General features: G+C 33.8%; 2 protein-coding genes and 1 long non-coding RNA gene across 16 annotated transcripts; 1 reads left to right on the forward strand and 2 right to left on the reverse strand.

Moving 5' to 3' along the window:
- Positions 1–30,421: 30,421 nt before the first annotated feature.
- Positions 30,422–39,946, reverse strand: LOC112796971 (glutamine-dependent NAD(+) synthetase). 7 transcript variants are annotated; one of them, XM_025839671.2, is made up of 17 exons: positions 39,356–39,946; positions 38,385–38,483; positions 37,830–37,912; positions 37,535–37,741; positions 36,076–36,278; positions 35,663–35,968; positions 35,224–35,447; positions 34,922–35,025; positions 34,683–34,817; positions 34,401–34,569; positions 33,420–33,555; positions 33,119–33,257; positions 32,628–32,804; positions 32,360–32,527; positions 31,639–31,734; positions 31,069–31,197; positions 30,422–30,961 (listed from the first exon to the last, which is right to left on the reverse strand). In XM_025839671.2, exons 5-17 carry the CDS (start codon positions 36,267–36,269, stop codon positions 30,749–30,751), a joined length of 2,190 nt encoding a protein of 729 aa, XP_025695456.1. In that variant the 5' UTR covers positions 36,270–36,278; positions 37,535–37,741; positions 37,830–37,912; positions 38,385–38,483; positions 39,356–39,946; the 3' UTR covers positions 30,422–30,748. The 7 variants fall into 7 exon arrangements, with proteins under 7 accessions (XP_025695456.1, XP_025695460.1, XP_025695459.1 ...); XM_025839675.3 differs by having other exon boundaries at positions 38,385–38,477; positions 39,356–39,937; XM_025839674.2 differs by having other exon boundaries at positions 38,385–38,498; positions 39,356–39,937.
- Positions 39,947–41,680: 1,734 nt separating this feature from the next.
- On the reverse strand, positions 41,681–43,258 carry LOC112796974 (uncharacterized). Its single transcript, XR_003199533.3, has 2 exons — positions 42,882–43,258; positions 41,681–41,881 (listed from the first exon to the last, which is right to left on the reverse strand). It is a non-coding gene; the product is annotated as an uncharacterized lncRNA (long non-coding RNA).
- Positions 42,880–54,321, forward strand: LOC112796973 (uncharacterized). Of its 8 annotated transcripts, XR_011881230.1 has the most exons (21): positions 42,880–43,755; positions 44,160–44,378; positions 44,577–44,685; positions 44,774–45,148; positions 45,267–45,322; positions 45,807–46,014; positions 46,097–46,152; positions 46,359–46,608; positions 46,710–46,873; positions 46,982–47,109; positions 47,187–47,288; positions 48,120–48,261; positions 48,452–48,538; positions 48,614–48,775; positions 49,763–50,116; positions 50,903–51,009; positions 51,083–51,201; positions 51,409–51,503; positions 52,114–52,403; positions 53,093–53,308; positions 53,711–54,321. XR_011881230.1 is itself a non-coding variant. In XM_025839678.3 (20 exons), the coding sequence occupies exons 1-20, from the start codon at positions 43,711–43,713 to the stop codon at positions 54,116–54,118; spliced, it is 3,597 nt and encodes a 1,198-aa protein (XP_025695463.1). In that variant the 5' UTR covers positions 42,880–43,710; the 3' UTR covers positions 54,119–54,321. The 8 variants fall into 8 exon arrangements, 7 of the variants coding, with proteins under 7 accessions (XP_025695463.1, XP_072091810.1, XP_025695464.1 ...); XM_025839678.3 differs by lacking the exon at positions 51,409–51,503; XM_072235709.1 differs by lacking the exon at positions 51,409–51,503 and having other exon boundaries at positions 53,798–54,321.
- The last annotated feature ends 17,768 nt before the right edge of the window (positions 54,322–72,089 follow it).

Consider the following 72,089-nt stretch of genomic DNA (forward strand, 5'->3'; position numbering starts at 1 on the left):
AAGCTTTGGTTATCTTATAACTCTTAGTCAGGATATCAATAATTATCAGGTTTGATTGTGAAAAGTAAAAGAACATGAAATAAATACTTGTTTTGCAGTAATGGAGAATAGGTTGAGGTTTTAGAGATGCTCTATCTTCTGAATCTCTGCTTTCCTACTGTCTTCTTCTTCATGCACGCAAGACTCCTTCCATGGCAAGCTGTATGTAGGGTTTCACCGTTGTCAATGGCTACCTCCCATCCTCTCAGTGAAAATGTTCAATGCGCTCTGTCACAGCACGGCTAATCATCTGTCGGTTCTCAATCGGGTTGGAATAGAATCCAGTGATTCTTTTGCGTCTGTCACTAACGCCCAGCCCTCAGGAGTTTGAAGCTCGTCACAGTCATTCAATCCTTGAATCCTACTCAGAATACCATAGACAAGGTTTAGACCTTCCGGATTCTCTTGAATGCCGCCATCAATTCTAGCTTATACCACGAAGATTCTGATTAAAGAATCCAAGAGATATTCACTCAATCTAAAGTAGAACGGAGGTGGTTGTCAGGCACACGTTCATAAGCGAGAATGATGATGAGTGTCACGGATCATCACATTCATCAAGTTGAAGAACAAGTGATATCTTAGAATAGAAGCAAGCGTGATTGAATGAAAAACACTAGTAATTGCATTAATCCATCAAGACACAGCAGAGCTCCTTACCCCCAACCATGGGGTTTAGAGACTCATGCTGTAGAAGATACAATGAGAAATGTGTAAAGTGTCATGAGGTAGAGATACAATGTCAAAAGGTCCTATTAATAGTGAACTAGCAACCTAGGATATACAGAAATGAGTAAATGACGTAAAAATCCACTTCCGGGGTCCACTTGGTGTGTGCTTGGGTTGAGCATTGAAGCTTTCATGTGTAGAGACTTTTTCTGGAGTTAAACGCCAGCTTTTATGCCAGTTTGGGCGTTTAACTCCAATTTTTGTGCCAGTTCCGGCGTTAAACGCCGGGAATTCTGAAGCTGATTTGCAACGCTGGTTTGGGCCATCAAATTACGGGCAAAGTATAGACTATTATATATTGTTGGAAAGCCCAGGATGTCTACTTTCCAACGCAATTAAGAGCACGCCAATTGGGCTTCTGTAGTTCCAGAAAATCCACTTCGAGTGCTGGGAGGTCAGAATCCAACAGCATCTGCAGTCCTTTTCAGCCTCTGAATCAGATTTTTTGCTCAGGTCCCTCAATTTCAGCCAGAAAATACCTGAAATCACAGAAAAATACACAAACTCATAGTAAAGCCCAGAAAAGTGAATGTTAACTAAAAACTAATAAAAATGTAATAAAAACTAACTAAAATATACCAAAAACATACTAAAAACAATGCCAAAAAGCGTATAAATTATCCGCTCATCATCAACTCAAAGACGTCGGTAAATCTGACAGTACTCAATGCATTTCTTGTAGTGATTCTTCAACAATAGTTTTATAATACAATTAAAAGCTCATAACAACATAAACTAGAAAGTCAACAATTGTAAATGTAAAGCCTACTCACAACTTGGTTCTAAGGGACCGAAGAGACTGAACCCAGAGTGCCAAATTATAGGACGAGGAAAGTTGAAGTAAAACAGAACGAAAGAACATAGAATTTGAACCGGAACAGTAACAACTACTTCAATTCTCACTACAGTGACAATGGCTATAGCACAAGAAAAAATAATAAATTCAAATCAAATAAAAGATAAATTCAGATATAGTTCTGGAAAATTCAAAACAGAATAGAGGATGAAACTAATCAAAACAAGAGCAAGGCAGAAAAGTGAAATGGTGACAGATATAAGGTGAAAATGGAACAACCTATGGGAAGAAGCTAGACCAGAACAATGGTGAGGCAGTGTTGCCAATGAGTCTGAAGCTCCAACGTGCTTTCCGGCAATAGTTGTGCCATTTCTTAGTGATCAGAAGCACGATGGCGTGGTCTTTTGATTCCTCTGTCACTCTTGTCAAGCTTTCCTTTTCCTTTTAAACATGTTACACAATGCTTATCCATTCTTGTATTTTCTTTACATGCTATATCACTAAATAAATAATCCTATCGATATTAAGATTCCTTACTATATGCCTACTATAACTATTGACCAAATCCCTAAAGTGGTACATGAGATTGACGATGTACATTAAAATCGTTTCTGAGATTCTAATTGCACCAATTACGTCCCTGAGATTGAAAAAATTGTACCATATTAGTCCCTGACCCATTTTTCATTAACGATGCACTAACGTGACTTGATGACGTGGACCTTTGGTGACACGTATCACCTCATGGTTTGGCCACGTGTAATGATATGATGACTATCGGTCAGCGACACGTAACATGATGACGTGGATGGTTACGCCACGTGTCATAATGCTATTTTGCTACGTGTAAGATTATGCTTCGTGTCACAATATTATTTGTCCACGTATCATCCACTATGTCATCATTACATATGCACCAAATTGGTCCCTTACTTTGCATCAAATGATTCATTTTAGTTCTTGAAATTGAATGTCCTACACCAAATTAGTCCCTTCATAAGTTTTTTCTCATTTTTTTATAAACTTAAAATTTTTAATATCTTTGAATACAATAATTTTAATTTTATCTTTTCACAAGTTATTTAAGTGCAAGTGCTTTTATAAAATATTTTTAAAATTTTAGTTTTAATTATACAAATTTTTTTACAATATTTTATTAAAAGAATTATATGAGATATTGATATTGATATATATACTAAAGAGTGTAAGTTAAGAGTATAATAATATTTCCTAATACAAACTTTTTAATATTTAATATCCTAATAAATATTTTAAGAATACTTGATAAAGCACTTGTTAACTAATATAAATTCATTATTCTCATCCGTATTAAGAATATCTGATTCCCCATATCATTGACTTCTCACTGAATTAATAAGATAAATTTATACTATCGAGTATAATAATTCATTTAATCTATAACTTAGGTAGGCAGCCATTTCATAAATTACACTATTAATTAATATAAGCACGTATTATAACCATGGCTTGAACATTATTAAAACAGATACAAATAAATACAAGAGGCAATAATAAAGTTTTGAATTTAGCTAATATGTGCTCTAATGATACAAGTTAAAATTATTAATTAAAGAATTTATTATAAAAAATTGTATAATAAAAAATATAATTAAAACGAAAAAGCTCTACATCCATGTAAAAATTACATGGATGTTATCCAAGTACCTTCCACTACACGCGTTTTACACTCGTTTGTTTTACACGCGCCTCATATAACATATATAACATAATCCTTCTTTTGCGTGATAAACCTTTCTCAACGTAAACATTTCTCAACGCAAACCTTGTTCTATTCTCGCATTTTCTTTCTTCTTCTTCTTCTTCTTTTATGTTCGTGTTCTTCTTCTTGTTCTTGTTCTTGTTCTTCTTTTTCTTCTTCTCCTTCTTCTTTTTCAACCTAATTAAATTCGTTCTTCTCCTCTGTTTGCGTTTTTCTTCTCTGCATTATGGATCCTAATTGACTTCAACATAATTAGCTTCGTTCTTCTTCTTCTTCTTCTTCGTTTTCTTCGTCGATCTGAACTTCTGAATTGAAACAATGAATGAATCAACTTTAAATTAGTTGAATGAGTGCGATTTGGATAATTCTTCCGAAACGCATCAATTTGATGAGGTTTAGATTATTGAATTTTGAATCAAATTCAATGGAATACAATTGCTAATTTTATTTGAATTGAATTAAATGGACTAAGGTGATCTGTATATGAATTGAATTGAATTGAATTTATAATATGTATAATGGTTTCGTTCATTGTGAGTAACTTTTCGGTTCGGTAAGTACTATAGAGTTATTTCACCATGTCCATGTGTTCGGTTCGGTATGCAGAAAAGAGTCTAAAAAAATTAGACGAATATATTCTATTTTGTTCCCTAAGCACTATATAATTGTTTAACTGTAATTAAGATTTTGATTCACCGTGCAGACTAGCTGTGTTGTGGATGAAAAATTTGTCCCAAAGGTGGGAATGATTTTCAAGACACTAGAAGAAGCTAGAAAGTTCTACAAACATTATTCCAAACTTGCCGGTTTTTCTACGAAAATAAGGAACACGACTTGGGACGGAGACAAGATTAAAAATCAACTAATTGTATGCACCAGAGAGGGGAGGTGGAAATCCAAGATATTTGTAACTTTGAAGACAAACCCTTCAGCTGGGTTAAATTTTCTGGCCAGAATTTACGTACACATAATAAAGGATGTTGGTCTTTAGACAATTTCCAAAGTTATTTTCAATCACTCACATCCTTGTTGTCCAGACCAGGCTGAGATGCTCAAACAACACAGGGAGCTTAGCATGTTCATGCGTCGCACCATCAAAACCCATAAGGAAACGGGAATCAGACCGAGCAAAACTTATCAATCATTTGTGGCAGCAGCTGATAGCCACCGTGAACTAGGTTTTATAGAAAAAGACGTCAGAAATTACATTACAAAGAAAGTACGAAATATTTCCAAAGAAGACGATGCCAAAGAATTTGGGAAGTACATAGTAAGAATGAAAGAGAAGAACCAAAATTTCTTGTTTGAGCTCAACCTTGAAGGCGATCACTGCATTAAACATGCATTCTAGGCCGATGCAAGAAGCAGGGCTGCATTTGAGTATTTTGGAGATGTGGTTTCATTTGACACCACCTATAACAAAAATAGGTATTCGGTTCATTCAAATATATTTTGATGTTCAGTGCATGTATTTATTTCGGTTCACCACGGTCTGCTTGTTATTGATACATCTACAATTTGATTTTAGGTTCTTTCATGGGCGTGAATCACCACGGCCAGTCAACACTTTTCAGATGTGCGCTGATGAAAAATGAGGACATCCAATCATTCAAATGGCTATTTGAGTGTTGGCTATGTTGCATGGGAGGGAAGGTACTAACGATTGGATTTTTGACGGTTTAGAATTTCACTAAGGAAATCTCGTTGTAAAGTATAGTTTCTAAACCAAACAATAATCCTTTCATACAAAAATTTTTTTGTCACAAGTACAAACCCCTAAAATCTATAAACTGAAGTATTTAAACCTCGGGTCGTTCTCCCTAGGACTTGCAATAAAGTGTCTTGTTATTGGTTGTGAGTTATATTTGGGGTTTTTAAGGTTTTGGACAAAAATATAAATGCCAAGAAAATTAAACTAACAACTAGCAAAGCTCTTGGCAAGATATGAGAACTAGAAGTCCTATCCTAGTTATCCTCCTCAATTGTGATGGCAAATTGTCCATTGCTCCCACTTAGTCAACCTCTAACCATGGAAGAAAGTCAAGTGGATGAATCAATTTGATTCCTCAAGTCCTAATCAACTCCTAAAGGAAAGACTAGCTTTAGAGGCATTCAAATCAATTAGCAACTTCTAATTATTAATCAACAAAAGGATTAGATAACTCAAGAGTCACTAATTACTCAACCAAAGCCAAGAGGAACAAAAGCTACACTAAAATCCAACCAAGCATTTCATCAAACACTTGGAAGGCATAAAAGAAAAGCATAGTAAATTGACAACAAGAATAGAATCTAACAACAATTATTGCAAAGAATTAACAACAACAATCAAGGAAATCACAACTATCATGAATTACCTCAAATTGCATTATTGAAATGAAACTAAAGAACAACAATCTATCCAAAACAAAATGAAGAATTACAATTATAAAAGCACATAACTAGAAAGAGAGAGATGAGAAGATTGAGAATTGATAAAGGAAAATTGAATCAAAGTATGAATTAAACCTAGATCTAAGAAGAAAGGTTATCCTAAACCTAATCCTAATTCTAGAGAGAAGTGAGAGTTTCTCTCTCTAGAAACTACTCCTAAAACTAACTATCTATCTAATTCTCCTAATTAGTCTATGGGTGTGAATGTGTATCAATGTATGAATGAATGTCAATCCCCCTTCAATCCTTGGCTCTTATATGCATTTTGGCGCCAAAGTTGGTTGCTGAAACCTTCCAAAATCGCCAGGCACGTGTTGCTTTAGTGAGGTCATGTGCCATCATCGGCGCGTGCGCGCACGGTACGCGTGCGCGTCCTTGGCCTGTTCCGCAATGTGTGCACGAGTGCCTTCTGCGCGTACGCGTGCTTGGCCGAGATCAACTCTTTGGCTTTTTGTGCTTCTCTCCACTTGCATGCTTCTTTCCTTGCTTCCTTTGATCCATGCCTAGCCTATTTCAATCCTGTAATTACTAGCAAACACATCAAGGCATCTTATGGAATCAAAGAGAAATTAGGATTCATCCAAATAAGGATTGAAAAGCATGTTTTTACACTTAAGCACAAATATGGGAGAGATACAAAACCATGCTAATTCATAGGCTAAATGTGACAAAAGGTTACCAAAAATACTTTAAATTCAATACAAAACAAACCGTCAAATTGGGGTTTGTCAATCTCCCCACACTTAAACCTTAGCATGTCCTCATGCTAAAATAAGAAGGAACTAAGGGTTATGACATTTATTGAATGCATCTAAACTATATGAATCCTATCTAAATGCAACTACCTAAAATAAATGCCAATGCTTAATTCAAACATAGCAAATTGCCAAAAGAGCATGTGTAAGCACAAGGGCTAGGCAATAGGAATTAATTCCAAACCACAATTGTATTGAATTATCAAAAGGAGTTCAAACTTGCAAGAATATAGATAATATAGGTGAACACATGTGATTGAACTTTTGAACCCTCACCGGATATGTGTATCCGCTCTATTCACTCAAGTGTTTAAGGGTCAATTCACTCAATTCTCTTCTAATCAAGCTTTCCAAAATTTGATTTTCTCCTAACAATCAACATTTATTCAATGCATGCATACATTCATCATGAGGTCTTTCATTTAGGTTGTAATGGGGTTAGGGTCAAGGTAGGATCATTTATGGTTAAGTGGACTAGGATTTGAATCTTTGATTAGCATAGACTTCCCCACCTAACTATATAATGACCTATATAAGTTCAAACTATTCTAACTACCCATTCTTCACTTTTTCTTACATATTCATGCATTTCCTATTTGATTCATAACACCTATGCATTGATTTCTTTTTATTGACTTCATTTTGGGGCATTTTGTCCCCTCTTTATTATTTTCTTTCTTTTTCTTCTTTTTTTTTCAATTTCACTTTTATTTCCCTTTTCTTTTTCTTTTCATTTTTTTTTCTTTTGTCAAACTATATACAAAAGCATCAATGCACAAGGGCTATTCATTTAATCAATACATGAGTATGTACCCAATTCCTAAACATGAAAGTGTACTACCCCTTTTACCCCATCCAATGTTCCCAAGCCTTACCAACTTTGAATCATAAACACTCTCACTAGCCTAGGCTAATCAAAGATCCAAACAAGGACTTTTATTGTTTTTCCGCCTTGGGCTTGTAATGTGCTATATTGAGAACAAGTTGGTTAAGCATAGGCTCAAAATTGGCTAACAATGGAGAATAAAAGGTTAGCTATTTGGGTAAGTGGGCTAATGAAATAATGGCCTCAATCATATAAATGCATAAATACAAGAAATAGATGGACATATAGAATCAAGCAAATTAAGGATTACAATCATAGAAAGAGAGTAATTTCACACAAGAATGGAAAATAAATCAATAGGCTCAAGTCTCACAAGCTTGTGTTCTTAATTCAATACATGCTTCACAAAGTATGAAATTCAAGCAAGTTTCACCAAAAATTTTCTTTCAATCAATTGATTCAATGCCCTACATTTAAACTCCTTGAAAAATTTCAATGTTTGACTAAGCATTGTTGCGATTGAAAAATTCAAAAATTTTCTTAGTTCACCCTTTCCTTTTTCACTTAAAACCAATTTCTTATGCAAAAAGGGTGACTAAATATTTGCAATCCAAAGTATGATTTCTAATCACAACCACAACTAAAAGACAAAGATAAACAAAAATGTATAAAGAAAAATCCAACTAAAAGTATGGAATCTATCATCCAAAACATCTAGAAATATCCAAAAGCATCAAAATATCTAAAATCCAAAATAAGCAATAAAAGTGTCCAAAGCAAACTAGAAATGCATCAAAATATATACAAAAATGTGCAAAATAGGATAACTAGGCTGAAAAGTTCACCGGTTCCCAAATAATGCTACCGGTGCCCTCCCCACACTTAAAACCAAGCATCGTCCTCGATGCTAAACTGGAGGATCAGTGGGAGGTACAACGATAGGCTCTGGCTCGGGCTGTGGGACCGGCTCCTCCTGAGTCTGCGGTGGCTCTGTAGTGTCAGGGGCATCCTGCTGAACTGGTACCTCCGCCTCCTCCTCCTGATGATCCTGCTCATCGGAGGCCGGAGAATCGGGAAGTGGAGGCAGCTCAGCACCCAAGGAAATCAGTGCCTGGTCCATCCGATCCAAACGGCGTCTGACGTGGCGTCGCTCTCGCTCTAAGAATCGGAAAAGACGCTGGACCAGGAGATAAGTAGGCTCAGGGGCTGCTGGTGGAACAGTAGATGATGAAGGAGCTGCGGCTGTAGAGGATGATGGGGCAGCTGTAGGGACTGATGGTGAAGGTGTCCCCATGACAGCTCTAGCCCGAGAGCGGCGTCTGGCAGGTGGCCTCTCGTGCACCCAACCACCCCAGGGGATAGTAACCTCCCTGTCATCAGCATCAGGGGGTGGTGGTCGCACATCATCATCCAGCCATGGGACCTCAGCTAGGGCCGCCATACTCGTGACCAATGTAGGAAATGGGAGTAGGCCACGAATATGCGCCCGCCACATACACTGGCGGATAAGTCTAGGGAAAGAGACCTCCTTCCCCTCCATGACACACCCAATCAGTAGGAGCATCTCCATAGGAATTTCAGAAAAGTGGGTGGTGGGAAGGACATAGCAAGCGAAAATTATCTGCCAAGTCTTGGCCTCCCTAGTCAGATGAGTAAACAACATCCCCTTAGGCTTGGTGTTGTTTGCATCCATAACCCATGTGGCATCTGGTAACCCAATAACAGTCCTGAGTGCCTCATAATCAAAAGTCATGCTGTGTATGGCTAACTCAGCCTGCTGATGGGCACACAGCTCATCCGGGACATGCCGGCACTGTAGTGCCTCCTCAATCGCAGTCTCAGTAATCATAATCTCCCTACCCCTCACCTGAACCGAATCCAATGTCGGACGGAAGAAGTTGCAGTAAAATTCCTTCACCCAAGATACATTGATATCCCCTAAATCCCGGTCAACAAAGTGAATACCCAACTCAAGGATCTGACCGGTAATAGACCGTCTCACATCAGTCGGGAGGAGCAACTTTTTCTCAATGTTCAGCTTTGTAGTTCGATATTTAGAAAACCGGAGCTCACAGTAGAGATTAGGGAATTTGTCAGGATTGGTAGAAGGTAACTGCTGATTTTCCTTGTCCACATCATTCAATGGGTTCTTGGCATAGTTCTTGTAGATGGAAGGAATAGAGGGGGTAGAGTGTTTTCTCTTCTTGGAGGTAGTGGCTATGGCTTTGCTTTTGTCCGACATCCTGAAAAATATGATAGAATATATAGAACATTTAGCATGTAGCAAAGGAGGCATGTTCAGGATAACAAAAACAATCATGATGTTGCAAAGAATATGCAAAAGGGAACAAGTAAACCATAAGTGAGCAAATGAACCAGAAACTGTAATCCTCATTAGGACAACAATACTTATTCAAAAGGCAATAATGTCATCAAAGTGTAAAAGAATGGTTAAAGAGTGTTAAAGAGGGGTGGAAGGTAATTGGTTAAAGCAGTTAGGGAGTTAGAAAAGTAGGTTAGGAAGATGATGACATTTGTGCGCAATTAAATAGGAGAGGAATGTGGTTCATGTTCACAAAAATTGTGCAGATCCGGGAAGGCAAAAAGGAAATAGAAAGTTGCCCAAATTTGAAATAAAGATAGAAATGAAACTAATTTCCGTGAAAATCGGGCAGCATTTCAGCTTAAAATTGGACGTTCCCGGATAGCAATTATCACAATTAGCATAGAAGACAACATCAAGTAAGTACAGCAACAATGGTATAGCATTCAGGCAGCAAGAAATGCATAAAAACAGTCCAAAATCAGCATACAATATCCGAATAAGCAGACAGCAAAATATGCACGAACGGAGCACTTATCAGGCCTAGAATCCTCTATCCAGCCCTAGCTACCTAACAGCAAGTATATCTATCTAACCTAACATACAAAATCTGAATTCAAACTAACCAACAAGTGATACAGTAATTAATCAAAACGAATCAGTAAAAAGGAAAAACAGAGAAATAACGGAATTGGAGCAGGAACCTGGGAGCCGGGAACTAATAATGGAATGGGAAATAGGAACAGTAGGGCCAGGAGCTGCACCGCCGGGGACGGTGGCCGGGAGAGTGGATGGTTGCGGTGGCGTTTGGAGGGATGGGTGGAGGAATGCCGGCGAGATTGCGTGCGAAGAACAGAAAGGAGATGGGCGCCGAGGATCACCGCTGGCAGCGATGGTGGGATGGCGGCAGTGGTGGCTGTCGGCGGCAGAAGGAAGTGGAGGAGAGTTAGAGGTGGAGTGGGCAAGTGAGAGAAAGGGTGAGAGTGAGTGGTGATGAACGAGAGAAAGGGAAGACGAAAGGAGGTTGACCAGCGGTGGTGGCTGGTGGAGCAGCGGTGATTATGGAGGTTGAGGGAGAAAGGAAATGGAAATGGAGGTTGGGGAGGGTGAGGTGCGCGACTGCGCAGTATGCGTCGCGCATTAGGGTTATCCTAATTTTTGAATCGGCGCGCGCGCGCACCTTGCGCGTCCGCGTCCCTTGATGAAACTAGGGGCCTACGCGTGCGCGTACAACACGCTTGAACGTGGATGAGCACCTTAGGAAGGGACGCGTGCGCGTACACTGCGCGCACGCGTGCATGGGGTTGGGCTAGGGGCTTAGAGTTGGCCCAACACAGGCCTAACTCTCTGGAGAATGGCTTGGAAGTTGCGCTATCAGATCGGCGCGCACGCGGCATGTACGCGTCCGCGCGCTGTGAGAAAAATTTGAAGCTCCACGCGTGAGCGTGTAGTGCGCCCTAGCGTGGGTGGCAGAATAGGTATGAGCGCGTGCGCGTAGAGTGCACGCACGCGTACATTAGGTTGGGCCTACGGCTTGGAACGGGCATGAGGCATGCCCAAGTCTCGGGTCCTTGGCCTAGATTGGTGGCATCACGCACGGGACGCGCGCGCGGCAAGTGCGCGTCCGCGTACATTGCTAAGTTATGAAATGGCGCGTTGGCGCAATGTGCGCGCTCGCGCAGACCGAGTTGGGCCTGGGGCCTAAAGCTAGCCCAGAACCGGCTCAATTCTTTGGAGTTTGGCTCAATTATTGCGGTAGCAAATCGGCGCGGACGCGGCATGTGCGCGTCCGCGTGAACGTCCACGTTCTTAGAAACGGCGCGCGCGCACGTAGTGGGCGTCCGCATGGGTCGTGTTGGGCTCAAGGCATAATGTTTGCCCAAGGGAGGCCCAACTCTCGGGAGTGTGGCTCGTGGTGCATCCATACAGGGACGCGTGCGCGTACATGGTGCGCGTGCGTCCATCCCCTTTTTTTTTCAGAAACAAATTGCTGGGTGCTCCCCTTAATGTTCACAACTCTTATTCACTCAACCACCATACAATTCACAAAAATGCAATTTTGATATTATTCATCTACTACTAACACAACATGCATGTGACTAAGCTAACAATTAAGTTGTACAAACAAATTTGTATGAAACATCTACCTACAAAACTCAAATCACTTATTAAGTAAATGTAAAAGATTGGAAAGAGTTTACCATGGTGGGGTGTCTCCCACCTAGCACTTTTAGTTTAAGTCCTTAAGTTGGACATTTGAGAGGCTTGTTGTCATGGTGGCTTATGTTTGTACTCATCCTTGAATCTCCAAGGATCCATGCTCCTCAATTGGTTGACAGAATTTCCAACCATTTTTATTAAGCTTGGGCAGAGTTCTACCCAAAATACGAGTTCCCATATTTGGTCTTCACGTAGCGAACCGGGATCCCATATCTTATTTTCGCATCCATCCGTTAGTTGAGTTCCATGATTTTGTCGGACGGGTAGTTGACATAAATGTGGTGGACACACAGAGTTCTCTTTACTCCACCAATACTTCCTTCTAGATCCATACAAGGTGATCCTTGTCCCAACATCATCCCTATATCTTGAGGCCTTGATCTTAATGAGCTTAACACCTACTTTCCAACCACTACACAACTCATTCTTACTTTTAATTCCACAAAGAGTTCTAAGTTGACCATCATTTTCAATTAAACCATATTCAAGTGAGAAATTAAAGCTTAGGGATAGAGATTTTACCCACTTAAATGTTGTGTTGGATGGTGACTTGGGAAGGAAGGCTTCCCCACACTTAGACAATGCAAGATCTACCTCTTTGTGCTCCTCTTTGGTTGTTTCCACCTCTTCACAAGCTTCTTCAATTTCAACCTTTTCCCTTTTGTTACATGGCTTGGTGTTGACATTTTGTTTAATGGGAGGTGATTCAACTTTGGATAGGAATTCATCGATGAATGAATTCATCTCTTGATCAACCTCTTCGTATTCTTCAATTTTGATATACACCATGTCATTTTCGTTATCCTTGGGAGGTTGTACACACTCTTCTATAACTTCAACTTCATGTCCAATGAGAGAGGATTCGATTGTAGATAGAAATTCATCCATGATTGAATCCATTTTTTGATAAGCCTCTTCCAAGTCTCCAACGATACTATGCTTTGGAGGTTGCGCACCCTCCTCAACATCAATGTCAAGCTTCTTGGAAGAGTGCTCCATGATGCTACACTCCCATGGACTTTCAACATCTCCTAAATCTTCAACCACTTCTCCCCTTTCTTCAATGATCATAGGCTTCTCCAATTGTTCCAACACAAAATTTGACTCTCCCTTCTTTTCCACCGAATTTTCCAATTTCTCCTTCATGCTTTGTTCTTCTTTTGACTTTTCACATGGGATCATAGAAGTACCTTGAGCATTCAAACATCGGTAGGCTAAGGGGGACACTACCTTGGTCAAGTTGGTCACAAACTCAAGCGTATCCCGCTTTATGGCTTCTTGTCCTTGAAGTAACAAAGTGAGGGAATCGTCTATTGGGGCTTGTGGTGGGTAGGAAAGTTCATCATTTTGGAGAGAGGATTCATGGTAGGAGGGTGGTTCTTCTTGATAAAATTGTGGACATGGTGTGTATTGAGGTGGTTCTTGGTAGTGATCTTGATAGGGTTGTGGTGGTTTTAAGGGTTCTTGCTCATAATGGTCATGAAAGTATGGTATGGATGATTGGTCATATGATGGATATGGATCATAGGAGGGTGCTTGGTATGGAGAGGCTTGTGAGTATGGTTGAAGTTCATGTTGAGGATGAGATTCATAGGCATATGGTAGTTCTCGAAAGTCACAAGGTGATTCACCACAGCCATTGGGTTGATATGCATCATAGGATGGCTCATCTTCATAATGCATTGGTGGAGGTTGTTGTCGAGAAGATTGGTCATATGCATATGGCTCCTCCCACCTTTGATTGTTCCATCCTTGATATGCATCCTCATTGGAGCTCTCAATACCTACAACATAATTAGAACCAAACTCATAGCCAAAGTGAGAATTCATGATGGAAAGAGAAAATAAAATTCTACACTAGCAAATGAAGCAAAAAGCAAGATATTTACACTATTCACATATATACAATAACCAATAACATAACACCATTGCAAGTCCCCGGCAACGGCGCCATTTTGACGATTGGATTTTTGACGGTTTAGAATTTCACTAAGGAAATCTCGTTGTAAAGTATAGTTTCTAAACCAAACAATAATCCTTTCATACAAAAATTTGTTTGTCACAAGTACAAACCCCTAAAATCTATAAACCGAAGTATTTAAACCTCGGGTCGTTCTCCCTAGGACTTGCAATAAAGTGTCTTGTTATTGGTTGTGAGTTATATTTGGGGTTTTTAAGGTTTTAGACAAAAATATAAATGCCAAGAAAATTAAACTAACAACTAGCAAAGCTCTTGGCAAGATATGAGAACTAAAAGTCCTATCCTAGTTATCCTCCTCAATTGTGATGGCAAATTGTCCATTGCTCCCACTTAGTCAACCTCTAACCATGGAGGAAAGTCAAGTGGATGAATCAATTTGATTCCTCAAGTCCTAATCAACTCCTAAAGGAAAGACTAGCTTTAGAGGCATTCAAATCAATTAGCAACTTCTAATTATTAATCAACAAAAGGATTAGATAACTCAAGAGTCACTAATTACTCAACCAAAGCCAAGAGGAACAAAAGCTACACTAAAATCCAACCAAGCATTTCATCAAACACTTGGAAGGCATAAAAGAAAAGCATAGTAAATTGACAACAAGAATAGAATCTAACAACAATTATTGCAAAGAATTAACAACAACAATCAAGGAAATCACAACTATCATGAATTACCTCAAATTGCATTATTGAAATGAAACTAAAGAACAACAATCTATCCAAAACAAAATGAAGAATTACAATTATAAAAGCACATAACTAGAAAGAGAGAGATGAGAAGATTGAGAATTGATAAAGGAAAATTGAATCAAAGTATGAATTAAACCTAGATCTAAGAAGAAAGGTTATCCTAAACCTAATCCTAATTCTAGAGAGAAGTGAGAGTTTCTCTCTCTAGAAACTACTCCTAAAACTAACTATCTATCTAATTCTCCTAATTAGTCTATGGGTGTGAATGTGTATCAATGTATGAATGAATGTCAATCCCCCTTCAATCCTTGGCTCTTATATGCATTTTGGCACCAAAGTTGGTTGCTGAAACCTTCCAAAATCGCCAGGCACGTGTTGCTTTAGTGAGGTCATGTGCCATCATCGGCGCGTGCGCGCACGGTACGCGTGCGCGTCCTTGGCCTGTTCCGCAATGTGTGCGCGAGCGCCTTGTGCGCGTACGCGTGCTTGGCCGAGATCAACTCTTTGGCTTTTTGTGCTTCTCTCCACTTGCATGCTTCTTTCCTTGCTTCCTTTGATCCATGCCTAGCCTATTTCAATCCTGTAATTACTAGCAAACACATCAAGGCATCTTATGGAATCAAAGAGAAATTAGGATTCATCCAAATAAGGATTGAAAAGCATGTTTTTACACTTAAGCACAAATATGGGAGAGATGCAAAACCATGCTAATTCATAGGCTAAATGTGACAAAAGGTTACCAAAAATACTTTAAATTCAATACAAAACAAACCGTCAAATTGGGGTTTGTCAGGTACCAAGAGGTATTCTTACCGATCAATGCGCATCGATTCAAAGGGCAATTGAGCTATGCATGCCAACAACAATTCACCGTTGGTGCATCTGGCACATTATGAAGAAGACCCCAAGAAAATTAAACGGCTACAAGGGACACAACAAAATTGAACAAGAGATGAGCCATGTTTTTTGGAACTCGTACACAAAAGAAGCATTTGACAGAAACTGGATCGATTTCCTCAGAAAGTACGGCCTCGGAGGCAACAAGTGGCTTTCAGGTAATTGAGATTTTAGTTCGAATTATTTTCATACTCATATCTTTTTTTTCCCAAAGCATGCACTGTTTTCGATTCACCACACCTTATGGGTTTGGTTTGTTTTGCAGAGCTATACAAGGATCCGCATATATGGATTCCAGTTTACTTGGATCACCACTTCTGGGCCGGGATGAAAAGCACACAAAGAAGCGAGAACATGCATTTATTTTTCAACAAGGTCATCACACGGAATAGCTCCTTGAGACAATTCGTGAAGCAATACGACAATTGCCTAGCAAGCAGAAAGCAAGCAAAGAGAGAATTTGATGCTGCAGATTTTCACACTGTGATACCATGCGCAACAAAATCAGCAATAGAGGCATAGTTTCAACATCTATATAACCATGAGAAGTTTAGGAAATTTCAAGCTCAATTCAGAGGTAAAGTGAACTGTATCATAAGATCAATGCATTCCACCCTAGGTTTCAAAATATATGAAGTCATAGAGCAGGTTTCAAACTCCACATTCAACAAGTTTGTCATCACCTACGACGCAGTATCACGAGATGTAAAGTGCCATTGCTTGCTGTTTGAGTCTAGGGGCAAACTATGCCGCCATTTCCTAAGTGTCCTAAGCTTTGAGCGAGTGGATAACGTGGCACCGAAATACATATTGGATCGCTGGAGCAAGAACATAAAGAGGAGGTATACACACATCAAGAGCAGCCAAGATAAACCTCTAATGTAGTCGAGAAGTAAGAGATTTGATGAATTGGTGTTTCGGTCGCACAATATATGTGAATTTACATCTGAGTCCGAAGAGTTGACCGGAATTCTGCACCGAGCATTTGACAAGGTCATGGCAGAGATGGAAGAATATCAAGAGAGAAGTAAAGGAAAAATTTTGTTAACCCACGAAGAAGAGACATTAAGCAATGTGAATGACCTTCAAAACCCACCACGTGTCAAAACAAGAGGTCGGTCCAAGAACAGACTTGGATCAAACCTGGAAAAAAAAAGATCTCAAATGCCATGAAGAAAAAGAAAAAGACAGCTCCAAGCGAGGTAAAATTGACTTGCTATTGATTAGTTAAAAATTCAATTGTTCATTTTGCTAATATACAATTAATTATGTCTTTTATAGTTGAACCTTTTAGACTCCAGATCATCGATTCAGTCAAGCTCCACTCTTTACAATGCACCAGATATAAATTATCCAAGAGAGGATTGTACAAGTTTTAGTTTTTGTTAATGTAAACTTTCGTTCACCCATGAGCAAATTTCGGTTCACCATGGTTATAGCAGGGTTAATTTCTGACTATTGTTAGTCTTTAATGAATAGCCACTTTTTTATGAAATTCTATATTGATATATGTAGTTTTTTTATTCGTCTAGTGTATTAATTTCTATGTTAAATAATTAGAATTTGTTTTGAGAAACGGGAATCAGGTGTAGTGCTAGTTACATTTTCCGTGTGATTAATTAAATAAAAATTATTAAAAAAATCTAAAAGAGTAACATAATTATTTTTAACTTACATTGGTGGAGTTTTAAAACTCTTTCTTGGATGGATTTTTAGGGTTTAGGGTATTGGATTTAGAGTTTTAGGGGTTTAGGGTTCAGTGTTCAGGGTTCAGGGTTCGGGGGGTTAAGGGTTAAGGGTTAAGGTTACAGGGTTCAGGAGTTCAAGGTTCAGGGTTTAGGATTTAGAGTTTAGGGTTTTAGGGGTTATGGTTTAGGGTTTTAGGGGTTTAGGGGTTCATGGTTCATAGTTTAGGGTTTAGGGTTTAGGGTTTAGGGTTTAGGGTTAAGGTTTTAGCATTTTAAGGGTTTAGGATTTATGAGTTCAGGGTTTGATAAACTCCAATTTGGTGGTTTATCTTGTGTTGAATTTAGGGGATTTTATCAACTTTTCCCACATTTATTCACTAAAATAGCATGGTTTTAAAATAGCTAAATTTAATTCACCTTAATTCTATTTGATGCCTTGATATGTTTGTTAAGTGATTTCAGGTTTAGAAGGCAAAGATTGGGTTGAAGGAACGAAGAAAAAAACATGTAAAAATGGAGAACTCATGAAGAAATGAAGGAATCGCAAAGCTATCAATCCTGACCTCTTCACACTTAATTGATCATAACTTGAGCTACAAAGATTCAAATGAGGCGGTTCTAGTTGTGTTGGAAAGCTAACATCCGGGGCTTTAAAATAATATAAAATTTGCCATGGTTGCCTGCATTTAGAGACGCATACATGTCGTTCCACACGCACGCGCCGTAGGATTAGCGTGACTCATTAAAGGCAACTCGTGGCCAACAATTTTTGAAGCATTTTGGGCCCAATTCAACTCATTTCTGATGCTATTGAACTCAAGGATTGAAGGGGGATGAAACCAAGTAGTATGAGTTTGAGTTTTTATCATGTTTTAAGTTAGGTTTCTAGAGAGAGAAGACCTCTCTTCTCTCTAGAAATTAGGTTAGGTTTAGATTAGGATTTTCTTAGATCTAGGTTTAATTTCTTGTTTTCATCTTGTCTTCCTTACAATTTCTTGTTCTTATACCTTTTTTCTTCTCAATTCTCTTGTTAATTTTCCTTTTCATACCTTTTTATGTTTATGCACTCTTGTTACTTTGATTTCCTTTTAATGCAATTTTTGTTTTATGTTCCTTTGTTGATGATTTGAGTTGTTGTGTTAATTTCCTTGCAAGTGGTAGTGTTAGATTTACATCTCTTGCAATTTTATTATGCTTTTCTTTTATACCTTCCAAGTGTTTGATAAAATGCTTGGTTGGATTTTAGAGTAGATTTTTCTCCTCTTGGCTTAGGTTGAGTAATTGGAGACTCTTGAGTCATCAAATTCTTTTTGTTGATTGATAATTGAAAGTTACTAACTCACTTGAATGCCACTAAAGCTAGTCTTTCACTATGATTTGACTAGGACTTGTGGAGTCAAGTTGATTGTATCCACTTGGCTTTCCTTCATAGTTAGAGGTTAACTAAGTGGGAGCAATGGACAATTCTTGTCACAATTGATGATGATAATGATAGGACTTCCAGTTCTCATTCCTTGCCAAGAGCTTTCTTAGTTATTAGTTTATTTCTTTTGTCACTTACATTTCTTGTCTCTTATCACAGAACCCCAAAAACATTCCTTCATAACCAATAATAAAGCATTTCATTGTAATTCCTAGGGAGAACGACCCGAAGTTTAAATACTTCAGTTTATTTTTATTGGGGTTTGTACTTGTGACAAACAAATTTTTATTGAGGAATTGTTTGTTAGTTTAGAACTATACTTGCAACGAGAATTCATTTATGAAATTTTTTACCGATAGACAATTTTCGTTCATCAGGGTTCAGTGTACAGGGTTCTTGGTTTAGTGTTTAGGATTTAGGGTTTAGTGGTTCAGGGTTCAGGGTTTAGAGTTTAGGGTTTAGGGTTCAGGGTTTAGGGGTTGAGTGTGTTTCCAACTTTCGGTTCGCCCAGTGTATTAATTCCGGTTCACTGCGTTCAGGGTTCAGGGTTCAGGGTTCAGGGTTTATGGTTTAGGATTTAGGGTTTAGGATTTAGGATTTAGAGGTTCATGGTTCAAGGTTCAGGTCTCAGGGTTCAGAGTTTAGGGTTTTAGGGGTTATGGTTTTAGGGTTTTAGGGGTTCATGGTTCATAGTTTAGGGTTTAATGTTTAGGGTTTAGGGTTTAGGGTTTTAGGGGTTCAGGGGTTCAGGGTTCAAGGTTTAGGGTTTAGGGTTTAGGATTTTAGGGTTTTAAGGGTTTAGGTTTATGGGTTTAGGGTTCAGTGTTCAGAGTTCTGGGTTTAGTATTTAGGGTTTAGGGTTTAGGGTTCCGGGTTTAGGGGTTCAGTGTGTTTCCAACTTTCGGTTCGTGCAGTGTATTAATTTCGGTTCACTGTGTTCTTTTGGAGTTCGTAATGTATTGGTAAATACAGTGATTGCAATCAGTGAGAACCTAGAATAAAATAGCCGCCAGACAGTTCCAACAGATATATAAATTAACATCTTAGATGAGTAATCCATCCTGAATCAAATATAAATATTAACATTAACATTTAGATTAATATTGACATATATACATTTGAAGTAACCATTTTTTGATTTTTAAACAAGTTAAACAAAATATTGTTAATTACAACCAACCAATCATAGTATATGCTATTTGCTATCTAAGTCCCTAGATGTGAATTTACAATAAGGGCTGGAGAGGACAGCAGATGGCTTTGGGAGTCTTATTGCTTCGGATTCCTAAATCACTTGGTCTCTGATTTTGTTCATTTCATGCAACAGAATGTGCGGACTATATTGGTACCTGAAGCTATCAATCTCTCCCTACATTTCAATTGAAAGGAATTAGTTACATAAGAAATGAACCTAACTGAAATCAGAAAAGAAAGAAGTTTATAAATTTAGAAAGTACTGACTTGTGTCCAACCTCTATATTTATATCTCTTCCCGCTTTTGATCTTTTGTGGATCAATTGTTTCGAGCCATTTCATGACGTATATTCCACAATCATAGCTAAGCAAGAATTGAGTATAATACGATTAATAGTATACAAAATAAGGGTTTGAATATACTCTGTACATTGACCATTTAGTAAGATATACTTTGCTTCTACTCCCAGTCCATCCTCCATTAAGGGTTCCGCCCCAGCATAAACCCTCATATGAGAAATTATTAATCCCTGAAAGGTATGCAAAAATTGAAAAAAATAAATCAACAACACTCAACCGAACTCATTTCATGTACTGAATAATTTGAATAATTTACAAGAAAATAACTTACAACAAATTTGTTCAATTTCTTTCTCGAATCAGGTATATCTTATGGCAGCTTATTGACAGGGTCAAGCACATAGAATTTCTTTTTGTTGATATCAGCAATCCACAACCACCAATGCGTTCCATTGCAAATTGGCACAAATAGCTGAAGTTTGGAAAAATAATAAATATTTCAGTCGAAACAATAGCAAACAAGATAATTATCGAAGAATTTTTAGAAATTACAACTTACAAATGGATGCGATGCAAGTTTTCTTTTGTCAAGAAACTGGCGGTAGTGGGCATACTGTTCAATATCAAACTGGTAGGCCTAGTTTGTCCTTTTATCAGCGTAGGACTCGCCATGTGTTTCCAACATAAAATTCTGCAAAAAGAATATCAATTAAATCACATTTGCACTGAACCGAACACAATTCATGCACTGAAGTAAACACAATTAACGTGTTGAATAATACTTGAAAAACATTTAATCATCATGAGAAAAGTTTTCTTCATGTAAAAGAACTCAACAAAACACATAACAATCAAGTGAATCATTATTAACATTCCGACTGAACCGAACAACAATTAGCAGTGAATAAGAAATTTAGCTTACCACAATATCCAGCGGCACAATATATATTTGTTCCTGATACTGGTGAACTTTTATTTGGTTGAAAATCATGCTATGTATACTAACCACCTACAGGATAAAAATTTATGAGATATACTATATAATAGTGTTTAGAAAAATCATTAACGTTATTGCAACTGGCAAAGAATTTACCGAGCCTTGCACGTGTTCTTTGGGTATTAGAGACATAAAATATTCTCTTAACCCCTCATAAAGTGCCTCATGTTTCAAGACGAATATTGTATCATATTCATTGCTACCATCTCTTGTCTGTTTCACCTATGTCATCCAATGATAACACTTTTAAATCAACTCGTTTGTGATTTTTATCTTTTTCTCCAGGGTTTTCTAAACTTCAGCAGCTGGTAAGGTTGGCTCTGAAGTTGTTGCTTCAGCAAACTTTAATGCTGTCATCACTCCAGCATCTACCACTGCCTCTTCCAGGATTTCAAGGTGTGAAACACTCGATTGAGAGGGCTGACTTAGTTGAGATGCTGGTGGACTTATCCCAAGGTTAAAGGAAGGCCTTTCATCTTCCCTTTACCTAGGTTGAGCAATACTACAAGATGATAGATATTTAACAAAGATATTAAACAAAAATGATATTAATCATTATAGTGAACCGAAATCCAAACTAATAGTGAACCTAAATCCAAACTTATAGTGAACCGAAATGATATTAGACAAAAATGATATTAAAGAAAAACAAGTAACATACCTATCAAATGATGACAAGATTAGATTTTCTTGTTCTGGTTGCCGTGCGACCGGAGGTTCTTGGGATTGTTGCTGTTGTTCTTCATCAGAAACTTCATAGACATAGTCATCTTTGAAAAATTCTTCAATAACAGAATTCGTAAGAGACACTGTAACACCCTACTTTTTGGGTTCTAGAGGGCAGGTATAAGAAACAGAAGAAAGTCCAAAGACAAGAACATATTGAATTCATTTCTGGTTTCAACTGAACCATAATTAAACCATGTATAAGCAGTAAACATTATCCGTATTTATATAAGCAGTAAAACTTACACATTAACATGTACTTCTTGTTTGGATTGCTGCGCTGTTGGTTCTTCGCAAGGCTGTTGTTGTTTTTCCAAAGGTCTGCTGCATTAAATAGTAAATATTTCTATAATTATCCCATACTATTATCATATTTAACAATGATATTTAACAAAAATGATATGAATCATTATAGTGAACCGAAATCCAACCTGATAGTGAACCTAAATCCAAACTTATAGTGAACCAAAATTATATTAAACAAAAGTGATATTAAAGAATTGTATGCTTACACATTAACAGGTGCTTCTTGTTCTGATTGCTGTGCCACCAGAGGTTCTTGGGATTGTTGTTGTTGTTCATTAGCAGGGCTATTGCATTAAACAGAAAACAGTTCAATAACAACCCAGAATTATTATCCTATACTATTAAAATTAATAAAAAGAATTTTTATGTGAAACTTACTCTTCATCAGAAACATCATAGCCATAGTCATCTTTGATTAAGTCTTCAATTACAAAACGCGTAAGAGACACCGTAACACCCTGCTTTTCGAGTTCTGGAGGGCAACTGTAATAAATAGAAGAGAGTCCAAAGACAAGAACACATTGAATTCATTTCTTATTTCAACTGGACCATAATTAAACCATGTATAAGCAGTAAACATTGAACAAGATTCATGTGGTGAATAATTATTTAGTAACTTACTCATTATTAGAAGTTTGTTGTATTTCATTCTGTGGAGGGACATAGATGAAGTCATCTCTGATAAACTCTTTCTGAACAGAACTTGGAGGAGATAATGCAAGAGGAGGTCTAAGGAATGTAAACAAGGATAAAGTTAATGTTGAATAATTAGAATTTGTTTTGAAAAATAAGAATTTGCACATTGAAAAACTCACACTTCCAAAGGTTGAGAACGAGTTTCTTGTCGAAACTCAACGATTTGTAGCTCAAAATCAGGTGTAGCTCTAGTGACATTTAAACACATTTTTCCATTGAATAATTAAACAAAAATTATTACCTAAATCTAAAAGAGTAACATAAATATTTTTAACTTACACTAGTGGAGTTTTAAAAGTCTTTCTTGGAAAGATTTTCTTTTTTCTAAAATATTTTACCAGACTTTCCGGAATATTTTTCCTAAAAAAAAGATAACAAATTAAAATTAGAAACCAAGATTAAAAGCAGAGGTCTAAAAACACATTGAATTCATCTTTGGGCAACCACTGAACCGAAAGTACAATATGCAGTGAACCAATTTTCTTGATATTGCTCGCGGCATTTACAAAAGGTGTAGAGCTTCCTTGAGTCTGTAAGAGTTGCTCGCTATCCAAATTTACAGTCGGCACTCTAAGCAAGATAAATAAATATTAGTAATTGAATCTAGAGGAATTAGAAAAGGTTGTAGCAAAAGTAAGCAAAGAAAGAAAAAGAACTCAGGAATAATAAACTAAATCTTATGTCTCAGGGAATTCATTTTGTGCCTTTGGAGAGTCAAACTGATCCGGAGCAATGTTTGCTGACTGAGCTCCATCATTTCTTTTCTTTGCTCTCTTTTCTCTTATCGTCTCCAATGCTCGTTTTCTTATTTCTGCAGCATTGTCTTTTACTTGTTCAGTTCTGAAAGTTTATAAAATAAGTATCAAGGAACCTAAAACGTAAGTATCAATAAAAGAAAATATGATTCGAGAAACTTACTCCTTGTCAGATTGGGCTTGTGTTTTTGCCATCCTTTGCGATTATTTTTTTTATTACGGGTGTTTTTTCGATTTCATTTTCTCTAGAATACAGACAAACATATCAAATTTATACCGGAGACAAGACACTAATAATGAAGTTAACCAAACTAACAGACACCACCGAACCGAACTAAACTAAAGTGCTAAAACAAAAATTAGAAGCTCACCGAACTGAAATTAATTTATTTGCTGAACAAAATGTGATACATATGCAATCAACAAAATGTCTTATAGAAATTACGCAATACTTACTGGCTTTCAAATTTGCTTGTGCTCTCTGAATCTATCGGCACAGGCTTTGTTATTTTGGTTTATTTTTTAACCACCTTCGGTGGTTGTTTTCTTTTCTTTGTTCTGGTTTTTTTTATTTCTTCTTCTCTGCAATACATAAGAACAAGCGCATAAGAACAAATTTAAGTAAATACAAGTTAAATGAAATCAATATGAAAATTAAACTTACCGGCTTTCGGATTCAGATTTGGAAAATCTTCCCTCTTCCGAAGAATCCATCTCGACAATTTTCTTTTTTATTTTCTTTCTTTTTTCTTTCTTGTCCAAGTTACTTGTCTTTGTTTTTTCTTTCTTTTTTTTCTTTCTGTACAGAAGTTCCTAAAACAAAAACAAGAACTCAATTATTTAATCATCAAGAAAACACATTAACAATCCGGTGAACCAAATGAAGCAATCCCACCGAATTGAAAAATATTCATATGGTGAATAGTACATGACAACTATTTAATCATCAAGAAAAATGTTTCTTCATGCAGAAACATTCAAATGAACAAACTAACAATTGCAAGTAGGACAAATAAATTAAGTATAACCTAAAACAGAAGTTTATTTAGTTAGTATAGTATTTTAAAAGCATTTGAAACCAAATTTTAGGGGGAATTTTAGTAGAGTATTTACAATGGTTCTGTTGCTTTGCTAGAAATCCATTCAAGCATCATTTGCTTTGTCTAATGAGCCACCCACAGTACTGGGGGAGCATCAGGTGTGAACGGGCGAGGAAACTTGGTTTCGTGGAAGTATATCAACATCAACACAAAAACACAGCCATCAATAGACTATTTCTTCCCCTTTCTCTTGTTTTCAACTTCTTTCATCAAAAAGTTGAGCACATGCCTTGCCCAATCCCATTCCTGAATATTGTCCATATGAAAGATCAGTGACTTATGGATTGGGGAGGCCACACTTACCGTTGTGGGGAGCAAGAAGCACTTTTGTATGAAGACAACAAAAGTCCTCTTAATTTTTTTCCGATTTTCCTCCCCTTCTACGCTCATATCCAGCACATTCCTTGTCTGCTGGATTAAGGTTGTTGTAATCAACCTTATCAGGAAAATGATTCCCTACAATATTTTAATAGCAAAAATCAGTAAAAAAACACTCAGTTTAATTTTCTGGACACCAATGAACCAAAATTAAGCAGTAAGTAGAAAGTGTATTACCTCCGTTGGTTATGCCCAGGGCAACTGCTACTTTCTGAGGAGTTATGTATATTTTCCCCTAGAGAGTTTTCAAGCATCCTTTCTCTTCATCACAGCGATGAAGCAATTCTTTCAATAGGGTATTAGAGACATTCATTTCTAGGACATTTGCCAAAGTGCCAAATCCCATTTCTTCCACTATATCTTTCTTTCTTGACTCATATCCCTATACACTATTGCTATTGACTTTGTTTGGCATCTGCAATAATGAGTTTTCTGCAAGTTTTGAAATAGAATGTTAGGATATATTTATAATAAAAAATAGATATTATTCAAATAAAAGCGGATAAATATATTTAATCTGCTTACGTTATAGTGCGGCTTCTCCTTCATTGTTGCCATTGTCTTGTTCTGTTTTGCTGTAATAAAAAATTTTGGTCAATACTTCACTCAATACATCAACAAACACAAGCATGTATATCTTAATCAAGTCAATTAAAATGCCATAGGCCACCGAACCAAACAACATTCACTTGGTAAACCAAAATCACAAAGGCCACCGAACCGAATAACGTTCATGTGGTTAATAAATGGTGATCAACTTTCAATCAACAAGAATAGTATTCCTCCATGCAAAAGAAGTACTGAAGATAGTAACAACCAATTTCAAAGCTCTAGTTAAACTATCCACACCGATAAGAACAAGCACATATATCTTAACCAAATCAACATCTTCCAAAAGAAAAGTTTTTCAAATTTCATGAATTAGGTGTTCTTTCAAAATGACATTTGCAAATTGGCTTCTTTAAAAACTCTTACTGAAATTTATCCAATATAATGAGACAATTTTACAGTAGTATGACTTATCAAAGTGAAAAAGTTGTCTCTAATGTCAATTGTCCTAAACAAATTTACATTTGGACAATACACTATTTGCTTCTCAAAGGGATCCAAACTGAAGATTCTTACTAGCATTATATAGGACAGCCTTAACAAAACTCATTCATGTACAAAATTAAACATTATAAATAATGAAATAGCTAGGAAATGATTTGTTGCACGCTATTACAAAAGGAACCCAGCGAACTTAACATCATTCACTTGACGAACCAAAATTACAAAATCCACCGAACCGAACAAATCTTAAAGCCCTAGTTACACTATTCATTGAATTGAATGAAAATAACAACAAATTTTATTCCAAGGTCTAGTTATACTATAAAAATGCATTCACAATAGTTCCATCTACTAAACGAAGTAAATCAATTTAGTAAACCTAAAATGCAAGTAGGAGAAGCGTGACATTGCAAGATTTCAAATGAACAGTAGTTTTTTCATACCTTTGGTAGTCTTTGTTGTAGTTTTCGTTCGTTTCTGGTTGTTGCTTGCGAAATCTTCTTCTGATTCCTTTCCAGTAGTGGTTTCCGCAGAGAACGTGATTGAAGTTTGAGTGATATTGAGAGAGATTCGAAGAGAATGAGTCGTTTCGTGTATTGGTTTCGTGTTGAAGAAGATGTAACATATTTTCATAATGAAGCGCGAATGAAAAAGGAGGGGTTTCGTTTGTCTCTGGCGCGTGTTTTCACTCGCCATTTAATGCACCTGATTCTATTTGGGTTTGGACCAACTTGGTTACATGGTTATATGGATGTGTAGCAGCCTTGTAATTAAAATTAGTATTTTAAAGATATTAAGAATTTTAAATTTACAAAAAAAAAGAGAAAAAACTGATGAATGGACTAATTTAGTACACGTCATTTAATTTTAGGGACTAAAATGAGTTATCTGATGCAAAGTAAGGGACCAATTTGGTGTATATGTAATGATGACATAGTAGATGACACGTGGACAAATAAAAGTGTGACATGTGGCAAAATAGTATTGTGACGCGTGATATAACCACCATGTCAGCATGCCACGTATCGCTGACCGATACGTCATCATACTATTACACATGGCCAAACTATGAGATGACACATGTCACCAAAGATCCACATCATCAAGTCACGTCAGCATGTCGTTAATGAAAAACAGGTCAGGAATTAATATGGTACAATTTTTCCAATATCAGAGATATAATTAATGTAATTGAAATCTCAGAGACAATTTTAATGTACGGCATCAATTTCAGAAACCTTTAAAAATTTAGTCATTTTATTTTTTTTCTTTTTTCTCAATTATTATATGATCAAAACATATCAAATAATAACCATAAGGTCATTCATTAATTCTAAATATAAAATTAAACAAGTAATAACTCTCCTCTTTTGTTTGGATCATGCTGTCAAAATAGTAAAGAATTAATGTGTTATTAGGTATAATATCAAAATAAGAAAATCAAAGCAAAACATTATGGTACAAGGCTGATTACTACAAGATATAAAAAAAATTAAAATATTTAGCTTAACAAAATATATTTCAAACTAAATTTTCCAATAATTTTGATCATAATTGTGCTAAAAATATTAGAATTTGATTATATGTTTAGATGCAAAGAGAAAATGCTAATCCTAGTGCAACCACCCCTGCCTTTTACTTTCTGCTTTACTATTTATTTATTCTATATAAATTTTTTCCACCCTTTAAAAAAGAAAACTTCTGAAATTCATGTAGCTAGAAGAACCGGAGAAACAAAACTATTGATTGCATTAAAATAAATAAATAAATAATTCCAAAAACCAAGTCAAAAAGACAGATAAATCTAAGATTACCTGATATGTGAATACGGTTCTTTTATCTCTTTTAAGATCAACCTCATATTCTTCTTCCTTTTTTCTCTGTCTTTTGAAGCACAAGAGACGTACAAAATTATGACCCAAGTTATTTGAATATGTGCAATTTTTCGTAGCATATTTTCCTAATACAAATTTCATAATTCTTAAATTTGCATAGAAGCAAGTAACATATAGATGACAAATGATTGCATCAACTATATTTTTTTATAACACAAATTCCATAATCTTTTTTTTTTGGTGAGGTAAATTGGACAATCCCCAATCTTAAGTACAACACACATCCACGCACTTCTCACATACTTACTAATTTTTTCTTCTCAATTGCAGTTGGTAAGAATTAAGTCCGAGACCTTTAAGATTGGAAGGGGACGAAATGCCACATGAGTTAAGGCTTATTGACAAATTTCATAATCCATAAATTTGCAAAGGAGGAGCAAATTGGATTTAAATGTATAAAGTCCAATTGCATGTGACATAGAAGTCCAATTGCAAAGAAGCAGTAAAAAAGTAACATATAGATGAAGTTAAAATGAAATCCCCAAGTAAGATAGGTTTCAATTCATGACATTGCCTGTTTAACTAAAAATAGAACCGAACGTCAAGATTATTGGAAATGGTAATTAATGCTATTGACACGAGATTTGTATCTTCTACAAATAAAACAAAATCTAATTTGAAACAAACTAACAAAGATTAAGTTAACATGAAATTCTTCGGTAACATAGATTTGATGGACCTAAGTGCGTTAGGTTAGAGCATGTTAAAAGCTTATATGTACTTGGTAAGGGAAACCACACAAGCATAAAGAATGAAATTAATTTCATATATAGTTTATAGCTTTATATAAGATGTCCCTGATGACAAGACTAAATTAAAGGTACTAATCACAATTAGGCAGTAACTGGATGGAACAGAACACAAAAAAAAGCCCATGATATCTATGCTGTATAAAAATGACAAGAATCAAAAGTACTGAATTTGGTTTCATATTTATGACGTAAATGAAAGCTTAGGTGTCCAAGATGTCATCATTCACTCAAAGGCATCAGAAGATGAGATAGCTTCTCCTAAGCATAGTTCATTACTCCCTCACCAGCATTTCTGCAACCTAATAAATGCAATTAAGCAACTAAACTCAAAAGCGAAGAGGGACCAAGAAGGCAGAAGTAGCAAAGAGAACCATGCTATATTCATGTGTGCTGAAGAGCCCTGCTTTTAAAGGAAAACAACTTGGTTCAGTAAACTTTCGTCTTAAGCATAATTACCATTCATAAAAACAATGGTAACAGCCAAATCCATACAATTACAACAAAAGAATACTGAAATAAGATAACAGCACTAAATTTAGGTGATTTGACTGATTTCAGATTTATATGTCCCAGCATATATATATTTATATAGAAAACTTAGATTTTGATCAATACAACCAGAGTTCAAATATAAAGAGCTAATAATATGCAACCAAAAGATGAGTTTGCATTATTCCAATTCTTAAGTCATCAATTATATCAAATGGAAGGAAATCCTTAAATAGAATTTTGCAATTCTCTTATAGTCTTATAATCTTTCCTTACTTGATGAGAGGGAATTTCTGAAATAGAAAATTTTTATTCTTCTATTTAAAGCAATATTTTGACTCATAAAAAATGTTTGTTTGTTCATTTCAGAAATATGTCTATTTCGTATTTCTTTCTTATCACCTTAGGCTTGGTTTGTTAAAGTTTTTATTTTTCAAAAATAGCTTATAAAAACTAACTTTTAGAAAATAGCTTTGTAAAAGTTGTAACATTTGTGTTTGGTAAATTAAATTAAAAATGACTTTCAATAAACACAAGCAACAAGTGCGTTTGGTAAAATAATTTTTAAAATTTAAAATATTATAATAGACATTAATATAAGAATTAAATTTGGATATTGGATATAGACATTAATATTATATTAGACTTTTTATTTTAACAAGTACAAACTATCTTTAAAAAATTCTACTTTAAATGTTTTCAAAAGCACTTTTATATTTTAAAAATTGCAAATACAAACACATAATTTTTTTTATTTGTTAAACATAAAACAAGGAGTTTATACTTTTTAAAAAACACAAACTTTGAAGAGTTTTAGCAAACGAAGCCTTAATCTTTTATGAACTAATTATTCTTTACTCCTATCTTTGTTTCTTTCTAGTATTTTAGTTCATACAAGGCGTTTCTAATATATTAAGCAAACTAAAATATATTCTATAAAATACTTTAACAAGAACAAACAAATCAGCAAAAGCAATTTTCCAGAAATTTTACAAACTCATTGAAATCTATTCTTCCATGATTTTACAAACAATAATTAGCTGCCTCCTAATGACACTAAATCTTCCTAGTTGTATCTTTTGCATTATAATATGAGTTACATGTATACAAAAATAATCTATTTTAATATTTAGATTTAATTATCCATGTTTGTCTAACTTGCAACTGTCGAAGCTTTTCTCTCTTAAAAGCATCATCCTCTTCCTTTTTTTTAAACTGCATTCTCATGGAGACAAACAATTGAAGCTGAAATGCTAGGTTGGATTAATTTCATTGCTCACAAGAGTACACTGTACAACGAAGAGGATGAAGCGAAATGATAGAGGTATTGTTTCTCTTACAGAAATCTCACAAACATGAGTATGGGTGATCGAACAATTTTTATTTTTATTTTTATTAATTTGGTAAACCCTGAGTTTCTTAGCCACTCATACATCTCTATAGACTATATCAAGTGGGAAAAAAAATGTACATTAATTTTTGAAAGATGATAGACTATAGACTATAGACTATAGACTATAGACTAATTTATTCTGTTGTTTCATCCCTGGTTTGGTTAAATTTTAGTTAGAATCCGACTTTGGGATTGCCTGAACCTGCTGCAGCAACTCCCATCCCACCAACACCTTCTGATACAGCTGCTACATGGTCTCCTTCGTGAACAATGTCTTTCACATCCAATTCACTCACTAGTTCATCAATCTTCCGAAATTGATAGGGCCATCTCACATTATAGAGAAACTGGCGCAGATCAAACCTATTATCCTCTGGGGAATAACTCTGCAAGTTGAGTGAAAAATGGTAAACTTTTCATCACCAACATAATTATAAGAATACAATTAAGATTTGTACGAAGGCATACAACTCTACCCCAAGAAACTACATACCTCAGCATGATATGAAGGCGTCAAGACAGTCATTTTGTGCCGGTTGATTGAATAATACTTGAAGAAGTGTTTCACTTTTTCGGCCACCTGTGATGGAGTCAATCTTCCACCCCATCTATAACATAGATTCTGCAACAGTAAATTACAAAAACTATATGTTATAGCTGAACCACCAAATAAACCAAATTTGTTGATTTAATGATGCAAGAAGTTACTCTCCTTTGAGTTTCATCGTACCAAGCAAAGAAATCATTATTTCTGCTAAGAAAATATCAGTGATGTTTCTCTTTTTTTGATCATGAAATAATTGCCACAATTTTGAGTCTTTAGGAACAATAAGACCACTTTCAGAGGCCTGTCAAATGGCTTGCGAATAGTTTCTGCTTTCACTGTTTTACATATTTCTGGGCCATTAAACTTTACATTATGGGATGGTCACGGGAAGAATTACCATATCTTTAACCTTTTCTTTTCAAACATTAATGCAGAGATGAAAACTTAGAACTGAAAAACCAGTAAAAGGTAGCAGAAGAAAATGAATAAGACAGGAGGGAGAAGCAAGGGATATACCTGGAACATTGAAACTGGACCACATCGGAAGATTTTCCGTAGTCTTCCATAGACTGATAGTTCCTCGTAAGTCATTCCCATATCAACTTCATCAAGCTGTTTAAAACAAAGAATGAGGTATTTGCTTACATATTTTAAAACCTTGAGTTATATATAAATTATCATTGCATAGATAATTGCATATAAACCGAATAAGCAGAACATAATATGGCATTGCTGAAAAGGGATAATGAAGAACACAACTACTTGTCGCTAGACTTCACTAAGAGGTAAGAATAATAGCTTTCAAGCTCTCACATTGTCATAGGATTGAATTCATTCTTGGACACACTATTTGCTTTTATTTGGATGCACACAATAAATGAAGCAAAGTAGGTCTTCCAAAGGATCATTAATGACTAAATTAAGGGGATTTCCCTGAGATTTTTTTATTAAAGCTGATTTAAGCTCTTCTTCCTCTTATATTGTCTTTGTACTTCATCTAGGAAAAATTTCATAATTACATTTCATTTTGATACATAGAAGTAGATGATGAGTTAAATTAATGAACTCCATGTTGTTGTAATGATATATTCCACCATTACCACCTCCACTTGACAAAAATTCCATATGGCAACAAAACACATACCAAATATGGTTTGCAATTAAAGAAACACAATTGAAAGGGTTCTTCAAGTGATTCAAGATCAGTGCCGGAAGATATAAGACAACAAAATAATACCTGAGTGTAGTTAGAACGTATAGGCTCCAGTTCAGCGGTAGGTGGAGCTGCTTCAATTTCTGCCAGAGATGAGTAACCAAGATGGACGGCTGCCCATCGCAGGAATGTCCTAAGGTCCTGCTTACTTATGCTACCAATAGGATTTATATCTGCTGCGCTGCAATCATACTGTAAAAGAGATCAACTTTGGTAACTGATGTGTATGGACCACAAAAATGAGAAATAATAGCAAGCAATTCAGAAAGTAATAATCGAAATCTGTGTAGACCTTTGTCAAGTAACCACGTAATCCTTCATCCACATTTGAGCTCCCCAAGACAAGATAAAACCCTGGTTTGTTGTGAACCCAAGGCAATAGTGATGCTAACATGAAAGCGAGCACCATCCTGATTCTAGCTTGTATGTTCTGCAAGCTTAGATTCTCAACATTAGATCCACCATCTACCTGTAAAGGCATACAAAGAAATTATTTGACCTATAACAGCATGAAAACATAAACAATTAAACACATCAGATTTCCAAGCTTTTAGTCAGGATAAAAATGGTTAAATTCCCGGCAACGAAAAGTTTCTGCCAGTTTGACCAGTCAGTAACAAGGTCCCAATATCAATATGGAGATCTACATATGACTATTTATATTTGTAACACTTATTTATCTCATTATCAACATACTCTCGTGCAGAAGTGTGTATGAAAACACAGAGTTCTGGTACTTGCTAGCTATGATTAAAATAATCCACTAGTCCATGCTTCATTTACCTTATAGCGTGGTCTCTTTCCTGTAAGTGTTTGGAACAATGACAAAAACGCAGATACAACTCCATCAATGGAAAGATCAAGGTGCCATGAACCAATTTCATCAGCCAACACCTTGGCCCGTGACCTTGTCATGTCCGAACTGCAAGGAAATTTTTTTTTATAACATTATGATAACATGTGAGTGAAACAGAAGTAGACTGATCTTTATAAACATTGATGAGGATCTATAGAATTAGCAGATATAAACTCAGTTGTACAGACAAAGATTGAAAAACAGAAGGACATTAAATTTATTACTTACCTGTTTTCAGATCCCATAAAAACAGTATAGAATATTCGCTTGGCAAATTCTCTGCTATCAGTAGGATATTGTCCATCTTTGTAGTTTCCTATTCTTATTGCATCAGCTTTAACTTGTTCATCTCCATTTGCAATTTCTGCAGGCAGAAGTGAATCACTAATGAATACCATATAAACTACAAGGTTTTGTTTATTCCAGCTCTTCCACATTTGAAAAATGTAAAAGAAAAAAGAGATAGACATCCTGATTTTATTACTAGAAATTGTTTCAGATTGGTTTTAATGAAAGAATTCAAAACACACAGAACTAAGAAAAAGTACTATATCGATGAAAGTCCAATTCTATAAGCAATTCAATAATCATCTAATTATGTATCACCTCTTAACCACCCTTCCTTGAGATCCTTTTATTGGTGGTACTTAACAGAGGTTTGATTAGTGGTCAGTTGAATAGTATGCTTGTTCCTAAGGATAAACCACAAAAAATGCACCCAAATTATTTTAGTGCTGACAAAAATGTTTTTGAATTTTGTTATCAACAAAAATGCCCTCAAATAATTTAAAAACATGCCAAAAATGCCCAATCATGATCAAGGGCCTGCTCCGTTAATGGAAAAAATGTGACGTGGTTAACGTGGTTAACGGAGCATTCAACGTGGCAAGTGAGACTCTGTCATTATCCGTTTGTCACATCGTTCTTTTCCATTAACGTAGAACATTTCAGTTCATATATGTGCATTTTTTTGTCACATTTTTAAATACTTTGAGGATATTTTTGTCAATAATAAATTTCGGAGACATTTTTGTCAGTGATAAAATACTTTGGGTACGTTTTTGGTGGTTTACTCTTGTTCCTAAATAAGCAGTATTTGTTTGTATGCACTATTAACATAGCTTCTACATACTGCCACAAGTTGGGCAGGTGATAGAACCTTGAAGGTATATCAGAATCTAACAACACTTGACATCAATCCAAATCTACCTTTAACAACCAGCTGACACATGCACCCAACGATTGCAGCAACTGATGAACTGTCTGCTCCACCAGAAAGGGGAAGCAGAAAACCAGATGCTCCGCTTCTTCTTAAATAGTCCCATAACCAGCAACCAGGTCCAAATGCTATTTCCTCCTCAGGAGAGTGATACTTGATCTGTAAAGCATATATCATATTCAATTAGCAACTTGGCAACCTGAGCAATTGAAGGAATAATATTGTCACATTATCTAAAAGTTGCAACTCAAAATGGTAACAACGTGCATTACCTTTAGTGGAATGGAAAGACGATGTTTAAGATTAAAAGGTACACAAAGACTATATGGTACTTCCACTGAAGAAACCTTAGTTTTACAGCTTGCTTGCTCTTGAAAGCTACTTACAGATCCTCTTAGGCTTGCCACCTACCAATAGAAAAAATGAAGTTATGGAACCAAATCCAATGGCAACAGTTGAGGATTAAAATGGCATTGCATGCATTATAGGTAGGAGGTCATGCAACAAATACCATGTCTAGATCCATTTGCGCAACCACAACCTCAACATCCTTTAAAGAAAATTGTGACCCTTGTGCAATGAGATCACCATTGACCACAACACAAGCACAGCCATCTGTTACGAGTAAATTTTAAGAAATGAACAAAAAGGCCACATAAGTAAAATCTACAAAAGTTGGAAAAGAAGCTAAAATAACAGTTAACATGTCCATATATCAACTTGCATATATTTGAAGGTATTCATTCTCCAGAATATGCATTAGACACCAACTTCAAAGCATTATATCATTGTATTAAGAGAAACATATTCTACCATAGTAAAGACGGCCACCATCGCATCCTTGGTGATTGCTATACATGTATACTCCACCACGAGTGTGAGTGGCATCTATAAAAGCGCGAAGACGAACATCAAGCTTTCTAAGTTGGTGATGACTTCCACTGGCATTCATAAATACTTCAACCCCATTCAATGCAAGCTCAGAATGTGGGGGAGTTGGAGTAAACAGCTCTTCACAAACTTCAGCCGAAATAGCTCTACAATTTTGAAATAAAAATCGAATCAGAAGTTGGAATGACAATAAATAAATTAAGCATACACAAATACAAACACACAGTAGTTGGAACACACTAATTCTTAGCATGCATTTAAACATTATCTAGAATTCATAAGTAAACACACTAAATAACCCTAAAAGAAAAACTAAACTAATGAACACTTTAAAAATATAGCTTGTGATTATGCAACATACGTGTCTTTAAACTTCAGAAATCCATAACCAAAGGGAACCGATGTCTGGCCTAACACCTCAGCTATCTCACCGGGAAGCTGAAAATCGACAAGATGATCTCTGAGCTTCCATGCCGTGAACCATCGAAGTTCTCTATAATTGCCATCGTTCGCAAGCCATATCTTTGGGCGTATCATGAGAATCTTGCGATTCAAACAAAGAACCTGACAATTGTAGCGCTCAGAGTCCTTGATAATAGGCATTCCAATGCTACACACAATTCCATCCGTCAAATCACCAACTAAGATATCTTTCAAACATTCCCATCTGAAAACCAAAACCAAAGCATACTTCACAACGTAATCAAATCAATTTCCATCATTTTCTAATTGAAAAGAAAGAAAAATAGAAAAAGGAATGAGTAAAGTTATTACGCGTGTGTGACGGTGTCGAGTTCCAAGAAGTGGTCTTCACAGCCATAGCCAGTGAGCTCGAGCTCAGGGCCGAGCCTAATGACGGCGCCGGATTGTTTAGCGAGAGCGATGGAGTCCTTGATTCGCTGAGTGTTTGAATCGAAGTCCATGGCCCATTGGTTGAGATTGCAAGTGGCAACCTTCAACAGCCTCATCCTCACGAACTTGGAACGGAAACAGAAGAAAGGTTTATTTGTAATGGAATCATAGTTGTAAGAACCGAACCGATGATCGAACCGGTCAGGCTACTGGTTCACTGGTTTATTGGTTCAACCGATAAACCGCTGGTTGAACCGGTAAAACCGGTTTCACATAAATAAAAAATATAAAATACTAAAAATAGTCATAAACTTAATAAATTCAACATTATGTTGCATTTCCGTTTCTTCAAGGCTATACTCAAAACTAATCTTCAAAGGATTGTAAGCATATTTTTGTTTTATTTGCATTAGAGCTATACATATTTGCTATTGGTTTTATGATCATATCATATATAATAGTTAACAAAGAGAGTTTTTATTTAGAAGGTAATTTATTCATCTATTCATTATTATTATCATCATCAACAGGCGAGAGCATTCCAGATGTAATAGCCATCTTCAGAACAAAAATAAAAAACTAAAAGCAGGAATTTATTTATTTTTATACATAGATGAAAATTATAGTTTAGGCTATTTTCTTTGTTTGTTTTTTTATTTCTGGTTAAGGTGTTAGAACTTTTGGCACACTAACCAACAGGTTTTCACACAGAAAATACCCAATAAGTTTTCAAGGAGACATGGAAGCGCTCTTTCAAATCCAGTGTTTCTTAAGCCTCCAGATGGCACTCTATGGAAAGTGTATTGGACAAAAAAGAATAGTGATGAAGTTTGGTTTGTAAAAGGATGGAAGGAATTTACCAAAAACTACTCTCTTAATGAAGGACATTTAGTTGTGTTTAAATATGAAGAAACTTCTCAGTTTGATGTAATCATACTTGAGATAAATGATCTAGAAAGGGTTGGTGCATTTGTTCTGTATTGTTGTGAGTGTGTGTTTGGTGCAACTGAAAGCAGAAGATGCATACAAGTATTTCACAGCACAAGCATATTCATCCTAGAGACCTAGACAAGCATTAGTCAACAAGCAATCTTAAATAGTTAAATTTCCTATTCAGCAAGAAAAGGATATTCATATTTCATAGATTCAAGCATATAATTCATATTTCATATTTCAAGAACAAATCAATAAAACAACAAATTTTCAAGTTTTTAACAAGCATGTAAAACACAGAACAAATCAACAAAACATAATTCATATTTCATAGATTCAAGCTTTCAACAAGCATATTCATCCCAGAAATTTCAACAAGCATATTCATAACACTGTAACAGCAAGAAGTGCAGAACAGAGCAGACTACAGAGGAGAACTGGAGCTAACCTGTTTGACAGAGCAGAAGAGCGAGGCAACGGCGAGTTCGACGGCGCAGCAAGGGCGAGTTTGACGGCGACGGCGATGATGGACAGCCGCGGCTCTGTTCTGTTCGGCTGTTCCTACTTCCTTAGTTCTTTCAGAGTTCAGGCCGGCGGTGAGACGAAGAGGATGACGGCGGGCGGCAAGCGGCTGGCGGCTGGCGGCTGGGTGACACTGTAAAAGAGTGAGGTGAGGCGGAGAGGGTTAGGCGCCGTTAGGGTTGGGGGGAAATCACAAATCAGCAAGGTTCTGAAAACCGAACCGGTCATCGAATCGTTTTAGTCACTGGTTCACTGGTTTACTGGTCCAACCGGTCTAACCGTGGTTCAACCGAAAAAACCGTTCCTTAATAAAATAATAAATAAATTATAAATAAACATCCTAAGGTATCTTTCAAATTTAAAACCCTATATAACATATCACCAACTAAATGTAATTAATCATCAAAATACTCAAATACTTACAGCAAATATATTGCCAATTAACATAATTATACTTTCATTAAAAATAGTTGAATTGTATTGCAGTGCACAAGTTAAAGACAGAGAATATTGCCTTAATGTAGCTAAGTCAAAAAGTAAAACAAAACAGGCCCTTTTAATTCTTACGCTTGTAGGCTTCAATATAATCATTACCATACAAAGAAACTTTCTTGAAGGGATTTATGGCAACCAAAATAGGCCCTGCTTTTGTCTGAATTTTACAAGATATGATTAACAAGGTTAAATTAAAAGAATATTTTTCAGTTGTCTCAGTGAGTCCAGCTAGATAGAACAAACATCACTGTGTACTGTGGTAATTCTAGATCATATCTTACTTTTCTATCAGGCAGTGAAACAACAGACTCAGTTCCAGAAGATGTTATTATCTTCACCAGCTCCCAATTCCTATTTGAAAGTTGAAGCCAATACTGAACCTTTGAAACAATGAACTTCAGAAGTAAGGGAAAGAAATAGAAAATACTAAGCTATCCATGTCTTACTAATAATAGAATAGAAAAACTCAATCTCTTAGAACTCAATAATTACATCAGTTATCCAACTAAATAATTGCATCACAGTTATCATAACCTGATTTCAAAGCCTAGAAGCAAAGTGAAATTAAAAACATGAGACATACAATAAATCAAAAGATCACCAATTGCAAATTTTTTTAACAAGAACAGAAGTTAAGAACAATAAAATTAATAAATTATTCACGAAATTAAAAATAGTAACAGCATTCAGCAACAAACATTTAGCATTCAGCACAAACAGCATTCAGCAACAAGACCATATCTGAACTCAACAATCAGCATTCAGCAACAAACATTACAAAATATTAACCAATAATCACGCTAAACCTCCAACTAGCAACCAGCAACCAACAATGACAAAATAGCAATAAACATTAGTACATAAACATTCCAAAACAGTGATGACTCTAAACCTGCACCCAGCAACCAATAATTACAAAGCAGCAACATTATAAAACATTACACAAAAATTTGAACAAAAATTCCAGAAATTAAAAAGAACAAGAAGAACCAAGCATTCAGAAATTAAACAGAGCCATCACTCATCAGTAAACAGAACAAAATTAAAAGGAAGGAGCCGATCGAAGCAAAATTAAACAGACCCATCAGTAACCAGAAGCAAAATTAAACAGAGCCATCACTCATCACTCATCAGTAACCACTAACCATGGCAATGGCAAAATTAAAAGGAAGTAGCGAATGCGAAGCAAAATTAAACAGACTAACAGAGCCATCGGTGACCAGAAGCAAAATTAAACAGATCCATCACTAACCTTCGACGGAGACACGGATGGAAACCGACGAGACGACGACAATAGGCAAGGCGACAGCAAGCGGCGACCCAACGGCGAGCTGCTCCAAGCCACGAACAGAGAAGACAGGGAAGATGGGGATGACGAACCAAGCTACCTGGGTTCCGAACAGCGAGAAGAAGAAGAAGTGGAGGCGCCGAGAACCTGGGGACGGCGGCGGCAAGGATCCTAGGGCTAGGGTTCTCTTTGATTTTCTTCAGAAGGGGCTAATGGGGGTGCACGATGCACGAATGATTCTTGATTCGGGGAAGGTGGCCGACGTGGTCGTGTGGAATAGAGCTGCCGTCGGCGGGAAGTGACTGCACGACGGAGGCAAGAGGTGAGACCGGCGACGGTGGCTTCGATTTTCGAAGCTCAAACGGCGGTGGCTGGACGAACGTTGCGCCGTTGCCTTCGAAGCTCGAAGTTGGGACGGTGGCGGTGGCTGGACGGACATGCGCCAGCGGCTTCGATGAGGTTGAGAGAATCTGGACTCTGGACTGCTGCTTCGCGTTGTGGAGGCTGGAGACTAGAAGGAAGGGGGTTAGGGAACTTAGGGTTGCCATCCTGCACAGCGAAACGCAGCGTTTTTGGTAAGATTAAAAAACCGGTCGGGTCACGGTTCGGTACGACCGACCGGTTCCCGGCCGGTTCAACGATCCAACGACGGTTTTCAAATTTGCCGGTTTTGCCTTCTGTCCGAACCGTAATTGATAGCGGTTCGCGGTTCGATCGGTTCGACCGTCCGGTTCGAACCGGTTTTCAGAACCTTGCAAATCAGAAATGTGGAAAGTGGAAACTGGGGGTGGGTCGGTGGGGTTTGGGGCTGGGGTACCCGTAGGGCTTTTCTTTTTTTTTTTTTAAAATAAACCAAAACGACGTCGTTTTGAAAAAGGAATTAAAAAAAATTTTCCGAACCGGTCGGTTAACCAGAAACTGCCGATTTTTCGGTTTTTATCAAAACTGGCCGGTTCAACCCGGTTCAAAACGATTCTCTTCCTCATCTGGTTACATCACTCAACCGGATCGGTTATAAGTCCGGTTCACCGATTTTCCGATCGAACCGGCCGGTCCGGTCCGGTTCCGGTCCGGTTCTTACAACTATGAATGGAATGTAGCAAGTTATTATCGAATGTGTGAATTTTGTTTGTTCTATTCTTTTTAGATAGTGTACATGTTAACATTTAATTTGGTCAACTAAACTTACGTATAAATCACTCACCCAAAAAAAAAAAAAACTTACATATAAATCTTAATTTAATCTCTTAAATTTTATTTGCATTAATTTAGTCTTTAAATTTTATAAATATGACTCAATATTTATTTGAGTATCATTAAATTAATAAAAAAATTTAATAAAAAATATATTTTTAAATTTTTTAATATTGACAAATTTCTAATAACAAAATAAAAGAATTAAAATATAAAAAAATATTTTTTTAAAGAAAATTACAATTTACATTTTTTTAAAGAAATTTTTAAAAAAAATATTTTTTACATAATAAATACACAAAAAATATTTTTATATTATTATACCTAAATATAATTAATAGATAAAAAAAATTTATATGAAATATTTAAAAAAAATTATTTTAAAACAATCTATTAAAAAAGATAACTAAAATGAAAATCTTTTCATAAAAATTCATTCAAACAAGTTCTCGTATTAATAATTTACATCACACAAATGTTAAATGGTGCTAACATAGATAGCGAAATACCAAGTTAAAATCTGTAAAATAATATTGATTTGATTTTGACATTCAAATAATTCAAAATATCATATAGGTTGTTTTGAAAGAAAAATTTTAATAATATCACTTTTGAACGATCCAAATACTAAAACTAAACGATGTTAAATTTCAAGTGGCATACTACCATTTAATTATTTATAACAGCGTTTCATTAATATTTATGTATTAAAAATTGTTCTAAAATCTAACATAAATCACTTCATAAAATTTAGAGACTAAATAAAAATAATTAAAATTTTGAAGATTAAACTCAATATTGTCTCCATATTATATAGTAGAGGACTTAGGATCCGTTTAGAAATGTTTAAAAATTAATTTTTTAAATTTTTAATTTATAAAAAATAATAGTATTAATATTTGGTGTAATTTTTAAAATTAAATTATAGATTTTTTTTAGTGACTAAATTGTAGATTTCTAATAAATTATTTAAATGTTTATGGAGAAATTAAAAAAAAAAGACTTTTTTAGAATAAAATTTTTTTATCACGTTTTTTTAAAATAAACACTTTTAAAATTAAACAAATAAACACAAAATAACTTATTTATAAGCTATTTTTAACATAAATATTTATTGTTTAAGCTATTTTTTTAAAAAAAATTAATTAAGTTGTTTATCAAAATTGTGAAAACCAGACTAGTCAATAAACCAATAAAATTACTAGGGCTGCACATGGATCGAATCGGATCGGATATAGCCTAAAATTCTATCCGATCTGCACTGCACTCATAGGATCGGATACGATATCCGCATATCTGCATAATTAAAAAAAACTATTTTAAGATTCTATTCGACTGTTTTAACAAAAAAAATATCCAGAGAATTTATTTTTTATCTGTTTAAGTTTATTTATTTACTCCTAAAATATTATCAATAATAGTTTTTTGGAATAACAAAAATAAAATAATAACACAAGATTTAAGTTTAATTATTCTAAGTTGAAATATAATATAAAAAATTAAAAACAAAATAGCATAAAATTCATAAAATAACACACTAAAATTCATATCACATTAGGATTTATTTTCTTAAACTATGCTATTTATATGTGATGTGCGGATATGCGGATTTGCGGATCGAATCCGCGGATATCGTTGCCGAAACCGCAATCCGATCCTACCATAGTGCGGATCGGATCCAATCCGATCCGATGACTCTGCAGATCGGATAATATTCGCAAAATTCGGATTGAATGCGGATAAATACCACGGATATGCGGATGTTATCCTATCCACGTGCAGCCCTAAAAATTACTAGTTCAAAAATTCACTAGTTCAACTAAAGTTTAATTGGTTCAACCGGTTTAACTAAATATCACCGCGCTTACCAAAAAAAATTAACTCAGCTTACAAACTTTCATCACAGTGCTTACAAAACTACTCAGCAAACAAAAAATTTATGAATAGAATTAAGTCAATTAACTCAGCAACAGAATTATCGCAGTGCTTATGAACAAAATTATGAATAAAATTATGAACAGCAAATAGAAATTTTATGAACAAAATTAACAAACTACACAGTATTTAATATTATCATTGTTTATGAACAAATATGAACAAAATTATGAACACCAAACAAAAATTTTATGAACAAAATTTACAAACTACACAGCATTCAATATTATCAGTGCTTATGAACAAGTATGAATAAAAAAAAATGAACAAAATTATGAACAGCAAAGTGACTGTGTTTAACAAACTACACAGCATTTAATATTCTCAATATTTAATGTTCTCAATTTATCACAGTACTCACCGGCTGAGAGGAGGAAGGGCAGTGACAGAAACACAACGGCAACACAGAGAGAGAGAGAGAGAGCTCGAACAGAGGAGATCGCCAACGAGCTTCCAAACGACGGCGAGGGAGCTTCCAATCACGGCGACACAGCTTCCTACGACGGCGACGGATCTTCCTACGGTGGCGGTGGAGGCTGCGTGGCTGTGGGGTTGCCGGGAGCTGCAGTGGCTGCGGCCTGCGGGGGCTGCGTGGCTGCAGTGGTGGCAGAGATTGCGGTGGCTGCGGGCGGCGGGCTGCAGTGCTGGGTGGCTGGGGACTAGGTTTACTTGATGCTGTGTAGTTTGAGAGAGGACAGAGGAGAGGATAGTTGATGATGGGTGACTGTGTGTGGCTGCGTTGGTTTCATTCTTTAGTTTCAGGGTTTTGCTGTTTTGGATTTTTTTTTTTTCTAAAGCACAAAACGGCGCCGTTTTGGGAGGATGACGGAATCGAGAGACCTTTAAAAAGCTGGCTGGTTCACTGGCTAACTGTCAGTTCGACCAATTTTTTAACCAATTTTTTTCAGACGGTTTTTAGACCTAACCGAATCGGCCTAATGACTGGTTCTCAAAACAATGCTGTTTAAAATATTTTTAAAACAAACGCCATATCCGTGACTTTTAAAATATTTTTTCTGCATTTAAAATTTTAAATTAAAAAAAAAAGACAACAGTTTCATTTTAGTTTTGATTTGAGCAAAATTCCCGCCTCTCCCTCTGCTCAGTGTTTCTGATTCACGAAGCTTAATAAGATGATCTTAAAAAGCGACCATTAGCTTGATTAGGGATTCCTTCATTCTCTTCTCAGAATGAAATCCTCTTACAGAGTCAACAAACACGATGCTGCATTCAAGGTTTTTTTTTTTCTTTTCTTTTCTTTTTTGATTTTTGAAGCCCCTCAAAAACAAAGCAATGTGAGTTGTGATTTTCTGGCTCACGAGTTCTAACACTGTTTGTTCCCCGAGGATGGAGAAACTGTGAGCTAAGTAAAACTTTCACCTTAAGTTTGCTGACTGAGTAGAACTTATTCCCCCCAAATTTATTTATTTTTTATCTTTCTTATAAAAGAAATCAATGTGGAATCATTTTAGAACCTCAAACCCTTGTTTCGTGATAAATTTGAGTTCAAAATTATCTGCTAATTAATAATTTGCGTGTTCGGTACTCGGTAGTGCTGACTAGTGACTACTTATATTGTTACAAAACTAAGAGTTAATTTCTAAATGAATTCTTTTTATTCTTATTTCTTTATTTGCAGCTGGGTTTGGAGGAGGTAATCGGATTGACGACAAAAAACGGCAATGGGTTAGCTTCAAGTGGCTTGAGTTCCAAATGTGCTTATTTGGCTGGTTCCGTAGTGGTTGTTTATGATGTGAACTTAGGTACTCAGTCACACCTAATGGTGTCTTATAGATTGCCAAAGCCTTTGAGTTGTGTGGCTATGTCACGAGATGGGCACTTTGTTGCGGCTGGAGAGGTGAGAATCAACTCTTTTAATTTGATCTTGGTAGCAGTATTCTGTTTGTAAGGTCACTTGTTCACACAAAGGAGTGCGCCGCAAACAGTTCATGACCTGTGAATAAATATAGCTTCCAGTTTATTTGAGAATGTTAGTACAAAGGTGGTGCTTCTTTAGAAAGACCACGTCCAACAAGAATCTAACTAGGTCTTGCAGGCAGGAAGCCAGAGCTCAGTACTAATATGGGATTCTTCTACTTCGTCCATTATCTCTGAACTGAAAGGTCATCTATATGGAGTCGCATGCATCTGCTTCTCACCTAATGGTTGGTTACACTTTTGCCAAATATATGATTTTCTTAATTAATTTGATTACCTACTGCTTCTTACTTATTTTATAGTATTCTGTTGCAGGTAAACATTTGGTATCGGTTGGGGGGTATATTTACCTTTGGGAGTGGCGAAGTGGTGAGCTAGTAACAAAGGTTAAAGCAACTTCAGCCTGCTCTACTGTCTCAAATGTCAGCTTCTCATCGGATGCAAAATTAATCATAACTGCTGGAGAAAAGCACTTGAAATTTTGGGTACTTGGATCATCTAGAAGTACACAAATAAATGGAACAAAGGGCAGGTCAGCATCAATAGTGATACATGAAAAGCCAACAAATCTTGCTATTCATAAAGGAAGCTCTTGTATATATATTGCTTCTTCTGTGTGGATAAATAGCAGCTATGATAATTGTAAACAAGCTGGTGATTGCCTTCCAATTTATGCATTGACCAATTCAGGTTTGATTTGGTTCAGAATGAGTCTAAGATTGGCATTTTTGTCGAGATTTTGAGGCATTTGCATTTCTTGAACCAAAATGATTAATTCATTAATATCTCCATTTCTTTCTGTTTTCAGGAATTTTGTACCTTGTTCATTCCAGTTTGTCGCTTAAGAAGTCAGTTACTTTGAAGGTATATCAGTCTGTATCATCTCATAATATGTCAAACCATGTTAAACTTATCTTTTAATAGAGGAAATGGCAGAGGATAAAAGTTTGTTTCATGAGTAACATGCATATAGATTTAAAATACATTTTCTCTGCAGTAATGTTCTAAGTGTAGGCTTGAAATTCCTTATGATGATTCTAGTTTCTAAGATGGCAAACTTCTATTTTGGCCATAACTTAGGCTATCCTAATAATTTATGCCTTGGAATGGAATAAATGTTATTTCTGGGTTTGATTGTGAATTATCTGAAGTGCACAGTTTATATGGTCTTTGTCACTTATTATTTTTACATTATGTACTCTAAATGCATTCAGCAATTCACTTAACAATAGAGTAGAACTGATGAAACCGTTGTGAACCGTACTATATTGAATACGATTATGAAATACTAATACTTATGTTGTTAGTTCCTTGTAAGTTTTCACAATTTTGTAATGATCATTTTCAGGTCCAAAAAGCTTTTGCATTATCAACATCCGGAAAGCTAGTTGCTTGTGCCTGCAACAATGGAGCAGTCCAATTATTTACCCCCATGTCTCTAGAATACCTAGGCAACATATTATATTCAGAGGAAACAGCTATTGAACAGGATTTTCAAAAGCTGCTTGCTCTGCCTGATGCTGTTGCATGTCAGTTTTCAGGCTTAGACAAGCTTGGTGAGTGCTATATATTCAATTTAATAAATTTAATATATTCCTGTATTTCACATTTACATATTCTCTACTTCATACCCTACAGTGGTCATTTATGGAGATCATAGTCTCTACATCTGGGACATCCATGATGTGAATCAGGTAAATAAAATGTTTGTCAATATAATCATGATGAATTTGGTTACCTATTCATGGATCACGATATATTAACTTCTTGCTATCAAGGTTTGTATAAGTTAGTTGCTGACGAAGAAAAAACTTTTCCGAGTATCCTCTAGGCCATAAGGTGCCGTGTAAATTAATATTGGTTAATGCTGAAAAGCGAAAATCCTTTCCTTAATTTCCAGCCTGCCAGATGTTTTGTGCTAGTTTCACATTCCTCATGCATATGGGATATCAAGAATCTATGCTGTGAAAACATCCATGATCCGTCCCTAGCATGCACTGCTCGAGGTTGCTTTGGGGGAGTTTCTTTTGCAACATGCTCTGCTGATGGTACAATTAGGCTGTGGGATCTCTCTTTGCAATCTGATTTATCAAAAGATGCTGAAGAGCGTGATTCATCGAAGATGGAACTATTGAGCTCTTCATACCTAGGTAGCTTATGACTTTAGACAAAAATATCTTAATTCACTTATATAGGTTTATTAGATTATCCTTGTCTCACTATGTTGCACCATTCCTTTCTATTGCTGCAGTAAGTGCAGGAACTTTTGAACGGGATGCAGTTAAGGCAAATCTTTCAAAATCAGGATTTCGGTCACTCGCTGTTAGTTCAGATGGAAAGCATCTAGCTGCTGGTGATTGCAGAGGAAATCTCCATATATATAACCTCCAAACTTCAGATTACACATGTTTTCAGGTTGAGTTCCACATGAGTTCATTTTGAAACTGTCTTGCAGTAAACTATATCTGAAGGTATTCTGCACATTACTTTTTATGGTCACTTATGTTGTCCACATCATTTCAGGGTGCTCATGATGCAGAGATTCTTACATTAAGCTTTAGCCAGGACATGTCTGATGACATTGCAAAAAACAGCTACTTTCTTGCTTCTGGGGGACGAGATTGCATAATCCATCTGTATGATGTGGACAGGTGTGGGTTTGCAAATTTTTAGGCTAGCTAAGTTGGCTGTTTATGCTTGTTAATGACGTTTTGGGTACATCTGGCAGAAACTTTGATCTCATTGGCAGCATCGATGATCATTCAGCTGCAGTGACATCTGTGAATATTACCAGCAACAGTTGCAGGATCCTCAGTTGTAGTGCGGATAGGTATGCTAGTAGAGTTTTGGCTTCAAAAGCATAAAGCATATGCAAATTAAAATTGAAAAATAGATTACGTAAGTTATGCTGAAAAATTGAATTCAAGACTGGGAAACTGAAGCGGTACATCTTAAGATTGAATTATCCAGAAAACAAGTGTTCAAAAAATTTCAAAAAAATCTGACTAATACTACAATTATGAAACTTTCTGTTAGCACATACCGAATACCAAGCCACTGAGTCATGATTCAACGCACACTCTCTAATTCACTCGTTATCAAGCTGGGAAAACATTCATTGAAGGCAAAACAAAAAAACCATTCTTCAATGTGTTATGTGTTATGTCATATGCCTACTTGATTATTGCTCCTATCCTATCAATCACGGATTATGTTGGGTAGTTCTGTATTTATTGAGTGAATATGATTTATGTGAGGACAACTATATATTTTTTTCCATTCTTTGGGTATAAACCACCTGCCATCTATTGGACCAATGCATTTCAGTTGAAAATTTGAAATTACCATTATACCAGTAGCAATGCGCATCACAATTATTATCATTTTGAAATTCAAACATGTAGCATGTATGTAGGACCTGTAATAAATGCGCTGAAATTAGACTACTAGTGTTTAGTTTATCTGAATTGGTCTGAAAGCAGTCTGGTCCACCCCTTTAGGCCACACTTTTTACACTCATGCTTTTTAAGTTGTGCCTTCTGGTTGTGTGCTTATTCCCTTGTTCTATATGGCCATCACTTCTTCACTCCAGCTGTCAATCCTGATACTTTTTATGCGATGTGATTCCCCCTATGATTAAAATAAAGATTCTTTCATACAGTTTCCTAGTTCTCCATGATGTAGTGCAAGCAGAAAATGGTCATAACATTTTACAGCAACATCGTCAAAAGGCTTCAAAATTTGGAACTGTTTATGACATGGCTGTGGATTGGACATGTGAGAATGTTGTCACAGTTGGGCAGGTAAAGTATATGCTTGTAACTTGTTAACCATGGTACACATCAGTTCAAAGTTGGGTTGTTGGTTGTGGAAGCCCTCCCATGTAAATTTTACTACAATTATCCAATTAGTTCTCTTCATCTGTTTAGCCATTTACTCATAATTTGCAGAAGTAGGTCTTTTGATTGCTAATTCAATTATGAGTATTAATAGGATAAGAAGATAAAGATTTTTAACACAGCTTCTCAGAAGCTAATTCGGTCGTACACTCATGACAAAACTTTTGGAGAACCTATAAAGGTGAGCTTTATTATTGGAGAATTACTATGTATATCATCCTAATTATGAGGGGCTGATAATTTTAATTTTTAACAGGTTATAATGGATCCAAGCTGCACTTATGTTGTGTGCTCGTTCTCTAACAAGTCCATCTGCATATATGACTTCAACACTGGAGAGATAGTTGCAAAGGCCATTGGGCATGCTGAAATTGTAACTGGTGTCATCTTCTTGCCTGATTGCAAGCGCATAGTTTCAGTGAGATTCTCTGTGCTTAATGCTCATTTCTATTTACGTTCTCTTAGGTGATTATTTGCATTTTCATTGCGAAAGTTGTGAATCTTTTAGTGCGGAGGGTGGGGGGACTTAGTGAAGTCTTATTCTAAGATAACATTGAAGTATCTTCTTAAATAAAGGACGGTAAAACATATACATGGAGTACTGAAGATAAGCATATAACCATGCAGTTGTTTAAATAAGCACAATATGATGCATTGTGTGGCTAATGGGGAAGAGAACTGTATGCTTGCAAGCTTTCAGATATTAATTGCATTGAAGTAGAAAAAGTAGTCCTTAATACGAATTATTGACTTTCAAGTGGGATCATAATCACAGCAAGTACCATTATTCAAAATGTGAGCTGAAGACCAAAATGAACTACAACAATGGAAAAGTTTCATGGAGTTATGATTGTGAAGTTTCTCATTTTTCTTATTACTTCTGTTGTTTAGGTTTCTAGATAGCCATTACAGGCTTCGGTAAGGATGAAGGTGAGGTCAATTGCATGGACCAAATGACCCTATTGAATTTCACAACCCCATGTAGAAGGTGAAATCTCACTATACTACTATAGAAAGGAAAATTTAAGAAAACTGTAAGGGTTGTTGGGTTGGGAGAAATGTTTTTACATTCATAGGAATGTGAAAATATTTCCATATTTGGTAGAAAATGAAAAGATATTATTCCCAGGAACAATCTTTACCCAAAATTCCCCCCAAAGTACTCCCAGCTTCTACATGGGATTGTGAGATTTCATGGTATCATTTCGTCCATGCAAGTGATATCACCTATTTACTTATTTGTTATTATTGTTGAATGTGCATTAATGCGATAAATGGTTATGTAGTTTACTTTGGAGGCCTAGACCTGCACTTATTTTGGTCTTACTCTTGTCATGATGTTCAAAAAAAATGTTGCTAATACCCACGGCGTTGTAACAAATATCAACATATTATTTGTATTCAGGTAGATGGTGATGGGTGTATTTTTGTATGGAAATTGCCTGCCCCACTGTCTTCTAAGATATTGAGGAGAATAATGGAAAGAACTGATCCATTGGGTACAAGGAATTTAGCTCAGCCTCTCTCTTTTGGTCATATATGTAGTGCAGTGGATTGTCAGAACTCCAAGGTCAATCTTGAGGGTATGCAGTCATTATGGAACAACACTCAAAGCTGGGATGGATTACTTTGCCCAAAGAGTTGTCATAAAGAGGCTTCATCTTTTAAATTTAGCATTTCTAGACTTCCAAGATGGGCACAATCAAAAGTGACCAGCCCCAACTCTGTCTTCAAGAATCTTAACAATACTTCATTAGAGGTATCTGTACTCTCACTTTGAACTATTTATTTTCCCTTTCCTAGAAACTCCATTTCATTATAGCTCCACTCCCCTGGGTTGAATATTTCCATCCTTAAAGAATATAACTGTGTAAAATGGTTGTTTAAGGCTGCAAATTTGTCAGTTGACATTTCATTTTTAAAATTTCCATAGAAAACCTATTCCTTAGAATCAAATTAAACCTTGAATGAAATTTGAAATTGGGCTAAGGTAGTATGTCAATGCCATGGATACATTCGAAAATTCTTTGTCCACTTTGAATCAGCCATGATTGAAGTTTCAGGTATTGGAGTTGAGCATTAACAAAGTTCAATTTTGCTTCTTTTTTTTTTTTTAAATGAAAAATAATAATTTGCCTTTGCTTGGGATATTTCTTTTTCTCATAAAGTTGCACCAACCTAGGCATATATCAAATCCAAACCTACATTTGTGGATACTTTTTTGGGAGAGCTTTCATCCAAATGGTCATGAGAGCATTGTCTAAACCCTAAACAACACCAGTTCAAGCTGCTGCTGTAAGGGTGTGAATCTTGAGAGTTTCTACTGCACACATGCCTGGTGCTGGAACAGAAGGGAGGGTGCGAATCTTTGTTGTTTATAAAACTAGGCTTAAGATCATTTTGTAATTGTGTCATGCACTCATGCCTACATGTAGGTGCTGGAACAAAAGGGATCCCTCTCTGCCCTTGATGGTACTCTCTGCATTATAATTTGGACCAAGCAGTTATTTTTCTAATATTTTTTTCCTGCCTTGATAATGATCAGGCAGATAGTACTTCATCCCCAGAAGTTCAAATGCCATCTGATGATGATTCTTCATTGCCAAAGACTCTGAAATCTCAATGTTCTTCAACCCCTTACAGAAGTTTTAGGTAGGTATTAAATCTGAGTCCTGAAATTCTCGTACTATATTAGTTCTTTGCTCATAACTCACTGTAATTTCAGCAATATTGCTTTGGACAACCAGTGGCGTGCTGTTTACACTGTTTGCATGGACTCTCTTTCCTCCCCGGAAATGCACAATCTTATGAACACAAAGTTTCAAGGGATTCCCTTAAGTTTAAGTGAGTCCAACCATTTTCCTCAGACCTCATTCTTCTAAATATTCATGTTTACTGCTGAGAGCAAATAAGACTTACTCTAGTCAACCAAGTTTTGTTTCAAATTTGGTTTGGAGAATATGATTATAATGACAAAAGGTATTGAAAGTTTGTACTAACGTAAACCTTCAGGCTATAGACTGTAATTTCTTGTATCTGACTTTTTTGAAGCGAAGGGGAGCCTCGGAGCAGCGGATGAGTTGTCTCCACGTGACCTCAAGGTCACGGGTTCAAGCCGTGGAAACAGCCACTGATATAATTATCAGGTTAGGCTGCGTACATTACAACCTTGGTTGCGGCCCTTTCCCGGACCCTGCGTTAAACGCGGGACGCTTGTGCACCGGGTTGCCCTTTGACTTTTTTGAAGCATTATAGTTAGTAGGGGTCTGGTATTGCTTGTGGTGTGGTTTGCAAATTTTGTGTCTGAGACTTGAGACTGAATAATTTGTAGGAATTATTACTGTTATTTTCTTTGTAAGTGATTCATCTTATTAACTAGTAATATCCAAGTATGATAACTTGAGTTAATGTCTTGGATATTTGGCTAAGGAGGCTGGCTTCACTACATGATTACATGCTCTTGACATTAGGAACTTTTAATTCAAAATAAGATTGCACAGTGGATTATATCATAAATTATTACTTCATTTTGAGATCCGTCCTCTGTGTGACTTTAAGCTTTGGCACACTCTGCAGCATCCCCTTCTGTAGGATATTCCTACGGGCTGCAGCAGGAAATAGCATGCCCTATGTGAGTTTGGCTCCTTGGATAGTCTATTCAAGGCTTACCATGGGGTTATGATTTTGACATAAAGTACCAAGCATTGCAGCCAAAGAAAATATACAACTAACTTTTATAAATATTGTTTATGGCAGAACAGGATAAGGCTGCAATTAGGAAGGACCAGAATTCATTAGGTTTCAGTAGCCATTGTGAAAATGAAGAGTTGGGTGTTGTTTCAGAAGAGCAAGTTGACTTCAATAATAGTTGTATTTCTTCTTTGTCTTCTGAAGAAATTTCTGATATAAAAGCAGAGCAGCTCCATTTAGATGAATCTGTAAGTGAGTCAAAACCAATTCTTGAAGCTAACATTGGCAGTTTGCATTGTGAAGAAGACAGTGATATGTTTAAGCAACATTTTGGCAGCTTATCAAATACACACAAGGTTTGTCTTCTTTCATGAAATAATGATGTCATATTAGGCTATTTCTTGGAAGCATAAAGGATTTAAAAGTGTAAGAAAACTCTTATGTCCATTACTTTGAATTAGTCTCTTGGTTTTATTTGTCTTATTCTTATTCTCGGGAAATACTTATTAAGCTGCCCATTATAAAACTGAGAATATAGGTTGGCAATTGAGCTAGTTTATAACTAGCTTTAGTAGAAATTAATGCCTAGCTTATAAAATATATTGCTGGTTCTTCTTTTTAGACAGTGATGATCCCGACTAATGGAACCGATGAGGAACTGTCAGTTCTGAACGTTTCTTGCATTGTCTTGGAAAAATATTGAAAATGACCGGTGGATGACAAACTGATTATATTTAGGAAAAGGGATTTACGCATCTAATATGTAATATAGAAATAACACTATAATAGGACTAAGCATAAGTGACGTTTTTTCTCTAACTATGAAGTTATTGGCAACAATATTCATGGCCTGTTAATTGGTGAAAAGTTGAGGGTTTGAGCGGGGTTAATTTCTTGCCAAAACCGAGCCTTCTTTGCGGAGAAAATTGTCACAAATTTTGGATAATAAAGATACACTTGAACTACTCTACAACTTGAGTTATTTTCTCTCTAGATTAGACCACATTAGCTAAGTATTTTGAGCTCTTTTAATGGTTATGTGCAGACAGAGTCAAGAAATTCGGTAGTTAGAAGGTTTTCTACAAGGTATGTTGTGCAGCAGGATTACCCAGGAGATTGCAAGAGAGTATTTATCAGTCCTGTCAGACATATAACTAATAAAAGCATGAACTCTGAGGAAAAAGCTGCAAATTATACCCTATCCAAAAACAGATCCTTGCAGGACAACGAAATTGACGAATTAAGAAATTCTTCTAAGCAGGTATACGAGTTTTTATGCGGATAAACAAAACTAGCCCTTTAATCAACCAAACTGCAATTGAAGCACTTATAAAAATATTGGTATTGGTACAAAATGGATAACTATTCTGTTCTTTAAAGTTAAATTACCCCTTATATGTGATATAATCATAGTTGGTACCTAGCATTGCTTAGCTCACTTAATGACACTTCATGTCTTCATATAAACTTCATAAGTTGCACAGTAACTATATTAACACAGCTGGTAGTATTATATATATATATATGTGCATCATGATTCTGGTTCATTCTTTTAATACCAATTCATAATGATGGTATTTGGAGATCCCCTTAATTATTTATGAACAATAAGACCATGAATGACCTAAGCTTAAATATTTGCTGTTCTAAATGTCTGTTGTAGGACCCCAAGAATTCACCACATAGTTTATTAGATTTAATATATGAATTAGACAAATGCCCTCCTGAGGAAAGTTCAACTGATAATAAGGTGCAAGAAGGAAGCAATGAGACACAAGGTGTTTTTGAAGGGAATGAAGTAGCAGAGACCATATCTGCATGCAAAGAAGCATTTGGTAGCTTGGATGCTGCAGCCGAGAGTGTGGTGCAATTGTTGTCGAAATTAGAAAAATGCGACGGAGGCGAAGCTTCCGGGGGAGCTGGGGCTCAATTTTTGAATGAGGCATCTCAGCTACTTCCACTCATTATTGAGAAAGTCAATGCAGTTTCTAAATTGGTGGAATGCAGGAAGCATGGTAAGCAAGGAAATAGACTAGGTGTTCCAGAATTGGATCAATTGTTTGCAAGTTAGCTCAAGCTATAGGTAATAAATAGTATATCTGATAAAAAGTGTTGGAATGCTAAAGAAACATAGCAGCATCCATTAAATATGGTTAATTTAGTTTCACCTACAGAATAGAATGCTCCTTTTACTTGCATGTTCAACAATCAACATTATGCCCCAAGTAGATATGCTAATTACCAAAGAAGAAATAATCATATTAATTTCTAGCATGGGAAAATGATTGCATAATTTATTGCACGAAGCTGAACTAGTAAATACCAATACTGCAATGTTTTCCTATTCTCTTTGCAAGGAATAGGAAGAAACAAAATACAACCCAAACCCAAACAAAGTTCCTTATCCTTAGTAGTAGTTTTATTTTATGTTCTATTAAGTTGTCATAATATCTTGTAATCAAGTCAAGGGTCAAGAATGACATCTTTGTAGTGATAGGGTTTGCGGTAGATTTGTTGAGAAATTGTAATACAAGTCTTGAAAAAACCATCACCACAAAAGCTAGCTCCTATGCTAGGAGAACTCAAGATCGTATAATACTCTTTTTTCAGATATCAAATGTGATAAATTTGTTAAACATATCATAGTTGAGTGTGTCCTTTAATCTCCCTTTGTTGAAACTCATTCCTCATGACTCATGAGATTTGTCTAAAGTGTTTTTTGAATTTGAGCAAACAAAATAAACTGGCTTATCCCAAGAATTTCTCCTTTCGAGGGCTTGTTGAACTTAGTTCCTTAATGGCATAGTCCAACTTATATGCCTTACTACTATTAAACAAATTAAGTGAAAAGAATGGCTTAAGAGCAAAAAGCTAAAGCCCACCTATTGAACATGAATTTGGTAAACGGGTTTTGATGAATGCGGAAAGTTCCTCCAATTTATGGCTTTGTCTTGGATTTATGATACGAGAGTCTTATATGTCAAGCTTAGAAAGAAAACCAAGATAAAAAGAAAGAAAGCGGAGTCACAAACCGAGTTGTTTTGGGTAGTTTAATTAAAGCTTTTTATTTTCCCCTCTTTTAAATCTACAAAGGCCGTTGAATAATTATGTAAAAGTTGTAAAACAAAAGAGTTATTCGAGTCTCAAATCTTAACATCTAAGTAAGCAAACATCTATTTTCAGTTATTTATCTGAAGATAAAGTTAATCTCTTTCGATATACTATTATTAGGGTAAAAGGCTATTTAAGTGGTACGTTGTTAGATTGAGAGAAATAACTCAATAATGGAGCCTAATATTAGAAACTAAAATATACAATTTGCTACGATTTATTAATGCGCTATATTGATGACTCTTAAATACTATATAGTTACGCATAATATAGGGCGGTTTTACTCTTAAATTCAAAATCTCATTCAACAATTCTTGTAAGCATATAAATTCAATGTGAAAATGAAAATATATATATCCTAAACATTTCTCTAACATTATTCCTTACACAATCATTAGTAGTTTAATGTAAGTCCTCTTTTTTTCTTCGTGTCCAGCTTGATCGGTCTCTCTCCACTTTATCATTAGAAAGAAAAAGTGGCTGAAGCAAAAGCAAAGATAATCTTTTCTTTATTTATTCATTTTTTTTTATTTTTACCCTATCCTTTCAACTTTTAAAACTAATTCCATTGATGATTTTCATGCATTTTGAATACAATACTTACTATACAATATAGGTATGCTACCTATCTCACCTCCTACATTGTTTATCTTATCTTACCCCTTTTTTCCTTCTCTCTCTCTTGCATTTTCAAGGTTTTGCAGTGACTAATGTTGCTCATACACTTAAAATATTAGCCATACATTGCCCTATATTCAAAATATTTTATAAATCCCTAGGAAGGTATCCCTAGAAATCACTCTCTTCTATACTTATATGCCTTCTTTGTCTTGCTTTACTTAGTAACATGCCAAACTTTACATTCTCTATTGGGATTATATTCCTTCATTATAAATGCATTAATGTAGATAGTATATATCCCACATTCCCTTATATTATCTAAGGCTATGATAGGTATATGAACTCGTGGGGTTCAACTATAATACTTTAATTTAATTTCTTCTATGACAAACAAATCTAACTACTCATGTGTAATCTAATTGCCCAACAAGTGCGCAATCATAGCCATTTTGAGGCACTGTCCCAGTATATATATAAATTTATTACAAATTTAAATTACATTTAAAAATTTATTATTAGTCAATGTATTATTATATATAGAGGTAAAATTTTAATTCTTAAAACTTAGTCAATGAATTATAGACTATAATTCAAGTGACAGAATTTCTCTTTACTCACATATATATTGCGGATTCGAGTATAAATCGAAAATAATCTTCGGTTTACAAAATCGAAAATGCATAAAGACCGTTCGTTTGAGGCCATTTAGTTGGATGCATGCCATGTGGAGTGATTAGCGGCTAAAAAGGAGGGTTTATATTTCGGATATGTTTGACATCCATTAATTAAACCATTTCCTTGTTAATATGTTCAATAAAATTTTATATAAATATTTAATCATATATTATTATACTAGTCCAAAATTTGATTCAACTATTCAATAACATAATTTTTTTACAAACATAAACATCTAATTGAATAATGATATAAAGTTATAAACTCTTTCCAGTCTCTTATACTTTTAGGGCATAATAACTAGTCTGTTAAAAAAATATTTATTGTGGTCATAACTCATAATATTATTGTGAAGTAAATGCTGCCAAAATAATGAATCCCATGATAAGGGGCAAGATGGCAAAATGTGAATGAAGTTTTTAGCGCAGAGACATATTGGGTCCAATATGGGGGCTTTGTTACTTTAAAGTGCTCTATCATTCTCTGCATTTGTTTTTATATTCACAAAAACAAAATAAAAAGCCTCTGATTTATATTGTGATGTATATGTATGTGGGGTAAAGTACCCTCAATTAGATTGTCCTTTTGCATCAAATTTTTCCTTTGTAATCATGAGTTTCTTCCTTTTCTTTTTTATTTTTTTCCCTCCCTCTTCTTTTTCTTTTTGATTTCATACATTTAGGCATGGTTTTGTACAGTGACTTAATATCTTGTTTTTTTATATCAGAAATAAAAAACACAAAATTAGAAAATTAAACTATTAATTATTGTTCCATTTAGAACCGTGTATCTTAGAAGAATAATTTTTTTGAGAAAATAATAAATAGGTCTTTGACTTTTTGATTTGTGGACATTTAAGTTTTTGACTTTTTTTTAAATTTGAATATATCGATCTTTTATATTCACTTAGTCTGTCAGACCCAATAAAAAAATCAAATGTGATTTCTATTGAATTGACCTAATTAATACGGATACATACGTGAAAGAATTTTTAAAATTAGACAAATTAAATTTAGGGATAGATATGTCTAAATTTTAAATTTAAATATATTTTTAAATCGTCAAAAACTTAAATATGGACGAATCAAAAGTTAAGAATCAATTTTTTTTTTCTTTTTGCTGTGCGCGCGCAAATTGGTTGTTATTATTATGTATGGATAATAATTACCCAAACGTATAGTTAGACATCATTATATTCAATAATGAACTAGGAAAAGATTAGTGGAATGTAACTACTATGGATTATTGGATTTGGATGCGCATATCTATACAGTAATACAGTATGATATTGATTGGCACAAGATTTGGTCATCAATTTCAAAATAATCTTTACATGATTTTATATAAGAAATTAATGAAATTATGGCTTAGTAATATTGATTCTTCATTGATCAGTCAACTTGGTCAATCTTTAACTTTATATTACACTCACTTGAGCAAAACATGAATCGAGCACTCATCATTATTGGCTTGTAAAATCTATGGTGAATTAAAAGAGTTTTATTCTTACATTATGGTATATTATTCACATGGTCATTATTTGTACATACACTCGAGTTTAATTGTTTCACAAAGATGACAAAAGCAATTACTATTACTATTTTTGATATTTACATATATCATTCAGTACCATTTAGTATGAAATTTGGAGTGTGTTCCTTTACTTCTATGCCTAACATTCATCTTTAATTTGGCCAGCATGCACTTTATTAAATACACAATAAGTTTTTTTTTTTAATCAAAAATAGGTAGACTCGAACCTACAATTTATTAGGTAAGTAGAGAGACTATGCTATTTGAATTATAACTCATTCACAAATACACAATAAATTAATATTGGCATAGGATTTTTAATAAACTATTATTATTGTTATTATTATTATAATTTTGTGATACTAAGAGTTTTCTTATATATAGTTTTGACTTTTTTAACAAAAGAAAATTTACATTGAGAGCGGAAGACCATTATCCTCAATGTAAGGATTGAAAGCAAATTATAGAAATGTATGAAGCGAGGGTTGACCAGGTAAACCAACTTTTGTTGACTAATACAAAGCTACTGTTACTACTGATCTAAAAAAAAAAAAAAACTAAATTCTCTTTCTTTTATCCCTCTTTTCATTTTCTCTATGTTAAATATCTTCCTTTATCCTGTTGAATTAATTAAGGTTAAAAGTGAAAACAAAATTATTAATGCTTTATCAAACTTTTCAAATGATAAATAATGCTAGATAGAAAAATGTATTCAATGTGGACTCAGAATTTTCTCCATTTCATTTTTCACTTAACAAAATTAAATGGTGTTTTAAATCTTTCTTAGAAAATGAAAGTAAGAAAGAAAAAAAAAATAAGATGCGACTTCTTATCATATAATTTATTGCATTATTATTGTTAAGTTTTTTTATAAAAAAAATTTATATTATGTATTATCTTATCTTCGTCTCATTACTTGTAACAGATCAAGTAAAAAAAATTAAGAAAATCAATTTTATTAAGTTTAAAAGACTTATTTGGACGTTATTCTCAAAAAATATTTTTTTAAATGATATTTTTTTAAAAAATCTTTTGATAAAATTGATTTTATATTTAGATATTTTATATAAAATGATAATTTTATCTATCAATTATGTTTGAGTAAAATAAGATAAAAGTATTTTTTTATTTATTTATTATGTAAAAAATATCTCATTTTAAAAAAAATTTTTTGAAAAAAGATGTAAATTGTAATTTTTTTAAAAAAAATTTAATACTTTTACTTTTTACTATTAGAAATTTACTAAATACATTAAAAAATAAAAAATATTTTTTTCATTAAAAATATATCTTTTTTATCAATTTAATGACTTTCAAACAAGTACAAAGAATATTTAACAATCTTGATGATGACAAATATTTGATTGAGATATAATTAATTAAATATATTAATTATATATTCTAAGTATTGTAGAAAAGTCCTGACAGGTTCTGATTTTCAGCAAACAAACATTAAGTACACAAATATTTATTGTGATATATTCTTATCAAAATAAGATAACAAAAAGAAAAGATTCTATGAAATCAGATTTAGAAGATTCACTCCTAAAAATTTACCTTCATTATATTGTTGACAATTTTCCAAGAATGAATTTCAGAAAAAGAACGAAATCAATTAGCAATCTATAAAATTGTAATATTTTTTTTATTCAACCCCTTTCTTAAATCACTAAAAATCCATCAAATTTCCAAAACTAAAAGATCCTTATGATATTAAAATTGTAATACCAACTATAAGTAATGTATAAGTAGATTTTTAGGCCTAAAACTATAAGTGGCCAAGTTAATCATTTCTTGATGGTCATATTTTATCCCATAAGAAGTGTGTTTAAAATAAGAATCGGGTTACCTTCTTTTTGCATCGTATATATCTACGTAGACGTTTCTAAAGCCAAGAAAATGCTGGTGGTGTTGTCACTTATGATTCAAGCCTAACGTAAGATCCACATTGAATTTTTTGGGCAATTTTTTAATAAATTTTAAAAAATAAAAAGAGAGACAGTTATCTTTAAAAGACAAGAGATTACTTAGAGCCAAACTTCTTGTGGGAGTGCCTAATCTAAACATTGGCTATAGATAAATTTATAACATCACATTAAATTAATTAATTGGTTATATATATCAAGTACTTTATTGGAACTGCCAAAATTTTAACTTAAAATATGAGTCTCTGAAATCTTCCTAGTCATAAAGATTTCATTTAATCACATAAAAAAAAATTCATTTTATTGTTAAAAGAAGTTAGTATCTGCTAACAAGTTAACACATGAATTGATGAATAACGCCGTTGTTTTTTGACTTTAAAATTGCCCAATAACTCTTTAAAAGTACTTAAAAATTATACCTGTTAACATATTAATCCATCATTCATTTTCAATAAAAAAATTTAATATACATATTAGGCAAATAACTCCTTAATAAATTTTATTATAAGATAATTAAATTTTTGACAAATATTTTATAAGACAATTTTTTTTTGTAGAAAAATCAATCCGTTTCAAAAACTTTTAAAATAACAAAAATTTATTTAAAATTATAGTTAATTTAAAATTTTTCAGAAATTAATTTCAATTATTATTATTATTATTATTATTATTATTATTATTATTATTATTATTATTATTATTATTATTATTATTATTATTATTATTATTATATACTGCACATTTTCCAGTTCTCTAAACAAAACCTCTATCCTATTCCAGGCTTTCTTTTAATAAATAAAAAAATATATTTATCATTTTATACTAAAATATAAATATTTATTATTTTATGTAATATTTGTCAATTTTATCGTTAATGCCTGCGAAATAGAGAAAAAAATATAAGTTTTCAGTTTCTCATGCAATGCCAGCGACATTAGACTAGTAGAAAACAGATTATAATATTTTTTTACTTTTAATTTAATAATTAATCTTAAAACATAAATATCAATAAAAAATTATTTTATTTAAATTTAAATAAAATATAAAAAAATTAAAACAAATAAAAATACAAATTCAAAATTTGTGTTTTTAGTTTAAATTTTAGAAAATCTACGTTTTTATAAACTTATGAATTTAAAATAGAACGATAAATGATTTTTGAAAGTCTATTAAAAATTATTCTTTGACTCATTAGTATCTAAATAATCATTCTCGAGACTTTTAATGTTAAAAAATAATATAAAATATAACTCTTCAAAGTAGTATAAGAACTTAAATTTGAATTTTCAGAATCAAAAAATAATACAATATAAAAAACCAACTATATCTATACAATATATAATTTGCGAGATAATTAAAATATTATATCAATCAAATTATCATTTAATTTGTAAAATTAAATGTGGAACAAATGTTAACTTTGACGGCGTTACTTCTAACTCCGAAAAAACTAAGTTTAAATTATTATACCATCTTAGAGGGCTAATTTATATTAACTTTTTAACTTCAAAAGTTAGTGTAATGATTCTTTAAATGTTAATAAGTCAAAAGATAATTTTTAATAAATTTTTAAAAATAATTTATAGTTTCATTTTAAATTTACAAATTTATAAAAGTACAAATTTTTTAAAATTTGAACTAAAACACATCTATTTTTATTTATTTTAATTTTTTTATATTTTATTTAAATCTAAACAAAAAGTATTTTTTATTGATATTTATATTTTAAAGTTAATATAAAATAAATAAATGATTAACTTATGTTAATAATCTGTTTTTTGCTAGTTTAATTTCATTGGTATTTTCTATGAAATTAAAAACTACTTATATTTTCTTTCTCTATTTCGCAGGCATTACTGCAAATAAAGTTGAATATATACAAAATTGATCAATATTACGTAAAATGGTAAATATTTGTATTTTAATATAAAGGGATAAATATGATTTTTTTTTTATTTAAGAAAATAGCCTTCTCACATATTGAAACATTGAGAATTTTCTGTTCTTTTCTATTAGAAAATGACAAAAATCTTAAAAGAAGCATGGGAAAGCTCATTCTCACTGTCCAAATTTTCTTTTTAAAAAATAAAAAAAAAGAAAAGGAGGGGACACAAAACCATTTAGTCTGCAATGCCGAATCTTCAGCTGCTCACTACTAGAGAACAGAAAATAAAGATTAAAAAATTTGGGTCTCTCCAAATCACGAAGTGTTATCTTCCTGTAATCTTTCTTTGCATGCTTGAATAGTGCTAATCACCTACTTTTTCATGTCACACAAATAAAATATTTGCACACCAATTTTTCTATATATAGACTGCAAAATCTAAGGTATATAACCCTCACAAATTCAGATAAATTTGATCATACTACTTTATTGTATAAGATCTTGCTGTCTCATGTGTATGTATTATTTTACTCCTTAAACTGCCATCTGCAATTAAAAATTGGCTGTATTCCATTCAATATTGTGTTATGTGCACATAATCTGAGTTATAAAGTTAATTATATAACTAATGAAATTAAACTATTGCTTGAACAAGTACATGTGACAATATAGATGTTTTAAAAAATGGAAAATATATATTAAAGCACAATGCTACATATCTAGATAGATTATTAAAAAATCGGTTATGCTAGGTAATCAATAATTTTCTTGAACAACATGAACAGCGTGTTCTAAAATTGGGCCAATTCAAATAAAACTGTAAAATACACTACACTCCAAATTACTCACCTAAATCTTAATATTAGAATAATCATTCGCACACCTAGTGAATTAAATATCCGATATATCCGTTGTTCACATTATTTAATATTTTCATTATTTACCTATAATTTTCTTTAAAAAAAATTTATGTCTATTTAAGAAACAAATTAACATTTATTTAATACTTAACCATTGATTTTCTTATTAAATATTAGACTAGTCTCTATCAATTTTAATTTAGAGTGTGGTTAAATGAAAAAGTTTATCTTTACTTAACGAACTGTTTAGAATTCAAAATTAATTACTATATTCAAGATAAATGCTTCGATCATAGAAGGAAAAAAAAAAGACTTCTACTATCAACTTTAAACAAATCAAAGTACGTAATTTTTCTTTCTCACAGTAGGAAATATTTTTATATATTCCTGAATAATAAAAGAGGATTCGGAGTAAGCTATGAAATCCTTCAACAGCCAATACACATACATGGACATGTACGATGTGCAATTGAAACCTTTTTGTGTGAGGTTATAATATAAAAAATGAAACGTGTATATAAAAAATCAACTATTAAATTAGTTATTATATATTTGTGTATAAATATATATTATTTTATTTATTTTTAATATATATTTTATATTTCACTATATATTCGATGTTATTAATCTAATTTAGTGACTAATTTTTAGTGTACACGCAACGCTATTGGTATTATAATACTATGCACATGTAGACAGATTATTGTGAAGATATGTTGTGCATAAATCCTGGGATGTGACTTTATGTTTATGAATTGAAGTTTGAAAGGGGCTAGATCAAATATGAACGAGGCAAGAAAACACAAACATGCACCCCATTATTGAAAAAAATTACACTTTACATGTTGGAAAAAAAAATACTATGTGGGGTGATGTATATATGTATCTTATTATTAGTGGATGCATGATAGGGAAGTGAGTGGCAAATAAAGAGAACAAAGTAAAAGATGGGGCCACAACCTAAAGGGGAAGAATTTTTGTCCCAAAATATGTTACTATTAATATATGTCCCACCAAATAATTAGAAAACACATGCATATGTATAAATGCATATAGTGCTTATATATCCACTTTGGATATTGGAGAAATTATATAAGATTCTATTGAGATAATGAACCAACCAAATTAGATGATTAAGCATAGAAAGACAAATAAAAACCCCATTTGTGTGTGACATGATGCATATACAGTTTGAGAGAGACAAAAACCAACCACAAATTAATTTGTTTTTGTGGGAAGAAGGAAAAGGGTGTGTAGGTAGGAGAGAGGACATGGGAACACTTTACGCCTCATTCCTTCGTCACTATACACTATGCATACGTTAGCAATGTTCTTTCTTCAGTTCCACTCGCACAAGTAGTTTTCAACTAAAATAAACATTTATTATCAAGAGATACATGAATATGTATATGGCTCATGAGATTTATGAGAGATTATTAACTATTAAACCAGTTATAATAATAACAAATAAATTTTGTATTTGACAAATTACTTGTATATTTAGTCTAAAATTTTGTAGGAATATTTAAGTAATTATTTAAAAAAATATAAAAAAATAAAACTAAAATTTGATCTCTTTACTTTTTTATTTTTTATTGTTTTCATTTAAAGAATTCACAAAAAATCCACTAATAAAAAACTCTAAATTATAAAGATAAAAAGATTTTTTTTAATTATGTTTGTAAAATCTGCATCGAGAATCACATCGAAAATCTCTGAAGTTCTTTTCGAATCATTATTATTATGGTTTAGAATATTTTGAAGATATTTTTGAGTAATTTAGTTATTTAATTAAGGGGTTTTCTGGTTATATATAATTTTGGGAAAAGCTCTGCATACAAGCCATTAGGGCTTGTATGCTTTACAAGTTCATTAAACAATAAAATCAAATTACGCGCTGCTCCACGTACGACGCGCTATATCCCTTCTTCTTCTCCTTCTTTTTTGATCGTTCTTTTCTCCTCTTTTCTCACTGGTTTGTTCTTCGTCGTTGACGTTAGTTTCTCCACATACTGTTACGGCACGTTTTCATTGCACCTTCTTCTTCTTATTGCTGCACGTTCTTCTTCCTCTTCCTCTTCTTCTTCTTCTTTTCTTTTGTTTCTTGCCTTCTCTTTCTCCTTCTTCATTTACGTGCTTTTCTCTCTATTTTCTTTCTTCGTTATTCTCGATTTCTATTGTTTTTTGACATCAAGCTCTGAAATCGTTTTTGAAAAAGAAGAAGTAGCAGAAGACGAGGAGGAGAAAGAGAAAGAGTTCTGAATTATGCATGATTTTGGGTGTATTTCTTTAAATCCTTTGGGTGTATTTTCTGTATTCTTTTGGGTGTATTTCTATAATCGTTTGGGTGAATTCCTGTAACCGTTTGGGTGTATTTTCTGTAATCTCTTGGGTGTATTTTATGTAATCGTTTGGGTGTATTTTTTGTAATCTCTTGGGTGTATTTTATGTAATCATTTGGGTGTATTTCTGTAATGCTTGCCATTTTTTCTGAAATGAAAAATACACCCATAGATATCAGTAAGATACACCCATAGATATGAGTCAGATACACCCATAGATATCAGTCAGATATCACTCAAATACACCCAAAGGGTTACAGAAAATACACCCAAAGGATTTAAGAAAATACACCCAAAATTCGTTGAAGTACATGCATAATTCAGAACTCTTTCTCTTTCTCCTCCTCATCTTCTGCTGCTTCTTCTTCTTCAAAAACGATTTTATCATGAAAAATCGAAAAAAACGAGAAAACAGAGAGAAAAGACGTAAATGAAGAAGAAGAAGAAGAGGAGGAAAACGAGGAAGAAGAACGTGCAGAAACGAAAGAAAAGGAGAAGAAGAAGAAGAGTAAGAGGAAGAAGAACGTGCAGCAAGAAGAATAAAAAGAATTTCAGAAACCATGAAAATCGAAAAAAAACGAAGAAGAAGAAGAAGAAGAAGAAGAAGAAGAAGAAGAAGAAGAAGAAGAGGAAGAGGAAGAGGAGGAGGAGGAGGAGGAGGAAGAGGAAGAGGAAAAGGAAGAAGAAGAAGAAGAAGACGAAGGTGAAGAAGAAGAAGAAGAAGAGAAGAAGAAGAAGAAGAAGACGAAGAGGAACCGTTTGAGTGGGGCGCGTGTAGTTACGCTCCATTCAAAATGAGTTAATGCGCGTATTAATGAAGTTTGGGTTGATAACTTGTAAAACTTGTACGGCCTTTTTACTTGTATGTGTAGCAGACCCCTATAATTTTTTATGAAAATTTTGTACAAAAGGATACATAAGTAGAAGAAGATTAATTATAAGATGATGTGTGCATTTTGTGATGGGGAAAGGTGGTATGAGTGAGGGTCCTCACTCCTTTCACCTTCACATGCATTCAAATAATATTCATTGGACAAATAATGGGCCACGCGTGTGTTAAAGTGAGGAGAGAGAATTGAATTGAATTGATGAAGAGAAACATTAATTGAGAGAACCCGTGATGATATGCAACTGAAAGGGATCAAAGAGGTTTTATTTATTTATTGCATTGCATATATTTTGATTTTGAGGTTGAGATGAACCTCCAAATTCAGCCATGAATGAATACCCAACCCACAAACAGGACCAAAGTTTAAGGAAATATAGATTTCTGGATTGTGCCTGTGCGACTGGACCACTTCAAAAATTGCTTTCTTATAAATTCAATATATCTAGTACCACTAATTTATCAACTAGAGTTTTTAATTTGTAAAACAAAAAATAATTATTTTTATGCACGAATATTTAAAACGCTGATGAAAATATAACTATAATTTTATACGATAAAAATATTAACATTTTAATTTTTTTTAAAATTGTCTCCATCTTTTATTTTCAAGCTTATTTCAAATACTACTATCATTTTTTTTCCAAAATTTAAATTTTAACAACACTCTATTACCAACACCTTAGCCATTTTTTCTCTTTTTTACTACTCTTCCACTACCACCATCCCGTATCATGAAGTTTCTTCTACTTTCAACTTCACAACTTTTCTTACTTTCTCATCTTACACAGTAATAAAGGATACAGTGAAAAAAAATGTTATGAACACAACTCATACGATAAAAAAAGAAAAATCTTTTACCTCAAAAATCTTAAAACAAAGAACAAATAAGCAAAAGATGAACCAACAGCAACCACCAAAACTATTAAACACATAAAAAATATTTGCACCTGCGGATATTTACAAAAATTACTTGTGACGAAATAGTTGACGGAAACTTGCAAAATTTTTATGATAACGAAAATCTACCCTCGTGAATAAAATATAAACGGAGTGGATTGAGGTACTTGCTCCATGGGGATCGCAAAAGGAAAAGTCTAGGAGGCCAGCAGTTTTATTAAATTTTGGCCAGCATTTAACCAGCAGAGAAAGGTGAGCCATTGGATGAAATCTCATACCAATCTCACACCATCAAATCATCATTGATGGCTAATTGATGGCTAACAATTACAAAAATTGCTGCCCCCTAGCATTGCTCCAAAAATCTCTATGAAGGAGAATTTCCATAAATGTTCTTATATAAGTTTATGTAACCAATAATCCTTCATCTAACCATTTGGTCTACGCCTCATTGCCTCCACCGGTACAATCCTAATTTCTCTCCTTCCCTCATCTAAAACCAAAGTCAGGCCTCTCTCTCTCTCTCTCTCTCTCTCAAACACACGCACGCACACTTTCTCCCTTTACTTTGTCGTAGATTCAGCTTTCTCCCTCTTATCCTCACTACTTCTCGTCGTGTGCCTTATATTTTTAGTGTTGCTTCTCGCTACGCTGCCATTGACTCTGCTATTTATATCGTCTTCGTTGACTCTAATGTCTAACATCCATATTTAGATCAGGCGGGTCTAATGGAAATGGAAAAACATCAACCAATGTCCCATGTGGACTATAAATGCGTGCCGACTAAAAATTCAAATCAATAATAATAATAACAGCAACGATAATAATAACAACAATAACCTTTTCAGTTAAATGTACAGAAATATAAAACTTATCAAACCCATTAAGATTTTCTTCAACATTTATCCCACTTATTTTGTAAACTTTTTAATCACAATATCAATTTTTTCTCTCCTCAAGCTGTGGCTTACCCTTCCCTCACCCTCAAAATATTTTATCCCTTCAACCCATTAGTGGAAATTTGGTCTTTTTCCCTTTTTATACTCAAAGTTGTTGTCCCTTTTAAAATTTTATCATCCTTCCTAACTAATGTATGCTTATAAAGGGACTGTCATACAGTAAAAATTCGCAATTTTGACTATTAAGCACCATTTCATAATTAATAGGCCACCATAGATTGCCCATTTCACGGGCGCCAACACGAAATTGTCCGAATTTGTGAGCGCCGCATCTAAGATGCCTAATTCGCATGTGGCATACATGAAGTGCCCATTTTATTTGCGAGTGCTAAACAGGTGAATTGGAGTTCAAATCTATTTTGCATGGGCATTCAACGAATTGGTCCTACACATTTACATACTACTTTCACACCATACGTATTTTAGCAATTAAATTTTTTTATAAATATTTATCTAAATAAAAAAGCCGATTCATGTTAATTGAATCTTGTCGATTTGTTCGATAACGGACGCAAACCTGCAAGATAAGATGTTGAATCTAGAATCACAAGGTTAAATTTCTTAGCCATGGATACTTAAAACTTTGTAGGAATAATGGCGCAATTCAATGTGGTTCAAGCGTTGTGCATCAAGATTCAATGTCAATTTGCTGTGAAATCTGACAAGTCACTTCTTTCTCCATCCAAGTGAGACACCAAGTTTGTCACTCACAAATACACCATTAATAACATTGGACAGTTGGAATTCTTGGATTTCTTAAACTCTAACATCATCCATGTTAAATTATTAAAAAAATATATGAGATTGGAACATATCTGAATATTTAAGCATGATTGAGAGTTTGACTCTTATGCTTTTTCTTTTTTTCAACAAAAATATATTAAATTCTTATTTTAGGCTGAATAGCAACTCTTTGATGGAATAAGGACTGCAAGATAATTTTGGTATGTTAAGGAGTAAAACTTTAGACCTTTATTTATACTTGCATATTGGTTTTCATTAAACTTTGAAGGCATAAGTAAAATAGAATATTTAGTTTTGTTCTTATTTAAACCCAAATCAAAAGTAAGAATGAGTTATTTCATTTAACATTTATAACAATAAATGAGATCACATATATAAATCATATAATATGAAATAGTTAATATAATTATAATCAATAATATGCATTGCCCATAAATAGATTAGAAAATTATAATTTCCTAACAATCTTCCACTTGAGCTGTACATATATAATTTCTTGAGATAATTATATTTTACAAATTTTATGAGGACATCTAAGTATTGTTTCTCTTGTTACTTTAATAATCTAATCAGTCCCATATATCAGTTATGTAATTACTGCAACTTTTATCGTATTAAAGTCGTGACTAAACCATGATGATCACCATACTATTATACTTAGCGACATAAATCAAATTTGATTGAGTAATTCAAAAATTACATGTGAAAATAATCTCATGTATGCATATTTTTAATTAATCCAACTTGAATAAATTTTATGAGATTATAAATTAGAGTGAAACAAAATTAAATATTTTATTTCTACAAAAATATCTATATCATAAATTTGTCTAAATCATACAGCCATATAAATGCACACTTTCACTAAAATAATATATCATAAAATTATATAACACCCACTTGAATAAAATTCACATGAAAGATATTGGGTGTTTATTTCTTACTAAATAAATATGTATGTATCACTAAATTGAATGTTTTCAAAAGATATTTTATATTCTACTACTTTAGTAAAAGAGTAACAAGTGTCTTCTCAACACGTTTTGAAAATTTTTTTTTAATGAGCATATGAATTTACATGCAATGAATTAAAATTGTCTTGATATTTAACTACTATTTAGTAATCTATTCGTAACTTATTTAAATATGTTTTAAAGATACTAATAATATACACAATAGGTATTTTTATCATACAGAACCTATTTTTATGGGTAGTTTTATTGGTATTCTGAATATTCATGATAAAACGGTTGTTTTTTCTAAAAAAATAATAGACTAACATTGAAAAATATAATTTAAAGCTAAACAATATATTCACACAAGTTATATATCGTATGAATAGAATTTATATAACGGTGAGTCTATCACAAATACCTACCACAACATTAATATTTAATTTTTGGACAAAAATATTAATTTGTAAGTAGTATTTTTTATATTATAATCAAACATTGATAATAAATCCTATAAAATAATAAGTTTATCTTTAGACAAACTTATTATTTACATGGAATTAAATAATTATCACATGTATATTACCATAAATGCGCATGTAATTTGATCAAGTACAAAATTTTCTTTAGGTTGATTTGTACCCACGTAAACTATATACACATAAATTCATTTATTGCAGCTTACCAAATATTATCAACAAAATTCTGTCAAATAATAAGCTTATCTTTGGATCGACTCATTATTCATATGAAAATTTAAATGAAATCTATTTATTATTGCATATATTTTTTTCAATTGACTAAACATCAACGTTTCTTTGAGCTGATTAGTGATTACATAATTAAATAGAAAATAAATATAATATTCAATGTTTATTATTTGATCAAACAATAAATTTATCGATTATTGTTCATATAAATAATAAGCAATGATTTATTCTTAACTAATTATCTAAGTATATATTTACTGTAAATATGTATATATAATTCTACTAAATATAGACATTTCTTTAAAGCAACCAATATTTATATGAATTACATATCATAATATTTTTAATATTTTAAAATAAATTAATTTTTATAAAAAAACTACTTTAGTAGTATAATATTTAATCGATTTATTTTAAAACTAAATTTTATAAAATAAATAAGTATTATAATTTAAATTGTTACTAATTTAGTTATGTAACAAAATCAAATCCTCATTTAACACAAAAGTAATAAGCAAAATAATAGAGTACATTATATATCAATCATATAATATTGTGAGTTCTTATTATTCGTATATATATTCAAATACGAAAATTATTAATTTCACTGTGTAACAAAATTATATTCACAATAAATCATAAAAGAAATCAAATTTCAAACAAAAGAATATGTAAACCAGCTACTCATGAATTAACATTCATATCATTAGATCCATAGTAAAATTCATTTATTTATTTTAATACAACTATAACTACATTCATATTCATATACAACAAAAAATATAAATGAATATTCATACAAATTGATAACATATGATTCAAGGTGATAAAAATCAAATCGGTCAATAAATTGAACAAGTAACTAATTTAATAGTTTAATAGTCCAATCAAAATCAAACAAAAATCAAACCAATATAATTAAATATTAAATAAGTTTATTAAAAGGTACCATACAATTAATCTAAATCTCAACATTATGAACATAATTAATAAAATTAACAGGTACTATCAAAATTATGGAGATAACCTAAATCTCAAAATTATGGACATAAGTACCATTAAAATTATGGACATTGACGAACAGATTTTTGTGTGGTCTAGAAATTCACAAATTTATTCTCGTTGAAAGTATAGCTTTTAAACCAACAAGAATCCTTTTGTGCAAAAATTTGGTTGTCAAAAGTAACAAACCACTAATAAAATTGATAACCGAAGTGTTTAAACCTCGGGTCATCTCTCAAGGAATTGCAGGGAAGTGCTCTTATTATTGGTTATGTTAAGGTATATTTTGGGGTTTTTAAGATAAGAAGCAAGAATAGTAAATGGCAAAAAGAATAAACTAATAACTAGAAAAGCTCTTGGCAAGGTATGAGAACTGGATGTCCTATCCTAGTTATCCTTATCAATTGTGATGAGAATTGTTCATTGCTCCCACTTGGTAAACCTCTAACTATGAAGGTATGTCAAGAGGATAAATCAATTTGATTTCCCAGGTCCTAGTTAATTCCTATGGAGGGACTAGAGTTAGTGGAATTCAAATCAACTAGCAAACATAACAATTATCCATCAATAAAGGAATTTGATAACTCAAGTGTCACCAATTACTCAACCAAAGCCAAGAGATTCAATAACAACAAATGGAAAAACAAACAATAAACATGAAATACCTCAAATTGCATTAATAAGAGAGATCAAATCTAACATGAGAATTCATAAATTAAAGTAATAGAATAAATAAAAGTAGAAGAGAAACTAAATTAAAGAAACATTGAACCTGGAATTGGGAAGAAATAAACCTAAAACTAAGAGAAATCCTAAATCCTAAAACCTAGAGAGAGGCTTCTCTCTCTCTCTCTAGAAAACTACATCTAAACCTAAAATTATGTGAATAAAAGTTGAATGATGAATGTATCTGATTTTCCCACTCTGCATCTTCTA

This window comes from Arachis hypogaea, chromosome 4 (genome assembly GCF_003086295.3).
Source record: "Arachis hypogaea cultivar Tifrunner chromosome 4, arahy.Tifrunner.gnm2.J5K5, whole genome shotgun sequence".
Taxonomy (NCBI): Eukaryota; Viridiplantae; Streptophyta; class Magnoliopsida; order Fabales; family Fabaceae; genus Arachis; species Arachis hypogaea.

Excerpts from the sequence above, each read along its gene's own strand:
- LOC112796971 (XM_025839671.2), bottom strand. The coding sequence starts at position 36,269 with ATGAGGCTGTTGAAGGTTGCCACTTGCAATCTCAACCAATGGGCCATG. Across the intron at positions 35,969-36,075 it reads CTCGACACCGTCACACACGC|ATGGGAATGTTTGAAAGATA; the intron begins GTAATAACTTTA and ends TTTGGTTTTCAG. Across the intron at positions 31,735-32,359 it reads TACGTTCTAACTACACTCAG|CTTGATGAAGTTGATATGGG; the intron begins GTATTATTTTGT and ends TGTTTTAAACAG.
- LOC112796973 (XM_025839678.3), top strand. The coding sequence starts at position 43,711 with ATGAAATCCTCTTACAGAGTCAACAAACACGATGCTGCATTCAAG. Across the intron at positions 47,110-47,186 it reads CATCTGTATGATGTGGACAG|AAACTTTGATCTCATTGGCA; the intron begins GTGTGGGTTTGC and ends TACATCTGGCAG. Across the intron at positions 51,010-51,082 it reads ACCCCTTACAGAAGTTTTAG|CAATATTGCTTTGGACAACC; the intron begins GTAGGTATTAAA and ends CTGTAATTTCAG.